This window comes from Oryza glaberrima, chromosome 7 (genome assembly GCF_000147395.1).
Source record: "Oryza glaberrima chromosome 7, OglaRS2, whole genome shotgun sequence".
NCBI classification, from domain to species: domain Eukaryota; kingdom Viridiplantae; phylum Streptophyta; class Magnoliopsida; order Poales; family Poaceae; genus Oryza; species Oryza glaberrima.
This window is the reverse complement of record NC_068332.1, coordinates 16,122,259-16,176,855: the sequence shown is the minus strand read 5'-3', so window position 1 is coordinate 16,176,855 and position 54,597 is coordinate 16,122,259. Positions and strand designations below refer to the sequence as shown.

General features: G+C 40.3%; 5 protein-coding genes across 5 annotated transcripts; 4 read left to right on the top strand and 1 right to left on the bottom strand.

Annotated features, from left to right (window-relative positions):
* The first annotated feature begins 4,943 nt into the window (after nucleotides 1-4,943).
* Nucleotides 4,944-7,045, top strand: LOC127779789 (ubiquitin-like). Its single transcript, XM_052306690.1, has 4 exons — nucleotides 4,944-5,172; nucleotides 5,370-5,577; nucleotides 5,701-5,767; nucleotides 6,744-7,045. The coding sequence occupies exons 1-4, from the start codon at nucleotides 5,070-5,072 to the stop codon at nucleotides 6,783-6,785; spliced, it is 420 nt and encodes a 139-aa protein (XP_052162650.1). The 5' UTR covers nucleotides 4,944-5,069; the 3' UTR covers nucleotides 6,786-7,045.
* A 6,680-nt stretch (nucleotides 7,046-13,725) lies between these two features.
* On the top strand, nucleotides 13,726-15,496 carry LOC127779995 (myricetin 3-O-rhamnoside 1,2-glucosyltransferase UGT709G2-like). The gene has a single exon (XM_052306937.1). It carries the CDS (start codon nucleotides 13,897-13,899, stop codon nucleotides 15,388-15,390), a length of 1,494 nt encoding a protein of 497 aa, XP_052162897.1. The 5' UTR covers nucleotides 13,726-13,896; the 3' UTR covers nucleotides 15,391-15,496.
* Nucleotides 15,497-26,721: 11,225 nt separating this feature from the next.
* Nucleotides 26,722-28,468, top strand: LOC127780454 (myricetin 3-O-rhamnoside 1,2-glucosyltransferase UGT709G2-like). The gene has a single exon (XM_052307360.1). The coding sequence runs from the start codon at nucleotides 26,804-26,806 to the stop codon at nucleotides 28,250-28,252; it is 1,449 nt and encodes a 482-aa protein (XP_052163320.1). The 5' UTR covers nucleotides 26,722-26,803; the 3' UTR covers nucleotides 28,253-28,468.
* Nucleotides 28,469-30,708: 2,240 nt separating this feature from the next.
* Nucleotides 30,709-35,732, bottom strand: LOC127780238 (alcohol-forming fatty acyl-CoA reductase-like). The gene is made up of 10 exons (XM_052307166.1): nucleotides 35,654-35,732; nucleotides 35,274-35,377; nucleotides 34,049-34,248; nucleotides 33,855-33,955; nucleotides 33,484-33,682; nucleotides 33,215-33,376; nucleotides 33,013-33,094; nucleotides 32,048-32,314; nucleotides 31,411-31,538; nucleotides 30,709-30,871 (listed from the first exon to the last, which is right to left on the bottom strand). The coding sequence occupies exons 1-10, from the start codon at nucleotides 35,730-35,732 to the stop codon at nucleotides 30,709-30,711; spliced, it is 1,485 nt and encodes a 494-aa protein (XP_052163126.1).
* A 2,622-nt stretch (nucleotides 35,733-38,354) lies between these two features.
* On the top strand, nucleotides 38,355-39,220 carry LOC127778428 (non-specific lipid transfer protein-like 1). Its single transcript, XM_052305029.1, has 2 exons — nucleotides 38,355-38,748; nucleotides 39,102-39,220. The coding sequence occupies exons 1-2, from the start codon at nucleotides 38,355-38,357 to the stop codon at nucleotides 39,218-39,220; spliced, it is 513 nt and encodes a 170-aa protein (XP_052160989.1).
* Nucleotides 39,221-54,597: the final 15,377 nt, after the last annotated feature.

The window sequence follows — 54,597 nt, the reverse complement described above, 5'->3', positions numbered from 1 at the left end:
GCTTTGCTCAAAAAATTACTTGGAATTTTAATTTATATATATATATGCTCCCCTAGTTTTACAATGTCAAGAGCATTGATAAAAATATAAAACCACTAAGGGCGATATAACAATATCGGCCATTGTACATCGGCAAACTGCAACCGATTACATTAAAACAACTAAGGGCGATATATACAATATCGGCCACCTCAAGGCGATGCAAACGCACCGGCTATCATGTATCAACAACACTAGTCGATTATGCGTTAACCCAAACACTTGGATAATATTTCTTCAAATACTTGCCATTAAGCGCTCGCCCAAAAACTTCTCCATCGAGACCTTGCAACATGTATGCTCCTTTAGACACAACCTTGTGGACTTGAAACGGCCCTTCCCAATTTGGTGACCACTTGCCGAATTTGCTATCTCGGGTTCCAACCTGCAAAATCAATTTCCACACAAGCTTACCTTCCGAAAAGGTCTTAGGCACCACTTTTTTATTATAATGCTGAGCAACACGTTCCTTATCCCTAGTAACTTTTGCTAGTGCTCATAATCGCGACTGAACCAAGTCCTCCCGTTCATCGGCCATAAGATTATAGTACTCTTCGGCCGTCAAATCATTTTGCAATTCTGTTCTTCTGGAGCGATTCGAACTTCCCATGATAAAACAGCTTCATGTCCATAAACAAGCTTATAAGGAGGAACTTGGATTGATCCATGACAAGCCATCCGACAACGCTTCGGCTAAACGAGTATGCCACTGCCGAGGATAATCAAAAATTTTCCTTTTAATCAACTTGATCAAACTTTTGTTAGATGCCTCGGCTTGCCCATTAGCTTGTGCATAATACGGTGAAGAATTCAAAAACTTTATACCCATACTATCGGCAAACTGAACAAACTCATCAGACACAAAGATGTTGCCTTGATCAGTCGTAATAGTTTGAGGAATACCAAATCGGTAGATTATATGTTCTTGGACAAACTGTATTGCATCCCCGGAATCAGCCTTCTTCTAAGGGATCGCCTCTACCCATTTGGTGAAATAATCGGTTGCCACTAATATAAACTTATGTCCTTTACTCGATGGTGGATTAATCATGCCGATCATATCAATTCCCCATCCTCTAAACGGCCATGGTTTAATGATAGGATGCATAGCCGACGCTGGCGCTCTCTGAATTGCACCAAATTTCTGACAATCTTGACAACCTTTGTAATATCTGAAACAATCTTCTAACATCGTCGGCCAAAAATACCCCGCACGCCGAAGTAACCACTTCATCTTATGAGCCGATTGATGAGTACCACATATTCCTTCATGAACTTCGCCGATTGCAACTTTAGCCTGATCAGCACTCAAACACTTAAGCAATACTCCATCAATCGTTTGATAATAAAGCTCATCATCCAATAAAGCATATTTCAACGCCTTATATCTTAACTTCCTAGAAGCCGATTGAGATGGATTTTGTAAATAGTGATGCACATCATATCTCCAATCATCGACCGTCATGGCAGCAACTTCAATCTGAACATCCTTGATCATCGGCTTATATCCCGATGCCCCTTGAGCTAAATCATTGGCCTCAATATTCTGCTCTCGAGATACATGCTTCAAAGTCACTAGCCGAAACTTCTTCATCAGTTCTTGGCACTTCTCATTATAAACCATCAACGTATCATTCTTGCACTCATATTCTCCTGCCAACTGACTGATCACCAACAAAGAATCTCCCATGATTTCAATAGCATCGGCTTCAACCTCCTTGAGCAATTGCAACCCTTTAAGAACTGCCTCATACTCAGCTTGATTATTCGTCGCATAAGGTTTAATAGTATAAGCAAACTCAAAGCATGCCCCCCGAGGCGAAATTATAACTAAGCCGATACCACAACCATGAGCACAAACCGATCCATCAAAAAACAAAGTCCAGGACACAATCTCAACCGAGCCGATTGAATCATCACGATAATCAACTATGAAATCGGCTATAGCTTGCCCTTTGATTGCCTTCAGCGATTCATACCGAAGATCAAATTCAGTTAAGGAAAATATCCATTTTCCAACCCTTCCTTTCAAAATTGGAGCCGACAACATGTATTTAACAACATCGGCCTTACATATGACAGTGCATTCATTGGACAACAAATAATGCCTTAACCCTGTGCATGAAAAATATAGGCACAAACATAACTTTTCCACAGAAGAATATCTAGTCTCTGCATCCAAGAGCCTACGACTTAAATAAAACACAACTCTTTCTTTTCCTTCAAGCTCTTGAATCAAAACCGAGCCAATTGACTTCTCACCGACCGACAAATATAACCGAAAAGGTACCCCTTTCTGTGGAGAAATTAAAACTGGATGAGAACTCAAATATTCTTTAATATTATCCAAAGCTTTTTGCTGCTCTGCCCCCCAAGTAAACTGTTGATCGGCCTTTAATCGCAATAATGGTGTAAAAGGCTCTAACCATCCAGACAAATTAGAAATAAACCTTCTAACGAAATTAATCTTGCCGATCATCTCTTGCAATTCTGTTTTATCCTCCGGAGGCTTAATCTTCTTGATCGCACTGATACTTCTTTGGGTAATCTCAATCCCTCTCTCATGAACAAGAAATCCCAAGAACTGACCAGCCGACACACCAAAAGCACATTTTGTCGGATTCATCTTCAAGCCATATTTCCTGGTTCTCTCAAAAACCTTCCTCAAATCGGCTATGTGGTCCTCTATCTCTTTAGACTTAACAACCACATCATCAATGTAGACTTCAACCAACCAGCCGATTAAATCATGGTATATATAATTCATAGCTCTTTGATATGTTGCCCCAGCACTTTTCAAGCCGAAAGTCATTACAACCCACTCAAACAATCCGATTGCACCGGGACACCTAAAAGCTGTCTTATGAATGTCTTCTTCAGCCATAAAAATTTGATTGTATCCAGCATTTCCATCCATAAAACTCAAAATCTTATGCCCTGACGCAGCATCAACCAGTTGATCGGCCACTGGCATTGGATATTTGTCCTTTGGGGTAGCTTTATTCAAATCTCTAAAATCAATGCATACCCTAACCTTGCCGTTTTTCTTGATAACAGGAACTATACTAGAAATCCACTCAGCATACCGGCAAGGACGAATAAAACCGGCATCATATAAGCGTTGAATCTCAGCCTTAACAGGTTCAAGCATATCGGCTTTGCATCTTCTCGGCGGTTGCTGATGTGGTCTAACCCCGGGTTTGATAGGTAGCCGATGCTCAACGATCGATCGGCTGAGTCCTGGCATTTCATAATATTCCCAAGCAAAGCAATCTCTAAATTCTTTTAAGAGCTCTATCAACTTGGTTCTCCTCGCCTCAGCCTCCTCCCCGCCCTCCTCCTCGGTGCCGAACGGCGCGAGTGGACGGAACGTCAGCCGGAAGTGGCCCCGACCCCGGCGAGCCGTCGAAGACCACGTCGGTAACCGCGAGGACGAGGACGACGAGCGGCAACGCGGGCCGCCGCCGCCATTTCCTTCGCCCTCCCACTGCCGTGAGCCGCTGCCGTCGTTCCCCTCGTCCTCCCACTACCGCGAGCCACCGCGGCCGAGCCGTCGCCATCCTAGCCGCCGACCGCCGCCCCCTGTCCGGTTCCGCTGCGTCCCGATGGCCGCCGCCGCTACCATCGAGAAGGAGAGAAAAGAGAAAATATAGGGGTGGAGTCACTGATAGGTGGGCCCCACTTATTTTTTTTTAATTTATTTGATGACTGGGATGCCATGTAGGCCCATGTCAGCGAAACCGCCCTCCAAAACCGCCGAGGGATTCAAATTATACTGGTTTTAAGAGTTGGGGGTCGAGATATCCGGGGCTGCCTACGGCTCGGGCGCCCGACGATTTGGATAAAAATCGGGCGCTGACATCAGCACCCGATTTACGTGCAAAACAACTTTAAACTGATTTTTCTCTTAAATTACTTATCCAAATCATGGTCCGATTTCACCATTAAATTCGTTGCAATTAAATCTTTAAAACAAGACTACTCATGGATATATTCAAAACGAAAAAAAATTTAGCTTATTATTGAATTTTTTAAAAATGTTGCACGATATTCTACCAGGTATATAGGAATTGTCTCACTAAGTAGATCGAAAATGTTTCACTCGTTTAAATTGGGTGTTGTTTCACCTTATATAAAAACAATGTTTCAGCAAATAGCGAAAAAAATGTTTCAGTTCACTGCAACATTAGATCTATACATAGTGAAACATTGTGAGTACACTAGGTGAAATATTTTTCGGTGGAACAAAAGATAAACCAAATTCCCTTAATAGGGGGTTTCCAAAATATGTGGGTTTTTTGTTGCAATGGAATGTTTCGTTAACTGCAACATTAGATCTATACATAGTGAAACATTATGAGTACACTAGATGAAACATTTTTTGTGGATAAAAAAATAAACCAAATTCCCTTAGTAGAGAGTTTCCAAAATATATGGGTAATTTGTTGCAATAGAGTTGTGTGTATGGACACGTGGTGGGCCAGGGGAGGGGAGCGCGTGCATGGGGCGGGGGAGCGCCCGATTTCTCCTCCCCCGCCCGATCGCCCGACGGGCATCATTATCGCGAGATATCCGGTTTCGTGGTTTAGGGCCACGGATTAGATTCCGGTCAGTTTTGAGGGTCACAAAGTGAACTTATTCCGCAGCTGCATGGAGGTTCCTGGGATTAAATAACAAACGGGCCGCGTCACATATGCATGCAACATGCGGCCATGCAAGAATTGCAGTTGCAGGGGGATCCGATCCGATCCGATCCAACGCGCGCGGGGTACGTGTGGCCGCTGATCTCGCCGATGATGCCATGCATGCACTCGATTAATCCGGCAACCGTTCCGCCGCCGCCCGCCTCTTCCTCCTCCTGCGCCTGCGCAGCTAGGGGTTTGCTTGTCTCTCGTAACCCTATAAAAACTCTCGATCATCAGCTCATCTCATCCACAGGCCGCGCCACACACTTGTTGCCACACCACCGATATCGAATTAGCCAAAAGTTTGTTAGTACCACTGCCTTGCGAGATCCACGTCTCTGCAAGATGCAGATCTTCGTGAAGACCCTGACGGGGAAGACCATCACCCTCGAGGTCGAGAGCAGCGACACCATCGACAATGTCAAGGCCAAGATCCAGGACAAGGAAGGTATATATATATATACCCACAACAATTAACATCTACCCATCCATTTTAATTTCATCATATATTCCATGCATGTTCGATCCCTCGCCTGTTTCTTAATTTCTTTTCTCTCTTTTTTTTTTCAATTCACTAGCTTTCTGCTGGATCGAAGGATATCTGATTAAACGATGTTATTCATGTGTTATATTATTAATTTGCAGGGATCCCGCCGGACCAGCAGCGGCTGATCTTCGCCGGGAAGCAGCTGGAGGACGGCCGGACGCTGGCCGACTACAACATCCAGAAGGAGTCGACGCTGCACCTCGTGCTTCGCCTCCGCGGCGGCGGCCGCCCGGGCTACCCGATGATCGAGCCCAACCTCCTCGCCCTCGCCCGCAGCAAGATGGAGAAGAAGATGATCTGCCGCAAGTACGTCCTCGATTGATCAATTGATGGATTATATATATATTCACAAATATTGTTAACTGAAATCGATCGCCCATTCAATCTCCATGTTTAATTTTCATTTTGATCTTGCGTCTATATATGCAGGTGCTACGCGCGCCTTCCCTACAAGGCTACCAACTGTCGCAAGAAGAAATGCGGCCACACCAACGAGGTCATCATCTCTATCCTTGTGTTTTTTATGGTGCATTTTGATTCCAGAAAGTAACTTTCGTATTGATCAACGCGCACTTGAATTATATTCATGTTCTTAGATTAGTTAGTTAGTGTAGTAGTACACTTAGTAGTGATATCTAAGATCCATGTTCTATTTTATTTTGGCCGTTTGATATATATAGATAATTAGATATCACCCGTAATGTTTGTCTTTTTTGGTCATGACCCAAATTATAGAAATGTACTCCCTCCGTTTCACAATGTAAGTCATTCTAGCATTTCCTGCATTCATTCATATAAATGCGGAAAATGCTAGAATGACTTACATTGTGAAACGGAGGAAGTATTAAAGAGATGTAGTCGAACCTTTTCATCAGATGTATATAACTTTATGCATGTTGCACTTTTGAATACTCCCGGCCTCTAGGTTGAAAATAATTATTGCTAATTGTTTGGATAAAACTGATGTCAATCTTTGTAAAGTTTTAAAATATTACCTTAGTAACATGAAGACAATAAGATTAATCTCAAAAGATACTTAAATTACTTTTATAAGTAATTAGGTTCAAAAGTTTCCCACTAGCACGTCCCCATCTAGCTCCATCCGTCCCTGAAAATTCCCTATACGATTTTGCATAGAGTACAATCGTTTAATTTACATGTAACTACCGTTTAATTTGCTTTAGAATTCATGCAAGGGAGATAGGTAAAAATCATAATCCACGCACATGTGAGTGGATTCGGTACAATTATCTTTGTTTTTACGGAATTAGCATGTCACTTAAGGATTTTTGAAAGTTACATAGATGTTACACTATAATTACATGTAAATTACAATATAATTATATCATGATTGTACTATATTTACATTTGTCAATTTTTTAGTTAAAATTTAACGATAAATATATAGCTAATCCCGTTGAATATTTGTTAACTATTTTGACGCGTATTTTTCCAACATTATTGCTTTTCAGCTGAGGCCAAAGAAGAAGCTGGTATCCAAGCTTTCTGTTTGAGACCACAATTTGCCATTGCTAAGCTTGCATGCAGACTCATTGTTCTATATATGGGGACGTATCGCGTATCGTCATGCATAGCCGAATAACTAAATTATTTATTATCTAGTAATTTAGTACCGTATCTGTGTTATTTGAGGTTTTTGTTAAGTCTGAAGCCCCTGCTGAATGCTGAACTATTATTATTATTATTATTATTATTATTATTATTATTATTATTATTATTGCTACTGCTGCTGCTGCTATTACTATTACTATTACATCAACTGAATAATTAATTAGTTCGTTGTGTTGATGCTCGATCGGCCGTACGTGGCATATGTGCTCATGTTATTAATATTGCTGGCCGGTTTATTGAAATCAAGCCAGAACTTTCATTAATGCCCACTAGCTTTATGTAACTTTCATCTTTTGGTTGCAATTAACGACGACGTCGATTATAATATCGGGTCTTCGGTGGAATGGGCCTATACGTGCGTGAATCAGTCACTCTTTGCTCTAACAATCTCTTAATTGCGCAAGATGCAACACTCTACGTTCAACTATATATATTTTTTATCATTATTTTTTCATAATAACTATTATGCTGCATTAGTAATTTTATAAAATTCCAGAAGTTTGAGACTGAAATTACTTTATACGAACAATCTATTGCATGACACACTCTAATATCTTCAGACATTGTACTTAAGAAAATGTCAATAGTATAATTTTTCAATTAATTATATAGAAGACTTGCACACTACTTAAAAAATCATTTTTAACACCACCCTTTTATTTTTATTGGCAAAATTAAAAAATACAGGCTTGTAAAAATATATTAGAGATTCTGATCAAGTGCTGTTACTTAGAACACCGTAAAAAAATTTCGCCATATTAAAAAAAAAGCCACAAACGACTCCCACCTCACCAATTTTCTCCGCCCTTCCGTGAGCCCTCCCTTGTCCCTTCTCCATAACCGGCAAAGCCATCCTGTGGCCCTCCCTCCGGCCCTCTGTCCAACCTCTCTTGTGTTCTCGATGTTTGCTGTTGGCTATCTTGAAATACTGATGTTGTTGTTTGCTGTTGTTGCGGTGATGTTGTTGTTGCGTTGATGTTGTTTGCTGTTGGAAGTCTAGATCCAAATCATTATTGTATTTTCTATTTTTATTTTTTTTGTCGAAAATACAACTTCATTGGCAGGTGTCGTAGGGGGCTGCCAGCAATTTTCACAAGCGGGTCTCTTAGACACCCACCTATGAAATTTGATCTTTATAAGGCATTTAGTTGCAGGCTGTTAGCCTGGCCGCTCTAGTAAAAAAACATTTTTTTTAAGTAGTGGCATGTATATATTTTTTGGGTATTAGTATTTGAATCATGGTGATTGGACCCACTATTCCATCAACGTACTATACCACTGGTGTTTCCTCATAGAAGGTGATCTAGCTAAATCGCTAGACACCAGACAAGCAAATGATTATTAGGCTCCACGGAAGCTCCAAAATTAGCTAAAACATGGGCAATCCATTACAATTTCATGAAACAAGAGGAAATTATCATTAGTCTTCAGGAAAGCTCCAAAATTAGCTAAAACATGGGCAATACACTATCACAATTTCTAGGATAGAACCGGACACTAACATCATTATAACTAGATATATAGCAACAAAAGTTTGACAGCTCTAAAAATTACAGCATTAATACCATTATTTTCGTCAAGATCATTTATACCAAATACTAGATTGAGAGCATTAGATTCAGTAGTTAGCATTTCAATACCCAATTCCACTAGCAATATTATTGTTCTCTCTCCACACATGCCTTGGAATGTAAAGTATCTTGTAAATTTTCCAAATTTCCAGTTGCAGCCATCAACAAGTTCCCTAGTTCATCACATAGTAGACACACCCATCCTCCATTTCTTATATTTGGATCAAAAGCACCATCAATATTTGTTTTCAGGAAACCAGTCTCGGTTTTCTTCAAGACAAACATTTCAGTCTTATGCATTAGATCATGGCTTTGATCTAGACAATTAAAATCCTCTAGGGTAAAACAAATTGTATTCATGATGGCTTGTGGTTGTACTCCCTCCGGGTTGACAATACTTGTCGTTTTGGACAAGAGTACAGTCTTCAAAAAACAACTTTGAGCATTATTTTCTATTATAATATGTAAAAAAGGTTAACAAATATATGATCTTATTAAAGTACTTTTTAAGACCAATCTATACATGTAGTCACCATATTTGAAAAACAAATATTTTAAAAATGATTCATAATCAAAGATTGTAAAGTTTGACCCCACTCTTGTCCAAAACGACAAGTATTATCAGCTCGGAGGGAGTACTTAGACTTGTCGTGAATTTACTCTATTTCTTTCATCCCACCATTTCCAAAGGAAAGTAATTATCTTCAATTGTTTGTGATGAGAAAACTTCCAAATCTCCTCCATCACCTCTTTGGGTGAATTGCACAACATTAGTTTTGATCTTTCCTGCTCAAGATCTAGTTGACACCATCATTTTCGAACAATCTTACATTTGAAAAAAGAGTAACCGCCATCTTCGCCATACCTCCTACAAGATTGGCATATTTATATATCTTATATAGTTGGAAAAAACTAGGCATGCATTGAGCCACCTCATCTACATAATAGTAGTCTTTGGTCCCTCCCATGCTTTGATACCAACCATCCATTTCTCATATGCATTTACAACCCACTAAGTGCAGTTATTGCTATAAAGCTTAATGTGCATTGAACCATGACACCTAGAAAACTAATAGCCATTGGATCTCTCTCATGCTTGACACATAATTAAACATCTAAGTGTCATGTTGTATTGTTATTTCATATCAACTACTATAGAACTAATAATAACCATTTAGATATCTATATCAATATATCCTATATAGTTGGAAATAATCATTGGATTCCTCTCATGATTTGATACATAACCATCCATGTGCCATATACAATTGCAATTTTATATCAATTACTATAGAGCTCAAAATATTTTACATCTAGACAATACAAGCCTGCGATTTACACATTTTTCTTCGAGCAAACTTTGAAATATTTCTAAATTCCTTGCTGCAACGCGCGGGGTATCCACTAATAGTATCTATTTGTACACCACGTCTCCTAATGTTAACTTTTAGAGGAAGGCTATTATGCGTAAACTTCCATAGGAAGTGCTTTGTCTTATTTGCTATATTATTATCCTAAATTTTCCTTTAGTTGAATCCAGGACCAATTGTTGAACAACCTGGTTGTCCTTCCTTGTGAGCTTGTTCCTGCAAATAATGTAAGCCGATCTAACAAAAAAGCAAAACTTGGGTCATAATGCCAAGAAATGATGTGTTCCATATAATCATGAAGCCAAATACGGTGTACCATACTACCATTTCAGCCCATGTAAATCCCAATTGTATGTTACCGAGTCAATTAATTCATTAACAATACCAAATCAATTTTCTCTACTAGCAAATAGTACTTTTCTTGAGCTGTCTATGTGTATGATGAGGAGAAATAGGTACAACGCACTGTTTGCAAAAAAAGCTGCCTCTATTTTTACCACTGCATATTGCCTGTCTGGTTATTTCTTACATCATCATATGTTTAACTTGCCTTCTCTACAAGTAATGATGCCCAACCCAGCCACACACAGTCATCACCCTCACTTGAAATAAGTCCACTTTGACTCCCTAAATTATAGGTTTAATCTAATTCGTATCACTCAAACAGAATACAATTTGACTCGCTCGATTATTTTGTAGACGATTTTCGCTAACGTGGCTCGTTGATATGGTGATTCGAACACACTCGCGAGGGGTGGCCCAATCTTCACGGCAGTAGGTTCAAGACAGAGAGTGCCGGTGTAAACCGAAACACAAGAGGGTAACTAGCTGCGAGCAGCAAGAGGATAACTAGCTTTATACTTGCCAAGGTCGGATGCGACCAAGTGGTAAGGGTGAGAACGATCCGAAGCCTCCTGGACTCTGACCCGTCACACTGAGAAATCGCAGAACCACGATCCGGAATAACTAGCTTTATACCTACCAAGGTTGGTTGCGACCAAGTTGTGAGGGTGAGAACGATCCGAAGCTTCCTGGACTCCGACCCGTCAAACTAAGCAATCACAGAACCACAATCCGGGACTAATCCACACAATACAGTGCAGCCGAACTGAAAGCCGTAGAGCATGAACTAGGGGGCACCAGAGGAGCCTTCTCACAAGTACAAAAGAACTCACAAGAACAAAGGGGTAAGACACTTATGCAGTCTTCAGCAATCTCTCATACATTAGGTTTTCGGTTGAACAAAAGTTATCTAATGGATGGAGTAGAGAGGTATTTATACTAGGAACATCCCTCCTAGCTGAGGTGTGAACATAAAAGCCACGTTCTGGTGGTCAAGGCTTCAGTAAAAATGCCATCACTTCTTCTTGGAAAATGATATTGAGGTGGGGTTTGATACATTGGAAACTAGACGTGTCCCTCTTTCCAACCATGTATGCCATGCAACCCGTCTCTTGACTGGCTGGGTCGCACAAGCCTTGTAAATTGAGCCTTTGCAGCGTAAACCATCTTCTTGTTGGCGTAGACAGCTGCTGGTTGGGCATGGGCTGATTCCTCCTCGACGTAACCCTTGTCGTCCTCAATGTAACCCTTGTCGTCCTCAACGTAACCCATCCTTCTTGGCATAGTGATGATGTCCTCGGGCGTAAACCTTAGCAATAAAAAGGTAGAGCATTTAGGTAGTATAAAATTCTCACTAAATTTTGGGTTAAGTTGAGCAAAGAGAGAGTTCACCTCTTGTTGTATTTTCCTAGAACGGTTGCGCGTAATTAGACCAATATGCTTGATCGTTCTTGCTGAGATGTAATCTATCAACTTGGTTTACATCATCTTCATTTTCTTCATGTGATGTATGACGTAAACCATTGCCCTTGTTTACGTCAAGTGTAATTGGGATGTGCTCATCATATGGTCCAACCAACTAAGTCAGCTTGTAGTCTGTAGAGCCCACATGTCAGTGACCCCTCTCCTTCTCCACCCCTAGCTCCCCTTTCCCCCCATCATCACATGAGCGAGGACGGCAGGCGGCGACAACATGGTGATCAGTGTCCTTCCCCCACACCGCTACACGAGCTCTTGAAGTTCTTAGTATTACATAACATCTAAATCTAAATGGATATCCACATGTAAATTAAATTAATGTGAGTATTCTCTATAAAAAATGAGTAGCATGTTTCGTGAAAAATATGCTTTTATATTATTACAGTCAATATTATGATATTTTTTTCCGTAGCAGAGCAATAGACATTTAGCTAGTATGACCCAAATGTGGTACAATCCAACATGGGGAAGATTGGTGTGACACTACTACAGAGAAGAGATTTAGTGCCGGTTGGAAAACCCCCTTCGGTGCCAGTTTTCCCAATCGGCACAAGGGAGGCGGCACTGATTTGCAAATCAAAAGGGTACGACACAAAATACAATAGGGGTCGGTTTTATTTAGAACCGACACCTATAATTACTTAAAGGTGCCGGTTTTTTACGATTTCAACCCGCGAAGGTGGGAAAAGGCCTATATGTGCCGGTTTTAGCACTATCGGCACCTATAGTGGCGACACCTATTTGATATTTTGTAGTAGTGTGAGCATCGTGAATTCTTGACACTACAACAAATTTGTCCTTCCGTGATGAATTTCCTAAGAGAATAGAAATCCGTATCTATGATTGATTCTTAATAAATCATCACAAAGTTCTCTGATGACTTGAGTTTGAGGTAATAAATAATGGCGAAAAGTAGTCTCTAAATATGTGATGATGAAGGAGTAGGAGCCGTATGATAACAACTCGATGGAGAAGGGCGGGAAAAGGTCTATAATATTGGTTTAATAATACATGTTAACTCTAATATAAGTTATAAGCTTATAGTTGGCTCTATTATTAAATTTGTTTTAAGCTTAGAGCTAGCCATAAGGAATATAAAATTATTTTATGTCTTCACAATGTGTATGTTAGCTTTGAATCTTAATGCTAAAGTGGATGAATAGAATTTGTTTTTCTTGTGGGCCCCACCTTAAGGTAAAAAAAAAGATGTTATACATTATAGCATTTGCTAGTTGCTGCAAGTAAAAGGACATATGGTTTTAGGTCTTACCTTATATTTGTGGTGCATCTCAACACTGGTTAGAGCAACGAGGAGCAATTGGTGGCCGGAAAATAAGGAGTGATGGGTGATGGGTGAAGCGGGAAAAGGGTGGTGATGGGTTGAGCGTGGAAGCATCACCGTCAACATTGTTGATTTCCTCGATATGGACCCGGAATAGACATCGAAGAAGAAAGATTATAAATATAAGTGGTTAAGTGGGCCAAATGCTATTAATGCAATTTTCTTGGTGGTTCTAGAGGTTGTTTTGCATATGTAATATAAAAACATGTGTATAAAGACATCAGTGGTTCTAAGGCAGTAGCTAAGTTTGTGGACTTAATTAAAAATAATTAAAAGGCTGAAATACAAATTATTTTGGTCCCCAATCAAAGGCTCAAAGCCACTGTGCATTGTCAGAAGGGTACATCCTAGTTTAAGATGGGACTACTTATACATGTATTGATAAATTTTCTTTCACAAATTTGACAAAAGTAATTATAGTACAATCATGATGTAATTACATTGTAACTACAACTTTCAAAAATTCCTCCGTAACATTCTATTTCCGTGAAACAAAGGTCATGAGACCAAATCCTCTCACACATGCATATACTGTGATTTATTTTTCTTCCTCACTGAAATATTGAAACAAATCTAACGGTTTAAAATTATATATGAAAGTTATATACATGTTATATTATAGTTACATACAACTATGTTTGTGTTATAATCATATTCGTCAAGTTTTTATGAGAAGATTTGTCCATAAATAGCAAAATTGGGTTTGGATGCATGGAGGTACACGAATTAATTATCTTCCTCCGACAGGGCGACACACTCCTAAATTGAGTGTTAATGCCCTAATAAACTGAGTGAGAGCGCCTACCAACTACAGAGAGAGGGTTAATGTTGTCGAGGGCAGCGCGCTGCAGGCCGCGAGCTTAGCAACCCGGCTTGCGAGAGAACGAACATGGCGGCGGCGGCGGCGGCGCACGTGCTCGTCTTCCCGTTCCCAGCGCAGGGGCACATCAACTGCATGATGCACTTCGCCACCGGCCTCCTCGGCGCCGGCCTGCACGTCACCTTCCTTCACTCCGACCGCAGCCTCCGCCGCCTCGGTGGCGCCGCGGCCGCGCTGGCCGCCGGCTCGCCGCGCCTCCGCTTCCTGTCCATCCCCGACGGCCTCCCCGACGACCACGCGCGCGCCGCCGGCGACCTCCTGGAGCACATGGAGTCGATCCGGACCAAGGGCAGCGTCGCGTACCGCCGCGTCTTGCTCGCCTCGCTTGTGCGTGCAGGTGACGATGGCAGCACCGGCGTCCAGTTCCCTCCGGTGACCTGCGTCGTCGCCGACGGCATCATGCCGCTCGCCATCGACATCGCTGAGGAGATCGGCGTCCCGGCGCTAGGCTTCCGCACGGTCAGCGCGTGCAGCTTCTTGGCCTACCTGTCGATTCCAAGGCTGTTCGAGCTCGGCGAGCTGCCGTTCCCGGCCGGCGGCGACCTCGACGAGCCGGTACGCGGCGTCCCGGGCATGGAGACCTTCCTTCGCCGACGGGATCTTCCGAGCTTCTGCCGAGGCGGTGGCGGCGGCGACAGCCAGAACGATCCCATGCTGCAAACGGTGAACGAGGTCACCGCGCACAGCCGCAAGGCGCGGGCGCTCGTGCTCAACACGTCCGCGTCCATGGAGGGGCCAGCGCTCGCGCACATCGCGCCGCACATGCGCGACGTCTTCGCCATCGGCCCCCTCCACACCATGTTCCCGGCGCCGGCGGCCGCGGGCAGCCTGTGGCGCGCGGACGACGGCTGCATGGCGTGGCTCGACGGGCAGCCGGACCGGTCGGTCGTCTACGTGAGCCTAGGCAGCTTCACCGTCATCTCGCTGGAGCAGTTCACGGAGTTCCTCCACGGGCTCGTCGCCGCCGGGCACGCCTTCCTGTGGGTGCTCCGGCCGGACATGGTCGGGGCGAGCCAGAGCGCCGCCCTCCGCGAGGCCGTCGCGGCGGCGGGGGACAGCAGGGCGCGCGTCGTGGAGTGGGCGCCGCAGCTGGACGTGCTGCGCCACCGCGCCGTGGGGTGCTTCCTGACGCACGCCGGCTGGAACTCGACGCTGGAGGCCGCCGGCGAGGGCGTGCCGACGGTGTGCTGGCCGTTCTTCGCCGACCAGCAGATCAACAGCAGGTTCGTGGGCGGCGTGTGGAGGACGGGGCTGGACATGAAGGACGTGTGCGACGCCGCCGTCGTGGAGAGGATGGTGAGGGAGGCGATGGAGTCCGCGGAGATCAGGGCGTCGGCTCAGGCGCTGGCGCGGCAGCTGAGGCGGGACATCGCCGATGACGGTGGGTCATCGGCGGCAGAGTTCCAGCGGCTCGTCGGTTTCATCAAGGAGCTAAGCCAGAGCATGGCGGACAGTAAGCCTGACGACCTCTTAACGGCGGGTATCAGGAATGCACTTAATTAACATTGTGTTAAGATGTACTTAATAATACTTGTGGTTACATACAAGTACACGGTCTCAAAAAAACAATCTTGATTATTATTTTCTATATATATGCACGTGTGTATGACTGTATGTACATATATATCAACAAATATATAATTTTATATTGAAGTACTTTTTAAGACTAATTTATACCTATGGTCTCCATATCTATAAGATAAATATTTTAAAAGTAATTAATGGTTAAAGATGTTAAAGTTTAACCTTAAATTTGTTCAAAATGACACAGTCTTATAAGCCCGGTTGGAGTAAACATGCTGTTTAGGTTGTTTTGATTTGATTTACTGTGTTCGTAGGAAGGGGAGGCCAGAGGCCGCGTCTTTCGGTTTTTCTCTTGTCGGACGTGCTATCCGTGGGATGGCACGACACGACGAAAACTACGGCGCAGGAGTCGGGCAAAGCTGTCACACCCTAAAAATCCCAAATATATAAATTGTTGTCTAAATTAGAATTATTAGAATTTATTTTAAAAGCCTAGAAGAGAAGATCTAGTTTTAATTAATAAATTCCATTATAAAATGGGGCCAGATAAATTTCATTAAATACTTTGCTTAATTCTATAATTCCTAGATTTTTCTGGGATTTATTTGAGCTAAGGAAGTATTTTTAATAAATGGAATTGCATTTAATGAATAATTTAAATTGAAAAAGGTTTTTAAAATCGTCTTTTGGCTTTGGGCCGAAAGTCGGCCCAAAACCTTCTCTCTCTCTCCCCGGCCCAAGCCGGCCCAGTCCGCCCGCAGCAGCCGCGTGCGCGTGCCCTCGGACGCTGACAGGTGGGGCCCGCCTGTCAGGTCGTCGTCTACCTCCGGCCGCCCGCCGCCCGAGCCCTAGCGCCGCGCCGCCGCCATCTCCTTCCAAATCCGGCCGCCCCTTTCCGTTTCCGATGAAATTAATAGAGGGGAAATGATCCCCGGGATCCCCTCTATCTTATCTCTTATGGAATCGTCGGCTAATTTCGTTTGGAAATCCGTGGATTCGATCTCGAATTGGATTCGTCTCTCTCCCCGAACCCTAGACCTTCCTTCACCGTCGCCGGTCGCCGTGGGCCTCCGACGCCGCCTCCTAGCCCCTATAAAAGGACCCCCGGTGTCTCCACTACCCGCCGCCACCCTCGCCTTCGCCTCTCGTCGCCCGTAGAGCCCTAGCCCCGTGCAGCCTAGCGTCGCCGTCGCCGCCGTGGCTCCAGCCATGCGCCGCCGTCGCTTCGGTCGTCGCCGTCGCTCGGGGAGGTCACCATCGTGGTCGCCAAGTCGTCGCAGTCCTCGTCCGCCCCTCCGCCGTCGCTGTCGACCGCCGGAACACCGTCGCCGTCGTCAAGCCGAAGAGCGCCGCCGCTTCTTCCTCGTCGCCGACGTCGTCCGGTCACCGTCCGTCGCCGTTTAGGTCATTGGTGAGTTCGCCGCGTCGCCCGCATCGTTTTGGTGCTCTCCGTTCGCGCCGCCGCGCCGTCGTTCGCCGGCGGGCATGCGTGCCCAAGTCGTCGCCGATGATGACGTCACCGCTGACGTCATCGTCGTCGTTCCCCGTGGCCCGGTCATGGACCGATGGATCTTGGCCGTCCGTTTTGGATGGATCAATCTCGGCCGTTCGTTTCCGTGAGCCGCCGCCGTGCACCCGATTCACCGCGAACCCTAGCCGCTGACGCAATAAACCCCTTTTTCCTTTTCAAAAATAATTCATTATTGCGTCATAATTCAATTAAAATCTAAATAAATGATTTAATCCGATTTAATCTTTGAAAATTCATAACTAATTCATCTTAGCTCGGATTTAGTTGGTTCAAGTCTCTAAATTTTTCTAAAATTGAGATCTACATGTTAAAAATATCCACATATACTGTTCATGCTTGTTTATATACTGTTCATGCTTGTTTATGTGCTGTTTTGGTGTTTTTGCTCCTTTCTGTTTAGATTCCAACGTTTCCGGAGAGTCCGTTTTCGCAGGAGAAGAATTTGAAGAGTTCCAAGGCCAGCAAGGCAAGTCACACAGATCCCAAACAACCCTTTGAGCATGTTGATCCCGTTTAAAGCTATTGTTTCTATTCAACTATTGCATTTATTTTCGAATGTCATTGGGTGGAATTAACCTATTGTTTGTTATAGCCCTTTTGTTCTTGATTACTTTATTCCTTGATATCTTGGGTTATTATAAATTGACTAGTTGAGCTTTATATATTGGTTCAGCTAGATATTAGATATGATTGCTTAGCCATACTTAGAAACATTAGCACACTATTGGGATAACTTATGATTCACTATTATTTAATGATGGCTTAATGATAGTTCACGATGGTCAATCGTGATTGGTTAATTAATTAAATTGCCAACTAAAACTTGATAATGGTGGGTTGTGAGCACATGGTTTTGATAGTCGTGCTCATGACAATTAAGGACCGGTTCACGAGTTTCGGTTGTGAAACATTAACCGTGCCAACCACAAGCCAGCATGGGCAACGGCTTTACCTTTTGTATAACATGGTTCATTGCAGAGCACCAGACTGAGAAGTGGCGGAGATAAGCCCACGGGGGTCGCTTGGGAGTCCATGCCTTGTTTATAAGGGGGTGATTATGATCTAGGAACGGTGCACTGTGGTGGATTGTGTTGTGCGAGGGGTACTATCACAGCTCCTTTCCGAGGTACCGTGGTGGTATTGAGGCACATGGTCACATGTTGTGGGGCTGTGTCTTGTGGGTACAGTGGTACACCTCTGGCCAGAGTAAAACTATTCGAATAGCCGTGCCCGCGGTTAAGGGCGGGTCTAACAATGTCTTTCGTGATTAGTCTCACACTTCTCATCATAATAAAAGATGCTATAACTGGTAATAATTTGATTAGCTCCTGGTTTGGAATGGTTAATTCCTGGTTTGGAGATAGAACTGTGCAGCCGGGATGGTTGTTCAGAATGGTTGGGCCTATGCAACAGGGTATGTTGTATAGCGTTGGGTTAATATTGTTTAATTATTACTTAACTGTTTTATTAAATTCTGAAATGTTTATTAAATGTTGTTTATGCAAATGAAACCCTACTATGCCATCCTTTGTTATCCTGTGCACTTGCATATTTGCTGCGTGGCTTGCTGAGTATGTCATATACTCACCTTGCAATCATTCATCAGAGAAGGAGTTCTACAGTGATGCTGATGGTGTGGAGGATTAGGTGTAGCCCTGGTCAAGCTGCCTGTGGAGTGGAGTTGTCTGCGCCGTTTATCTTATTTTTCCGCTGCTTAGATCTTTATTGATTGAGAGGAACTATCTACCTCTGTAATGACATTTTATTCGCTTATTAATTAGAGTAATAATTGTACTCTATTATCAATTTGTTATTGTGTGCCTCGGCTGATTCCTGGACGAGGGTTCACACACATGTAAGCGTTTGGAATTTTGGATAGAAATTCCGGGCGTGACAAAAGCTGTATGCCCAGGCCCAGCGTAAAAAGAAGCTGTTTGCCAACGTTTACGTGTTGGGGACGGAGGTAGAGTATCCTAGAGGGTGTGCAGAAACCGGTTAAGAAATTTTTTTAGCTATACCTTATCTATTTTTATCATGTGTGATTAGTGGTGGAGCCAGGGCCTAGTGACCCTGGGCAGCTGCTCGGGCTCCGCCGGCTGCAAACCATGTCCCATTATATTAATACTAATTACCTTGCTAATCATCTTTCTTAATCACCGTATGAATTGAAGCAGCAGCAGTATATACACAGTACTACATACTTATAACGGTTTCGTGTAAAATAGCAAAGCATATGCTCACTCCAAAATGATCTACAGATCTATATAGTCTTATGTATACTATATTTGTTTGTAAACTTGCCCAGGCTCACGAAAGTTCCTGGATCCGCCATTGTGTGTGTATCCTCTTCAATACAAACTTAGGTATCCATGTGAGTTTAAACTCGATGTAAAGTAGAGTAAATTAAGTAAGTGGCACCCTTTTACATTTCGTTCTAGCTCCATCCCTTTTGGTCGACTATAATAAGGCTGCGTTCGGGAGGAGGAGGGGTTGCCCTCCTCCCCGACACGCAAAACGGAGCATGCATTATTGCATAATTAATTCAGTATTAACTTTTTTTAAAAAAATGGATTAATATGATTTTTTAAAACAACTTTTGTATAGAATTTTTTTTGCAAAAAAATATACTGTTTAGCAGTTTGAAAAGTGTGCTCGTGAAAAATGAGAGATATGAGTTGGGAAAAGGGAGAGGGGGGAGGACACAGCCTAAGAGAATAAAACATAGGGAAGCTGTCGCATGTCATTACGCGGGGCCAAAAAGGCTATTTCTCGGCTCGCACTCTGTTTTGTGTTCACAATGTTCGAGTTACCACTGAAAACAATCGGAAATGGTACTATTTTCTTACTACTCTTATGAAAACCGTTCGGAATTGTTTATATTTATATTAATTATACGTAATGTTTTCTGAATTAAATTTTAAAAATGATACTCCCTCTGTCCTAAAATAAATGTAGTTTTACACTATTCACGTTCAATGTTTGACCGTTCGTTTTATTTAAAAAATTTTTATGATTAGTATTTTTATTGCTATTAGATGATAAAACATGAATAGTATTTTATGTGTGACTAAATATTTTCAAATTTTTCAAATAAGACGGACGGTCAAACGTTGGGCACGGATATTCACGACTGCACTTATTTTGGGACGGTGGTAGTAATAATATATTATTATTTTTTAGATAATGGAATAGAATCCTAGCCTTTGCTCAATGAGCTACAGTCAATTATTATACCGATTCATGCAAATAAAAATGTATGACAAAAAAAAATCATAAAAACACATGTCTAAAAGGACATGAAAGTAGTAGTTGTGTGGAAACGGTATTGGTATAGCCGGGTAATTCGAGTGTCTTCGCTCATTTATTCAGCAATGTAGACATGTAATTATAATGGCAGCCACCTGCAGAGCAACCTCTTCTTAATTGGAACCTGTGAGCCTGAGACATGTCATCTTGCGCGGTAGCGCCGCGGAACCTGGTGTAAAGCATGTCCGTGAGATCACACAAGAATCTTGGCCAAAAATTTTAAAACATGTTATAAATTATAAATGCAGGTATACTCATCCGCCCTCACTAAATTTTATGAATCATATATGCACACAATATTCCTATAAACACTTTCAAGAGACTAGGAACTATGAACATATATATCTTGTCACTATGAACTTCTCAAAATTAACGGATATGTTTTGTATACCACCGAAATAATATTATCCATGTTAAGTCTAGAAATTAAACCCAATAAGTAGGATCAACCAAAAGGAACCTAACTACACTTTCTGCAGGCCCCTTTGAAACAAAGCAAAAACATAAGAATTCCAAAGGATTTATACCTCATGGTAAAAAAAAAAAATTCCTACGAGACCCCCTGAAACAAAGAATTGATTCCTATCCATTCCTTTTAAATTCCTATAAAATGAGCTATTGTACATGAATTTTCGAGAAAAAAAATTAGCATAAGATCTTACCTCATGTTTTTTCTTCCCGTGTCTTGAATTTCTACGTTTTTGCTATGTGACTATCAAACGGTAGTTTTGAAACTTTCCGGTGCTTTCAAATACCATAGTAATCCAATAAAGATTCTTTTAGAGAAGGGTATTTTTTTACCCGGCCTCTATATCCAACCGGATATATGCAGCCTTTTAAATTAAGAACTTAGCCCCTCAAACATGATATTCTATTCATGCGTTTTTCCTATTTTTGTTTTTTAACAATCATGCGTTTCAAAGGGGCACTCAGTATCTATTGTAATGAGGGCAGAAAAGATAAAGGCAGGGAGGAACCTGGAGACTCAAACAACAAAAGGTACTTTTCAGGGCAACGTATTGGCTCCGGTGTTGGGCTCAATTACAAAGGTGTAAAGAAGATATCAGCCTAATTAATGATGCATGTCGTAAACTTGAGTCAACGATTATGCAACTCTTCGCCAACTTCGAATGGAGGTTCTTAAATAGAATTCAATAGTTATGGGATCTTTATCTTGTGTTGGTGTTTATTAGTTTGGGGTTGTTTAAAATTTTCATTCTGTGGTTCTGGACTCACTGTGAGTTTGCTATTGTGTGAACTATGTAATAATTGGCTGTAACTCGTTTGAGCAAAGGCCGGGATATTTTATTCCATTATCTAAAAAAACTCAGTATCTATTGTAATGGACCGAACCTGTAACACTTCTCATTTCGGCCCTGTTCTTTCCTGTTTTTCCTTCAGATCTTTATCACGGATTATTTGTTACAAGTATAATCAAACAACAAGAACTAAGTATATCAAAGGGGTGAATGGTAGGAACACCAAGAACTAAAAACTTTAAGCGGAATTAAAAGTTACCCTCGAAAACGATGGAGATTAGTCTGACCGGTCTGACTGCCCGCTCTTACCTCTGATTTGACTGGTGTAGATCGGCCAGTCCGACTGCCCTTCGCGTCATCGTCGCTTGTCGCTTTTGCCGGCCCAACCGCCTAGAAATCGCTAGTCTGACCGCTTTATTGCTGCCGGTCAAACTGTCATTATCTCGCCGGTGTGACCGCGTAAGAAAAAATAAATCGAAGAACTCTTAAAAGTAAATTCAATTTTATTAATTCTATTCGTGTTTACAAAGTGCAACAATAGCACTCATCTCTCAAAATTCAATTAAACTCGAAACCCTAACTTCTTCTCTCAACTCACTCTAAAAAAAATCGATACCGGGAGGTTTCAACCCTCTCTTCTATTTATACCCGAGGTAGGCAGCCTAAAAGTCACGAATCTAACTTGTACAAGTAGTCCTAATCCACTGAAAAATCTTCCTATGTAGGAAACAAACTTAACAAACTCCAATCTTCTCAAATTTGGACTCTTTCCAAATTCGACTCTGCTTTCCATATGCACACAATCTTCCATCTTATGCCGCATGGAATTTCCATTAACCATGTGCATTGTTCTTTAGTTTAAGCATCCCACATGATATCCCTATTATCCGGACGTCATTTTCTCCCATGTTGACTCCCAATTCATCACCGACAATACTCTTCTGATGCATCAAGATACATATACGCATGAATCAAACAATAAACCATATCCGAGCAAAAATTTCTACCCAACTTGACTCTACATTAGCACACAACAGTATTACACGTGTATAGAAATCATCTAAAAGTCATAATCATGAGTATCCAAATTAACAACCCAAAACCGATACCAACATACGGTCGACTGGTCAGACTGTCGAGCTAGCATACTGACCGCACACACCATGCCAATATGAGGGCCTATCTTGTTCGGTCTTACCAGCTCCATACAGAGAGGACAACCATTTCACCAAATATCAAAACCAATTGTCTATCATACCAATTGTTCATCATAAATTAATAATCGAACACAATTTGATTTCACATTGCACTATTCTAAAAATACAATTTCTCAAAAAAAGAAAAACTTTTATCTTCTACTACATTGATTAAACCACTTATTATAAAAGTTATTTGCAAAGTTTGTTTTGTGAAATATTAATTTATCACCTTAATCAAACATCAATCATCGAGGAAACAAATTGTCTCAAATGGGGATAATACTATGGATTAATTGTAGAAGAGGAATGGATATTAAACCCTAATATATAACGCAACTTTACATTTCCAACTCTTATGAAAGTTTACAATTCATCCCTAAAGTTTGGAACAAAAAATTATTTAACCCTAAACTTTGTATATACCATTTTCAGTTCATCATTTGACCAACTTGAAAGTTGCAGCCACTTTTTGCTGCTCCTGTTTTTAGGAGCATGCGATTTATCCAAATAATAAATACATGTTCAAAAGTTAATATCATCGTATATTTCAAAACAAGGGAGTATCTTATAAGAGCAAGTACAATAACAGGCTATAAGCCAGCTATAAACACATTTCAATGAGATAAAAGAGAAGAGAGAGAAGAAGCGGACTACATATTTGTAGCCAGCTGCAGCACGGACTCTAAAATACGTGTGTATGACAGGTGAGATAAGATATTAATTATGTAATATATATTTATAGATAACTATTGTATGAATTAGTTATTAAGTTGGTTATAGATGATTTAGAGACGACAGTTGGCTATACTATTAAACTTGCTGTAAGGGCTGATATATTATATTGCAACCATTTGTTTACATCCATGCTTGAGATTTGTGCAAGATAATGCTTGTTTTTTTTACAGTTCTAGCTACATTATAGAGCGGCGGAGCACTGGTTGCGTTTAGAACAGTAAATTAATAAGCAAGATAAATATATGTATATAGTCAGTGTACAGATCCAGCTTGAATTTCTAAGGCAAATTTCACAGCATCATTTGTACCGTGTGGCAGTAAATTTAAGCCATTCATCGTAAATCCAACCGGTTTATGTACAAATCCAGTAAATTTAATTCCGTACTCTCTGTAGCTCTCTGCAGAAGATCCAAATCTGCACGTACTCCCTCCCTCCCAAATATACTTAATTTTTGGGTTCCATGTCCAACGTTTGACCGTCCGTCTTATATAAAATTTTTTATAATTAGTATTTTATTATTGTTAGATGATAAAACATGAATAATACTTTATGCATGACTTATCTTTTTAATTTTTTTTAAATTTTTTTAAATAAAACGAACGGTCAAATGTTAAACACGTAAACTCAGAAATTGAGTTTTTTTTTGGACGGAGAGAGTAGTTGGTGGGCACGTAGTACGGAGTACTAGATTAATTACTGTAGTAGATTATTTTGGAAATGGCCCACTTTCCGTTTGATAAGCAAAGGTAACTCAGCGGGTTCAGCCCTGCCACTTCCTTGGAACGTTGAAACCGAGTCAAAAAAGTATAAATTCTGCCGCCGACAATTAAATACTCCCATAAAATTTGGACGATACTATCGAGCAAGAATATATAGGTCTACTTCTGCGACGAGCAAGATCTACCAATAACGTTATTATTGTCCTTTCTCCGTCCCCAAATATAAAGTTTTACAGTCAGATACGGTTATTAAAAAAATTGGTAGAAATGAATGGTGAAAGGTTTTGATTGGATGAATAGTGGAATTAGGTGGTAAAAAGTGAATGGTGGAGGGTTATAATTGGTTGGAAAGAGAATATTGGTGGAGAAGTTATTGTATTTTGGAACAAATCCTAAGGGCTAAAAGTTGTTATATTTTGGGACGGAGTGAGTACATGTTAGTTAAAGGTACAACTTCGGATCCTGTTTAGCATAGCTCCAGCTCCACCAAATAGTTTCAGCTCCACCTAAAAGGAGCGGAGTTAGGTGGAGCGCTCTCACAAAATAAACTAGAAATATAGAGCTAGGTTTTGGCTGCTTCACAACTCCACTCCAAACCTAACTCCTGAAGCTAAATTTAGGAGTTGGAGCTCTACCAAATATGAAATTCCTAATGAGCGATCAATCGCTGCCAGCAATCGTTTTTTTTCCTTTTTATTTTTATACACCTAAAATTTACACATCTAAAAATTTATCCACCTAAAGTTTGTAAAGCGAATGTTTATAAATCAAAAGTTTATATACCCGATTCAAATTCAAATTCGAATTCAAATATTTTATATTTTTCCTCTTTTAGTAAGTTTATACACCTAAAGTTTACACATCTAAAGTTTATCCACCTAAAGTTTGTAGAGCGAATGTTTATAAGTCAAAAGTTTATATACCCGATTCAAATTCAAATTTGGATTTAAATATTTTATATATAAAATATTTCTGTACATAAAATTTATGCGTGCAAAGCTTACGGTATAAAGTCTATGCACATGAATGAGAGTATTAGATTTTTTTCTAAATTTTTTGAGTGACATGTAACCAACGAGAGAGTATCCCCTTGAGAGTTTAGAATATTTTACCATACATGTAATGACTTTTAATTATGAACCGTTACATATGATTCTCGCCACATCTGTAGAATAGACGTTACAGATACTCTCCATCCCAAAATATAAGAATTAATTTAGTATTCGATGAAACATATTATATTACTGTAAATCTGGACAGACTTTTATCTAGATTTATGACAGAAGAATAAATCACATCCAATATTATATTCTTATATTTTATGACGGATCCAGTAGTTATTACTTTCATTTGTTAGCCTCTACTAATATTTAGCTGTGATATATATACACAGCCATTACTGATATTGTTATCTGGAGTACTACAACGGATCTCTTTGAGCGGTTACAAATGACCCGTCAGAGAGACGTGATGTTTGCTTCGCGCGCGCACCACTGATTTCTTCTTCAGTCGAGTAAGAGCAAAGAGCGCGACCGATAGGCATAATTGTAAGCTCCAATAATTGCCACAAAGAGCGAGGATTTCAAAGTTAGGTATTCAATTCCCGTCTAACGAAAAAAAGTTCATAGTAAAAAAATCAATGGTTCACAATATGTCAATACCGATAATCGAAAAAATAAAACTATAAATTATTACATGGTATCTCTAATTTTTTATTTCGGTTTTTCATAGCTTGTAAGAGTAGTTTTAATTATGCGTTCCTTCATGACTTGAAAAGTGGTTTATAATATCATGGTACTTGACTTTCAAAACATCTCACGCTCAATAAATGTGACCAAGCAATCATTCAAATATTGATCCCCCAGCCTGTTTCTTAATTTATTTTTTACATAATTCATGGCAGAAAGGATTATTTCAACACTAACTGTTGCTACTGGAACTACTAGAACCAATTTGAGAAGCTTGCAAACAATCTCATGTCTATTGTGCAACTTTGTTTCAACAATCATAACGGAAAGATCAGCAAGATTTTTCACCTTTCTAAACCTTTCATCTATACGCATCTCAGTGAGGAAGAGTACTTGGCTAACTAATATGTGTACATTTGTATATATTGAAGTATATTTGTTTCTTGATTAAAAAAGTTGGGTACTTCTAGGAATACATAGGAATCATTGTAGCTCCGCCCCTGCCTCTGTCCCAAAATAAAACTCAATCTAGAAGAAGATGTGAGGGAATATGACCCCCCACATTCCTTTCAAAAACAACGAATCTGAACTATCCTTAGGCTGTGTTTAGTTCCACGTCAAAATTGGAAGTTTGACTAAAACTGAAAGTTTAAAGAAAAAAGTTAGAAGTTTATGTGTATATGAAAGTTTTGATGTGATGGAAAAGTTGGAAGTTTTAAGAAAAAGTTAAGAACTAAACTAGGCTTTAGTCCAAATTTTTATCTAGATTCGTTGTCTCATGAGATATCATTATCTTTTTCTAAATTGAATTTTTTCTGGACGAAGGGAGAGCTAGAAGAGAAGCAGAGAACGGTATGACGCACGCCTATTACGCTGTATTGATCTGCAGGTTAATTATATCGATTCGTATATATTAGAGCTAGCTAGCTGCTGCCGCTCGTAGGGACGACGGACATGGCGGCCGCGCACGTGCTCGTCTTCCCGTGGCCGGTGCAGGGCCACATCAACTGCATGCTCCACTTCGCCACCGGCCTCCTCCGAGCAGGCCTCCACGTCACCTTCCTCCACAGCGACCACACCCTCCCCGCCGCCGGCGACGACGACGACGACGCGCTGGCCGCCGCCTCGCCGCGGCTCCGTTACGCGTCCATCCCCGACGGCCTCCCCGACGGCCACCCACGCCACGCGGGCGCAGCCGTGCGGCTCATGGAGTCCGTGCAGACACAGTCCAGCGCGTACCGCTCCCTGCTCGCGGAGCTGGCTCGTGGTGATGGCGATGGCGGCGGCTTCCCTCCGGTGACCTGCGTCGTCGCCGATGGCCTCTTGCCGTTCGCGGTTGATGTCGCCGAGGAGCTCGGCGTCCCGGCGCTCAGCTTCCGCACGGCGAGCGCGTGCAGCTTCCTCGCCTACCTGTCCGTGCCCAGGCTGTTCGAGCTCGGCGAGCTCCCCTTCCCGGCCGGTGGCGACCTCGACGAGCCGGTGCGCGGCGTCCCGGGCATGGAGAGCTTCCTGCGCCGGCGGGATCTTCCAGGCCAGTGCCGCAACTGCACCGAGCTTCAGAACGACCCGCTGCTGGAGATGGTGATCGATTTCACGGCGCGCAGCCGGAACGCGCGGGCGCTCGTGCTGAACACGGCGGCGTCCATTGAGCGCGCCGCGCTCGACCACATCGCGCGCAACATGCGCGACGTCTTCGCCGTCGGACCGCTCCACGTCATGTCCCCGGCGCCGGCCGCCGCCTTGGCCAGCCAGTGGAGGGAGGACGACGGCTGCATGGCGTGGCTGGACGGCCAGGCGGACCGGTCCGTCGTGTACGTCAGCCTGGGGAGCCTCACCGTCATCTCGCCGGAGCAGTTCACGGAGTTCCTGTCCGGGCTCGTCGCCGCCGACCACCCGTTCCTCTGGGTGCTCCGGCCGGACATGGTCACGGCGAGGCTGCAGCACGCCGACCTCCAAGAAGCCGTCGCGGCGGCGGCGGCGGGAGACAGCAAGGCGCGCGTCGTGCGGTGGGCGCCGCAGCGGGACGTGCTGCGGCACCGCGCCGTGGGGTGCTTCCTGACGCACGCCGGCTGGAACTCGACGCTGGAGGCTGCCGTCGAGGGCGTCCCGACGGTGTGCTGGCCGTTCTTCGTCGACCAGCAGATCAACAGCAGGCTCGTCGGCGCCGTGTGGAGGACGGGGCTGGACATGAAGGACGTGTGCGACGCCGCCGTCTTGGCGAGGATGGTGAGGGAGGCGATGGAGTCCGGCGAGATCAGGGCGTCGGCACAAGCTCTTTCGCAGCAGTTGGGACGGGACGTCGCCGACGGCGGCTCGTCGGCGACGGAGTTCAAGAGGCTCGTCGCGTTCATCGAGCAGCTGAGCACGACGGCCCAGAACGGCGGCTGCAGCGATGGAGGATGAAGGTACAAAAAAAAGAAATGCTATAGCTAGTAGCTCACCCTTATGTTGAACTCATGAATTCTGATTTCACACAATGTAATACGAACATCTTTTTTTTTCCAGTTTGTGTTAGTATCCTTTTGGTTTTGATTTGGTCTGAGTCTGATGATGTAATCTTTCAAACATGTAATGCTTCATAGCAGCCATCACATCATCAGTTGCGAGAATTTTGCTGGTTACCGGATTTGCTAAGCAAACAAATGTTAGTAATGATGTGATATTGTGATTTCCTTTTTCTTTTTCTTTCTCCTGATTGGACTAGTTGCGCGATCTTGAGCTAGCCACCGAATGAGGCGGTCACCCTAACAGAACGGCTGTGTTTAGTAAGACAAACTATGGAGTAGGTTTGGTGCGATTCATGTCGATTCATGCAGATGATACAATTCTGATTTAGTGTCAGTTGATAGTAATTTAAATATTCAAATCACATGAGACAGATGTTTGCGTCCTCCACTATCCACCCCTATAGATGGGCATATGGCCCGAAGCTCGACGGCCTGCCCAAGGCACGGCAATTTGGCCCTGCCCAAACACAACATGGCCCGACTGGGGTCGTGCCTATGTTGGCCTGGCCCGATAGCCGGGCCATGCCTAGGCTACTCCCTCGGCACAGTGGGCCGGCACGGCCCAGCACGTCCAAAGAAAAATAGTTGGGGGATCTATTATAGACTTAATTCAGCCATTTGAGATACAACCCAAAGACATGAGGTATACCAAATAGACTTATTTCAGCCATATAATACACAAACCAAAGAGACGAGGGAGAAAAAATAGACTTATTCTAGCCATAGAAGACATAGCCAAGATAGATGAGGGAGTAAAAATAGACTTATTTAATAGAGAAGCACAACGGGCTATCGTGCCTTTGGGCCAGCACGGCACGACCCGAGTGCTAGTGGGCCATGCCTGAGCCTGACGTGTAGCCCGTGGGTTGGCACGGCACGGCACGAAGTGCCAATCGTGCTGTGCTGGCCCGACTGCCCTCAGCACAGGCCCAACTGTGCTTGGGCCCTGTTGTGCCGAGCGGCCTATTTGGCCTTCTATGTCCACCCCTTACCGAGACATTATTGAAAATAGACTGCTAACCATATACTACTCGCTCTGTCTAATACTATATATATAGTAGTAAAGTCTATTTCTCGCCTCACAAAACTTACTCCAAAACAGTCAGATTTATACTATAGTTTCATTATACTTTAATTACACTCTAATTATATTATACTTATACATTCTAGTTACATTTGTAGAATTGTAGTTAAAGTATAACTTGCGTGTAACTAGGGTGTAATCATCTGTCAGATTGTTGACAGTCAGACTGTTGACAGATGCAGGCATCCAACGGGTAAACAGCAAGGAGCACCTTCCTGCCACCGCTAACCTCCCTACCATCAGATCTGCCGTCGCGAGCCCCCCACCTCCAGATCCGCCGCCACCGAATTCTCTACCTCTGGATCTGCTACTGCTGCCGTTGCCCGAGTTGCCTACCATCGCTCGAGCCCGTTGTTGTTGCCCATCGCAGGCATTCTGAGGGCGGTGGATCCGGCAACGCCGCCATCGGGAGAGCTGGATCTGCCGCCCGCCGCAGCTGCTCCCGAGGACGGGGGCGCTAGATCCGCCGCCCTCACTGCCTGTCGTCGCTGTTGGCTCTCGTCGTGCAAGCGCCACCGCGCACCGCTTAGGAGGGGGAGGTGAGGGAGAGACAAAGGAAGAGAGGAAATGAGAGGGGGAGGTAACTTAGAAATTTTTTAAGATGGTGAGGGGTAAGGGGAGGACGGTTAGACATGTATGCGGGCTTTTAAGAGGCCTGCCTGAAAAATCAATTTTCACATGCTGCCGCTTAATAGGTCCGTCTGTGAAAATAGATTTATTTTAGCATGCGGGCTTGTTAAGAGGCCCATTTACAAAAATTGATTTTTGAATGGGGTTTATAAGGGGCCGTATGCGAAAATAGAGTCCGTATACAGAAATTTATGTAGTAGTTTATTTTTTTCAGATCTTTTTGCGCCTACACAAATAAAATACTATAAATTCAGTTTCATGGTCCTTAAATTCTCGACTTTTACAAGCCCTTACAAGCGGTTCGAAAAAGGGCCATATAAAAGGTCGCCCAAAAAATGTTTTCAGTATCGGTGTTGGTATCGTTATAAAATATTCCCATCTAGAAATTAACACATACAGCATGTGTCATGTTTCGTAACACACCAACCCACGAGTTACAAAGAAATGGATGGCATTTTTAATCATGTGATGTTTAATTGTTCCTTCTACACTGCTGGGCAGCTTATTATATATAATCTCTGCTTCTCAAAAGCGACAACATAATGATCTTATTCACACACAGACATATCTCGATTGGTGATATTTTCTGCGTCTGGTAGATCAGCTTGATCGACCGATTTTGTTTTGTTGGGCTTGCACTACATCTTTTTGTGGGCATACTTCATAACGCCAGGTATGTGGCTGTTGTACAGATAGTACTCCCAGTCAATGGACTTGGGATCAAAATTAAGCACACAGGCTTCTTTGCTCTGGTCTTGAGTTGTCGCCGTCTGCAGTCTTGCCAAGTTTGTGCCATTGAAGCTACGCGTGCGCATGAAAAACAAAAGAATGATAAGAAGATTGACAATGAAAATCAGAGCTATTTCTAATTTACTGTAGAATGATTTGCTTTCAAATTTCACACCTAAACTTTCACTTGTAAATTGACATTTTTTTCTCTACGAACATGTGATTCTTTGGGTACTGATCGACATGGCACCAAAAAGTACTGATCAACTTGGCACTAAAAAGACAAATTAAACCAGTAATTTCTATACTACTATATCTGCAAAAACCATATAATTAATTAAGTTACTTTTAGAGAATATATATCTATTGATCATCTTATTTGTCTGTCAAACATGTTGATATCTGAAAATTATAAAAGCCTGCATTATAAGTATGCCTGTAACTTTTTTATTCAAATGGGTTAATCAATTAATAACTGGGTAGCATAAGGAAGCAATATGTAAAACATATTTATAATTTGCTCACATAATAACTTTTTTATGTCATGATTTATCTTCTAGCTATCTACCTAGCACTAGCAGCAGAAAAGAAAAGGTTGTAAAATAATATACCAGGCGTTGAAGAAAGCATATGGCATGTATAACTTGGCCAGAAGAACGAAATATCTGTAGCTTCTTATGGATTTATTGTAATACTGAGAAAAATATCCACCCAACAGTGTATTCACCAAATGCAGAACCTGGGTAACAAAGGATCGATATAGTCAAGTCATGCACCGGCCGGATTCATGTGTTAGCCATATATTGAGATTAAAACTGCTATAAATTATATTTTACACCGGGTAAAATGTATCTTGTTTCACTTTAAACTGGGTTTACTGCATACTTTCACTTTTACAACAGAGATATCAAAATAATTTTCACTTAATTTGCACTAGATTGCATCATATAAGTGAATGAAAATCTTATAAACCATGACCGAAACTTATGAAACTATTTAAATTTAAACCACATTTCACAAAGTTTCATCAACAATTTATAAAATTTGATGAAATTTCGATAGGTTAATTAATTTGATAATGCAGCCTGGTCATGGTTTAAATTTAAATAGTCTAACTGGAAATATGTGTTAAATCTGATGCAAAGTGAAACTAGTTATGCTTTACCCGGTGCAAAGTGTAATTTACTCGTTATATTTGTTAGAAAAAAAAAGAGCCTGGTGTGATCTAAAAGACAAAAAGAGTCTGACCTCTAAAGGTAGTTTGTATTTAAGAAACATGTATGCTCGGAAACCTGTTTTATTGGTAATGTTGAGCCTTTTGGTTTTGACGACTTTTCCGTTCTTTCCCATTGTCTGTGGATTAGCAGTAAAATAGCGATACATCAAGTCCAGCATGGTAGAGGTTGACAACGGGTTCTGCTGGGATGATGTCACATGGATGATAACTTGGCCTCTCTCACTCCAGTGAACGGCCATGGCTACCAACATCGCATTCACCACCATATCACCGGGAATCTATATATTTAAATAGAACACGACGTTGTTTATAAGCTTATTGAATTCGGTCTAGAAGAGAGGGAATTAATTAAAATGAGTAAATTTCAGAAAAAAAACAAAGGTATTATGATTTGTTGCATATACCTTATGTATTATAGTTCAAACGTTTTACAAAACCCCATCATTGTGCATGTTGAGCGTGAATTTACTTATAATTCTAAAATATATATGGAAATTTTAATTATTAAGTTTTTGACTAAGGATGATAAGGTTCATAGTTTAACTCTTTGCTACTTTGAAACAATATTTCAAATATGTCAAAATTAATCAATATTTTAATAAAGGTGGGGTTTTACGAAACATATAGACAAAAAAAACATATGGTTACATGCCATAATACCTGTGGTTTTATGCACTTTTATCATAAAACACGGGTTTTCTTCAAATTTACTCAATTAAAATTAATAGCACATCTGTTTTTATATATGATACCATTACTTTTCACATTATGTTTAAGCATTCTTCTTATTTAAAAATTTAATGTAAATATCTAAAAATATAAGTTAATGTCAGAGTTTCTTCGATGATAACACAAGTCACTAAAATGCAATATTTATATAATTGTTTAATAAAACAAATGGTTGAAAATCAATAAAAAATAATGTCGTTGTATATTAAAAAAAGGAGTATTTGTTGGGCATTACTGTAGTTCTTACCACATCAAGGATGACATGATCAGCACCGATGAAATGTGGAATAGTTTGTTTGGCGTAAGCAGAAATTATACTGTCAATTGTCCTACAAAAGACACGCATAACATATTTTTGGTCATGTAGAGTTACTAATTATGTAAACATAATTTGCGGTTTGGTGAACCAGTTATTAGAGTATATTTCTATTAATAAATATGAGGTATACCTAGTTCCTTCTATCCACCCAGGGAGCGGATCATGGTAAATGCTGGATACAATACTTGGGCGAATAATCACAACCGGAAGTTCACGCCCAAAGTGTCCAACTAGCATCTCACCCATTGCCTTTGTGAACACATACGTGTTGGGCCACCCAAATTGTCTAGCTCTTAACAAAAAGAACAAGTTTCACATGTCAGTATTAAATGCCAAAGAAAAAAATTAATATCCTTGCTTACATATATAAAACTTCAACTGTTATATATATTTTTAGACCTCTTCAATCCAAGTTTCTTCATGGTTATCTTTTCTGTTTGCTCCGATTTACCATTGGTGGAGTGCGTAAGTTCTGCCTTGACAGACTCAACCAATTGTAATTCAGCTGCAATGTCTAAATGGCATCCTTCCTTCAGTGTTTCCCCAATCTGAAATACCTTCTCCAATAAAAGTCCTTCTTGCTCGCCAGATACAAATGCTGTTCAGTCAAAAACATTCAATAGATCATAACTTTTATTCACACAAAAATTTTGCTTATATATATGTCACAGTGATTCTTGCAAGTAGTACATGCATGGTACGTTATGTATGCATGCATATTGAGGGACAAACTGATTTATACTATATTTAGTTATTTACATTGTACATACCAGTGGAAATATGGAGGAACATTTTCAGATTTGCACACTTCTTTGCAAATTTGCAAACATATTTTGCTCCTAAGACATTGGATGCCAAGGAAACATCATATCTGCATGCATTTTAATAAATATAAGTTGAATTACCAAAATTTATTGGCTTTTCCTCTTTTGTGGATAATATTCACTGTTGATGAAATGTTTACCTTTCATAAAAATTTGTTGTTGCAGCTCCATTAACAATGATATCAATCTCCTTTGACAATTTTAATATTTCCAAGCTCTCAAGGCCTAAATTCTCATTAATGATATCTCCGGCTAAAGGTGATATCTTTTCCTTCATGAAGCTATAGAAATTAGATCCATAGTTTTCTCGCAAGGGCCCAAAGAGTTCGTTCCCTATAACCTACAGGAAAAACATTACAATCTTAGTACTTGATGACTACTTAAATAATTTTTTACAGGGTCAGATAAAAGGGTCCAAAGAAAGGGAATTGGATTTTAAGTAGTCCTCGATGGTATAGGTTCTTGTTAGTTCCATCTAGTCAAAATAGTCATGACAAATGAGGGGCAAAATTAGATATATATTTGTTCATAATTAATAATTCATTAGTTTATATATGTTCATAATTAAGATATATATAAGTAATTAGCTAGGCTACCATAAGGGGTTCTTTATCAAGATGCCCCTTTTTTTTCGGGGAAAGATGCCCTTTTTTGAGAGGCTAAATCCCAAGTCAGAAGTTAGAATACGCTATAAAAGGAGACAAACCCTGTGCTCCAAAGTACTTTCATAGAGACGTGCGACCGCGCGTTGTACGTGTCATGCAAACGGTTGGACCTCACATAGATCCCATATGCGCTAGATTTTTAGACGTATGTATCTCTATTCACAAACTTTATTTAAAAAAAATTCTCTAATTGGAAACTAATTTTTTTAAAAAAATTCTCTAACGAGAGCACATGACAGGTTTCATGGTCATAACTAATTTGAGCCGATTCAGGATGTCCTTGGAACAATCCGCAACCTCCAGAACCAATCCGTACTATATCAACAATTGGAGGATCTCGTCTTCCAACTTCAGTTCACTCTCAATGCAGGCATCGCATCCATGCATCAAGTTGGTCCCAGTTTAATTCATGTAAATCACGATTTCTAATTCCGCTTTATTGACACCTATTCTTGATTAATCAGAGATTAATTTGAATAAGATCCTATAATAATTTTCGTTCTTAGCACTAACAAACTAAGACTAATTAAACGGCCACAGTACAAGTGTCCTAGGAAGAACCAAAACGATCACACTACGCCAGATCAGCCCTGACTGGTTAAACTGGAGGCTGTTAATTCTATCAATCAAAGAAAAAAAAAATAGGACCAGTAATTCTCTACAGGAAACCATCAGCTTGGAGTAGTAATTAATTAAGCACCTCATTCAGCACACGCTGCTCCGCGGATGATGTATCGGCGGCCCTCACCAGGAGAAAAATCTTCTTCACATCAGGCTGAATTCTCAGTATCTTCTCCACGAATACTGCAGCGTATGTCCAAGAAAATCAGACAGAACATGGCGGATTAATTAACCAACAAATGAAATTAAAACAATTAATCATCGTGATGACATAGATATGAATGAACAAAAAATAACATATAAATATAACATGTAAATGAACTTGTTTATGCCAAAGAAGTTGATGTATAAGTTAGACTTGATTTGAGTGTGTGTAGAAGTTCTTTCTATATGAAATGTGTGGTTTTAAGTTGTACTGCAAGTTTAAAATGCTTTATGGGTTGTTGGGTGTAGGAGTACTTTTTCCAAGAAATCCAGTTGAGCCAGTGATCAAAATGCTCTTGTCCTTGAAATATCCTGCAACTGTAGCCGCGTCCATATTGCTCTCGTTACTCTTCTCACTGTTGCTATATACGCAAGAGAGATCGATCTAGCAGCTAGTAGCTACAATGTTAATAAAGTGAAGTAACCCAGCTGGCTATAGCTTGTGTTGCGCACCTCGAAAGACAGTGGATGGCTGTATTTATAGGCTCGTATGCCCTTTCATGAAACAAATGATACAGCATATTTTTCTTTTATTCCGAATATTGATACAAATTTTTTACCATTTGACTATTCAGAGTCAGGACAGACAGTTAGTTTGATTGGGACTACGTAGCAAAAACCTTGGAACCTAGCTTACTAGTAAAATTGCAGTCTACATACGTAAGCAAATGGGTCTCGTACGTTGCAATTAGTATGACTGTTTCTTTTCCATCGGTATCACTTCGCTAATTAATCGCTATCAGATACGCAGGGTTAATTTAATTAGTTGTGTTTTTATGGATTAGGTTATATAGTATAAGATAGTTGTTGTTTTTTTTCCTTGATGCATCCATATAATATGATGATTAATTGGTAAAGGAGTGAGTATTAGATACTAAGGGGTACATGCGTGATGCCCTTAGAATTTTTTTTCTCCGTCGGCCGGAATCCCACTCCAATAAGACAATCACTAAGTCAGATCGGCCCACTTGTGACAGCCCGAAGTGCTTGTTATGGATGACTTCACCAGTGGTAGGTCCAACAGAATGTCGTAATAACAGGTGAGGTCATCGTCCGAGACCCGACCTCTGTCGGGGTGCAAATGGTGGCCCGTCATATATAGGTGGCCACCTACCTGCGATGGGTGGAATTATAGCAACCATTAGACATATCCGAGACCCAATAAATACCCTCAACAACCAACTGTTTTCCATCCCAACCCTGTACACTGTTCACATTTCGGTTGGAAGGGTAGGGGCATTTTTTTTTTTGAAATTGGAGTTAAAGAAAAACTTTGATAATTGTGTGATGAAGTTTTGTGTATTTGTGTATCTTCTATCACAGATGGAACGAAATTGGATGTACGGTAATTCTTGTAGGAACCAAGGGTATAGGGATGGGGTTGTTGAATTCATAAATATAGCGGACAGTGATAAAAGAACTAGGATGAGCGAATATATGCTATGTCCATATGCAAACTGCAAAAACGAGAAGATGTTCTCTCATAGTTCAGGGGTGCAATCTCACCTGATCCATAGAGGATTTGTGGAGCATTATAGTTGTTGGACCAGGCATGGAGAGCAAGAGACACCGGATGTTGCGATTGATGAAGTACCAGATATAAGCAACGAGCCAAATTGAGATGGTATGTTTGTCCCTTCTCCATTAGGTGCTGATACCATAGATTTCGACCCTATCACAAATGTTACATGATGTTGAAGAGCCAACCATAATGAGAGGGATTTTAAGAAGTTTAGCAAGTTGTGGTAGATTTTGAGATGCCTTTGTATCTCGAGTGCAAGCCGAAGCACACCAAGTTATCATCTATCTTAGAACTCATGAAACTTAGGGTAGGTAATAGTCGGTCAGACAAGAGTCGCAAAACTTTTCGAGTTTCTGAATGACTTGTTGCCAGAGAGGAACGAAATAAAAGACAACATATGAAACAAATCAAGTATTATGCCCATTGGATCTGGAAGTCGGAAGAATTCATGCTTATCAAAACAACTACATATTATGTTACAAAAAGTACACCAACTTGGATGCTTTCCCTGTTTGTGGAGCTTCTAGATACATGCGAGATATTAGTGAAGATGAAGGTCGTAAGTCCAAGAGGGGTGGCCTCACAAATGTGATGTGGTATGTTCCTATTGCTAAGCGCATGAAGAGAATGTTTATGAATCCTAAGCAAGCTTAGTACATTGGGATGTTGAAGAATTTAAGGTCGACGGTAAGGTAAGGCACCCAACAGATTTAGTGTAGTGGTAAGGTAAGACACAATAAATAGAGAATTTACAAAGGACCCGAGAAACATACTGTTTGCTATGTGTATGGATGTCATTAATCCATTTGATGATTTGAGCGGTTGTCATAGCACATGGCAAATGCTTCTTGGGAACTACAAGCTTCCTCCCTGGTAGTGCTTCAAGAGGAAGTATATTATGCTTGTCATGCTCGTTCAAGGATCGAGGTAGCCTGATAACAATATCGATATATTCATTGAACTGATAATCAATGAGAAAGGACTATATTTATACGATATCTATAAGAAGAGGTTCAGCATGCACGCGTAGACCATGAGGAAGGACTGTATTTGTAACTTTGGTCCAGAATGATTATATGTGTAATTTTACCGCAAACCTGTTTTTGTCTAATATATATATGTGTTATATTTCAATTAAAATGAAATTGCAGTGTGCGGGTAAACCTGCCAGATATTTTGAAAGGAAAGAGTATTGCCGGGGTTGCAGCGACAGCGATGGTTGCTTGGCGAGTTGCCATGCTGCTGCTACTTGTGTACTTCTACCTTACAGAAGACCTTCATTAATTCTATAAAGCAGACGCTATAAATAGACAAAATACTTGGCTATACCTCTACCTCTCCCACGAGCTAGTATTGGCAAGAAACCTAGCTCATCAGTCATCACGTAAATAAATTAAAACCAACAAGTCATACGATCTCCATCCATCTCACACGATGCAGCGCGGCGGCGCCACTGCCATGCCCACGCTCTTGATGACCATCTTCCTCGTGGCTCTCGTATCCGGTGGCCGGGTAGCGTCGCAGCCGCAGCCGCAGGAGGCGCCAGCGCCGGCGCCGGAGGGCACCGGGAGCAGTAGCGGCGCCTGCACCGCCGTGCTAGCCAAGCTGGCGGACTGCGTGCAGTACGCCACCGCGGGCAGCCCGCTGAGGCAGCCGCCGGGGAGCTGCTGCACCGAGGTGGAGCGCGGCGTGAAGGACCCCGCCGCCGTCGGCTGCGTCTGCACCCTCCTCGCCGGCAACACCTACGGCCTCCCTCTCAACCTCACGCGCGCCGCTGGCCTCCCCGCCGCCTGCGGCGCCCCGCCCACCGCCCTCAGCAACTGCAATGGTACACACGTCTTGAATGCATGTTACGTTTTCCCTTTAATTTCTTCCTGTTTTAAATATATAATCCATTCTTTTCATAATATAAGTTGTTTTGACTTTCTTTTTATCAATCTTTGTTAAATTTAATTAAGTTTATAGAAAAAAATAGTAATATTTAGGCCGGTTTGTTTGGCAGAGCTCTAAATCTGATACAAAATCAGAATTAATTATATTCTTTAGTCCCAGTTCCTATTCAAACGGGGACAAATATGATTTTTGGCATCGGGGTAAAGATCAATTCTATAGTAGTGTATAAAGATGGAAATGCATGCTTTAAATTTAAATCTCTAATTTGGTCCTCGTCATTTTATGCAGTGCCTTCACCAAAAGGTGGAGACAGATCTGGTTCATCACCCAAGTCCGCGGCCACTCTAGCCCCGATCACAATAGTCGTCTTCATCACCACAGTAGCAGCTGTCTTCTGCTACCTCTAAGAATTTATTGAACTTCATGATGCCATGCCAAATTATGTACCGACAACCATTTTGTACTTATAGGAGATCAACTTTTCGTCGAATTTGTGTAATTTAATTTTTTTTTTTGCAAAATTCATGTCTTACAGCTGTAATGTGTACTCTATTGTAATCTTGTTGTGGAATAAACTACATGATGTTCAGCAGTTGGAATAGTATTTATTGAATTGGTCGAAATGACGATATTCGATCGGTACAATTTCTGTTGAGTCAACTAGCTAGCATGGTGTTACCATGTGTGTTGCGATAGAATTTATATCTAAATAACTACAAGAATAAATTAAGAACAGTTATGCTCAAATCTAAAATATTTCTAAATTTAAATGAGAACAATTTAATCAACCATTATATATCCACAACAAATTTTTAAACAAACACGGAAAAATTTGTGAGCACAAACCAAGGGTATATAAAAATCAAGGATTTGTGCGGACGAATTCCATGACCGTCCGAGAAAATTGATTTTGATCACTGGAGGCTCTATTAAGGAACCGCTCATGAAAATGAATTTCATGATTTTGATTTTTGTATGCGCAAAAAAATCCTAAACATATACTCCCTCTATCTACTTTTGATAGTAATATTTCATCTTGGCACATAGACCAAGGATAATTAATTCTATCCATTTAAATATGCTACTAGTTATTCCTCGTAAACAAGCGATTCATTAATATTTATATTTCTCGATGCCCATGTAGCCAATCTTGTGTGGAAGAATGGAGAGTAACGCATTAAATACGAGAAAGTTACTAAAAGGATATGTTGTTGGATTGAAATATACTTATCAAAAATAATTTTTTCAGATTTGGAAATATGTCTATCAAAAGTAGATGGAGGGAGTATTTTGTATCTTAGTAGATATATAAACACAAATCACATGATTCATACTAAGTATGAGTGTGCGCGGTATATAGTTTGTGACTGTGAAATGGAGGCTATTTTTTTAACTTCACCTCTCTCAAAACTTGTGACATATTTTTGCACATTAAATGACATCAAACAAAGAAATGATCAATCAACTACAATTCTACAAACATGTAGATCACGTTGAGAACAACAACTTTGATATAGGGCAAGATATAGGGCAAATTATTGTCCATCCGAGCTCATTTTAAAAAACTAAAAAAAATCCTTTTTTTTGTAAAAATAGATGTGAGAGTTAGTAACGCATATTTGGGCATGTAAATGATTTCAAATAAATAAATAATCAACTATAGAGTTGTAGGTCTCATTGGGTGCAACAATTTTTATATAAAGTTTATCATCATCCGACTTCATATGAAAGAATTATAATTTTTATTTTCATATTTTAAAGGTGCAAAACTCGATTTTTACAGGCCTTCTGTATGAGAACCACTCGTAAAAAGAATATTTTAAGAGTTGCTCTTTAAGAAGTCCATCAATAAAAATCATTTCAAAGTGTGGTTATTTAATAGTCCGCTTAGAAAAACCTTTTTCCTTGATCTTAGCTAACTACTATTTTAAGTCCAATTGAGGTTAACCATAATTCTCTATGATCTTCACATTCTTTAATATTGCTAGGTCCATATTTCCTTAAATTAGTATTTTTTTTAATACAATTGTTCACTTATGTCATATAGTCTCTATATGAGTATATGTTATGTAACCAATAGTGAATGTCCATACTAAAGAAAATATTAATTGGGTCATATTAAAAGAAATATTGTAAGGATTTCATATAACTTAGGTGTATCTCAATCATACTTAATATGAACTTTCTATTCTTTTTGAAAGTATGGACTTCCGAATGCAGGCATGCCCCTAATGAACCGCTTGTGAAAAAAATAGATACTAGAACTTGTAACAAATATTTATGCACCTATTTTTAAGAGCAGCTTGTTAAGAAAATCGCTCATGAATATAGATTTTTATAATTAGAAGAACTCTCCACAAAATTATCCCATTTTTTCATGCATTTTTCTTAACAAACCACCCCCCCCCCCCAAAAAAAAATCATGATTTTCACATGTGGTTCCTTAAAAACCGCCTGCGATAATAGATTTGTTTTTGCATGCGTTTTTCTTAATGACCTAGCCATAAAAATAGGTTTTCATTGACGGTTTTGTGAACCTGAGGAAGCATCGGCCATTTTAATAGGTGTTGTTCTTTTATGTCTGCTTGTGAAAAAAAATTCAAGGGAGAACTGAAAGATTATTGATGAGCTTGGAGAGGACGCGTGGGGGGTGGGGGAGGGGGTGGAGGGGATGGTTAATAGGAAGTTTAATAGGAAATATGGAAGCTAGAGCGAGATAAGGTTGGATTGTCTGATAACGGGTTAAACAGTCCGATGTAAATAGGATTTGTTCCAATTAAGATCGGAATATCTAACCAATGTACCAGAAACACTAGCAAGCCAACACCTAAAGATCTAGATGCAACGCACAAGAAAGTAGATAACCCCAAACAACAACTAGTTTAGAGCGGCACAAAAGCAAAGCAACAAGGAGGTCAAGAGAAAGTATATCACAGAGGTTTGTGTGATAATATATTTCTCGGAGCTCAAAACTTTGAGGCAGTGGCGGAGGCAGCGTGGGGGCTGGGGGGGTCTTTAGACCCCCCCCACCCAACCCCCTAATGAATCATTATAAGACTCCCCCCTAAAGTTTAAATCCATATATCTATTGCAAGAGGGCTAAAATAGACTTTGACCGAGATTGTTAGAAGGCCCAAAAGGCTAAGGAGCCCCCACTATAATTTTATCCTAGCTCCGCCACTGCTTTGAGGGGATTCTAGTCTCTCTTGAGGAGCGGACAAAGAGCTGGATCTTTTTCAACCGGTCCTCATGAGGTTGCATAAATGCACTCCTCCACTAAAGGTATCTCTTTCCTTTTAGGGACGAGATCCGGCCTTCACAAGCTTTCCTTAGCTAATCACAAGTAGATTCGTGGTTAAAGAGCGATGCCTAGCCATCTTGTAAGCCTTAACCTCCAAGAGTAATAAATACCACACAACTCTTAAACGAACCCTAGTGCTTAAAATCGACAGCAACGCACACTAGGCTCGCAAACTCCAAATCCTTAACCACACAGATCCAGGTCATAAAGAGCAGGAGACATTTGAGAGAGAGAGAAGGCACAAAAATCCAAAGCAACATAGCACAAACCTCAATCCTAAGAAAGATGTGAGTAAATGAATTGGGTAATCTTAGAAGACACATTTTTACTATTATAAGTCTTCTTCGGCCTAGATGTTTCAAACCAAAGGCCAAAATATTAGCTTAAAATTTGAAATAGCCAAAATATATGAACATTTGATACCATGTTTAAATTTCAAGACAAATTTCAAATTAAAATAATTAAATCACTCTAATTTATTCGGTTTGTCCATAGCTGATAACATTAATTCACGCAAAAATAATTAAGTAAAACAATGGATGTTTAGGAAATATATCTTCCCTTGCAACGCACAGACATAATTGGCTAATTGCTAGTAATAAATAAATTAAAATAAATCAATTCTAAACAATTCTCGGTACAAATCAACATATATACACCCCTAGAACGACACATTGCTGCCACACATTCGCAGCGCCACCTTGCATGAAACATTCCAGAGGGATTATATGCAGGTCGAGATACGTCGGTCCGTCAAAGCGAGCGACGGACAAGTCAGTACTCCCTCCGTCAAGTTTACTTTTCATGCACTAATCTCGTACGTAACAATACGAAACCAATAAAAGACTGGAATACTACTATTAATTTTATCAAACCGTAATACAACTGTCTACTTGTAATACAATTATTCTTTATATTTACTTTCACAAACTACAATACAATAATTATGTAAAAATAGATTTATTTTAGGATAAATGAGAGGAGCCTAAAAAAATGGCCCCCTTAATTTGAAAAAAAAACATATGAATTTCAAAGGATTTATATCCTATGGGAAATAATATCCTATGAGACCCTTTTGAAACAAAGGATTGATTCATACCAATTCTTTTAAAATTCTTATGGAATGGACTATTGTAAAGAAATTTTGGAGGAAAATTAACATGTGGTCTTACTCATATTTTTTTCTTCCTGTGTCTTGAATTCCTACATTTGTTCTGTATAACTATCAAACGGTAGTTTGAAACTTTCCTGTGTTTTCATATCCCATAGAAATACAATGAACATGATTTTCTATTCTTATATTTTTTTCTATTCCTGTGTCTTGACCATCATATGTTTCAAAGGGACGACCAAGGAAGTACGTAGCTAGGTAGCTTAATTTGGTCACGTGCAGGGTAAGGATTATATCGGATATACACTCCCAAGAGACCATCCACTTCACAAGATCTACTTTCCTTGGCCCTAGCTTGTTTAGGTGGAAACGACTAAGACCATCGTATATATTGCGGAGGTTAGGCCAGCATAAGATGTTGATGTATGAGTACAACGAACTTCTCGATGCACATAAATTCTAGGCGTGGGCGGACCGCATGCAGCAGAGCTAGCTCGATCGATCGGCAACAGCTGCACCCCATCCAAGCCGTCGATCTGTATGACGACAAAAATATACAAATTAATCGATCAGATATAACAGCTGAGGGCGTTGATTAAACAGCTGATGATCGATCTGTTAGGATGAAAAGTTAATTTTCCATGACCGGCAAAGGGCTAATCACAATCGCTACGTGGTTGGGCGAGACCTGTTCAAATTAACACCGGTTAATTGGATCTACTTGGCTGAACCCTGCAAATCGACCAAACAAAAAGGTAGGAGTCAAATTTGTGATATGTATGACTGTTCTATATATAGTGTGGACTGGGGAGGACGTACGACGATGGTTTCCACTAGAATTTTATTATGAATACTGTTTTCCGTTAGATATTTTGCAGGAGATATTTTGCCCTAGACCCATACTATGTTTTTTTAAAGAGCAAATTTCAGAAAACTATAACTTTAGTGACAAAATTATCAGTTTGCTGTAATACTAGGGGCATATGTTTCAGTTTGCTGTAATAATAGTGCAGAAAATTATCATAAAACTGCAACTTTTACGTTATATGCTATTACAGCTGTCACTTATATATATTATAGCAGCATATAACATAAAAGTTATAGTTTTGTAATAATTTCGCACACTATTGTTGCAGCAAACTGAAACATGTCGCTAATGTTGCAGCAAACTGATAGTTTTGTCACTAAAATTGTAGTTTTCTAAAATTTACTCTGGTTCAAATGATATACTAGAAACAGAATGCATTGTTTGCTCACCTTTTACTACAGTACATTAATTTACTTAGCACTAGCTTATTAGTCGTAAAACAAGGGTGTAGTATGACTTCTATAATCTGAACTTAATAAGAAGTAATTCAGATGTCCTCGCCAAAAAGAAAAAAAAAAGCAGAGAGAGAAGAAACTATACAGATGTACTGCTGTCGTTCATTTTTGCTGGAGGTTCAGATAGGATTCAATAAGTTTGTGCTTATTTATTTTTTTTTCTACTGGTGTTAATGCCGGTGTACACCTCTGTCGGTTTGGATGTGTCCTTTATGTCTTTATGTCTTCGTTTGAGGTGTGTTTGTGTTTCGAACCTTTTTTAATAATTGGCTATAGCTCTAAGAGTAAAGATCGGGATTTTATTTCATTATCAAAAATAAAACTACTATCGTTCACTCGTTCTCACATTTTGGGCTGTTGAACACTACATTTTGGAGTTTGGACTGACGACACTCGATGACGACTCTCATGCTTGTTGATACTAGTATCTATCTATTATGTTATTCAGACAATTTTAAAAGTAGGTACCACGTTCGTTGTAGGAGCTTTAAATTCTCACATTAATTAAAAAATTAAGTTGGAATACAAATTAATAATAACTGAAATTCTGAATTAAAAATAAGCAATACTGAGAGAAAGAGTCTATATAAGAACCCAATACGATATTAATTAAATTTGAAATAAAAAATAAAATAAATTCCAAAATTAAAAAAGAAGAGTTTAAGTATGAATACAATTGAAAGATAAATGAAATTTAGAATTAAAAGTAAGCAATATTGAAATAAGAGTACATATAAGAACCCGCTACGAGCTTAATTAAAACTCGAAAATAAAAAATAAAATAAAATATGAAATTAGAAAAATAATTGGTAGGAATACAATTTATAAATAACTATAATTCGTAATAAAAATAAATATTATTCAAAGAAGAGACCATCTAGAACACATGACGAGATTAATTAAAATTCGGAATAACAAATAAAATAAATTCTAAAAATAGAAAAATAGTTATAAGAGTTCAAGTAGGAATAATTTATAAATAAAAAATATTGGAACGAATAGTATGGAACTTACAAAAAAAATCATCTATATCACAAGATGACAAATGACACAAGAAGGGAAGAAGCAACATGCCTGTCAAGAAACACAGTGGTGGCGGTGACGAGACATAAAAAACTATTAATTAACAACACCTAAAATGGAATCCCAATAACGATTAAAAGGAGGATGACAGACATGCCGCTAAGCAACATGGTGATGGTGATTGCGGGACTTTTGAAATGTAAAAATAAACCCCAATGATAATCATATTCGATTTTGAATATCTCAATGATAAAAAGAGAGTAGGTAGTAGTAGATCGAGCAAGGTTTTAAGAAAAATGAATGGAAGCAATGATAGATCGAACAGGCAAATAAAGAAGGGGTCATAAGGAAGTAAGGGATAGCAACTGTCATGACTTTCAAAAACTACAAAATTAGAAGCGCGAGGATGATAAGATTTGGCTATTTAACAAATTTTAAGTAAAAACATATAGAAAATAGATAATTTTATATAGATGCTAGCCGAGCAATCACGCGGGTCACCTAGTTGTATTAAAGCGCTCCCAAGATGGAACGTACTCCTTCCTATAAGACAAATCAAGTCAAAGTCAGTTAGTGGCACGACAACAGATCTATTCCTACTACATAGTACTCCCGTTGTCCCAAATTAAGCGCAGTTATGTGTTTCAGTGCCCAACTTTGACGGTCCATCTTATTTAAAATTTTTTTATGATTAGTATTTTTATTGTTATTAGATGATAAAACATGAATATACTTTATGCGTGATGATAAAACATGAATAATACTTTATTTATGCGTGACTTAATTTTTTTTATAAATTTTTTAAAATAAGATGAATAGTTAAACGTTGGACACGGAAATTGATGGCTACACTTGAAATGTAACGGAGGGAGCAGTACTATACTAAGAGTCAAAGTCAATTTTTGATCGACTCGTCGTGAGCTTTACGTACAGTAACACTAACTATTTCACATGTGCGCCATGCTAGCTTCGTTTTCCAGTCATGTTACATTTTACAACTCCACAGGGTTAGGAAACAATTTCTCAATACAAATTTGTGACAATTCCAAATAGAAAATTTTGATGACTGTCAATATAAATATGTGATGAATTGGGATGAATATCTAGTGAAACAGTACGGAAATTTCAATTAGAAACAGTACGCTATAGAAATTGAAACTCCAGATTGAAAATCGGAAATCGCGCGCTACGATCAGGAATTTCCGTACTGTTTTTCACGTTATAGCATCACGTTCGCAATAGCCTATAGGACCCATTTTTTCGCACATGCAACGCTAAGATTTCAAATGTGAGCAACCCAAATCCAGATTTTAGTATATTGGCAGGATTCTGATGTGCAGTATAGTTCCATTGAACCGGATGTCCAACAATATGATGGGCAATTGAATTGCAAATTGAATTGACTTTTCCCGGCGAAAAATTGAATGGAGTTTTGTTTTTTTAATAATGTTTTGACATACTTAACTGAGCAAATTTTACAGTACTTGAGGAGGTACCACTTTTTCTAGGTATCAAGAGGTACCAAATTTTACACTAAAATTTTCGTACTTCATACTACCTCCTCAAGGATTGTACAATTGCTCTACTTAATTAGGCGAATTGTTCACAGCTTATGTGTCTAAATAGGTTTAAGGCCCTGTTTGTTTCAACTTATGATTATTATAATCTAGATTATTAAGCCAGATTATAATAAGCTGGATTATAATAAGTTGACATATAATAAGCTATGAGTTGTTTGTTTGTCTGGATTATTGGAGGTATGGATTATTGGGTTTGAAAGGCTAAAGTCTATAATGCCCTCAGCTATCTGTTTGGTTGATGGTATAGGTGGGTAATTTTTCTCAAGTATGTAGGGGTAGTAGGTCTTTAGCTACTCAATAATCTGAAAAAAGCTCTTCTAGAGCAGCTTATTAGATTATAATAATTTGGCTTATAGATTATAATAATCTTCTATAATAATCTAATTGTTTGTTTCAACTTGCTACTAATAAGCTAGATTATAATAATCCTAAGCTGAATCAAACAGGGCCTAAATTGTGTTGATTTGATTACAAATCAGCTTCCATATGTATTTCTTTCTGTAATCTGAATAGCAAGCTAAGAGACTGGCCTAAACAATTGTTATTGGCTGATAAATAAGAGAGTATACTCTATTGTACTGGTAGGTTTTGCATGTTATTGCTAGAAACTAGGGAGGAAGAAAGCCCAATATTTTGTTAGGCATCAGGTTGAAGGATCGATTGACGTGGTCACGTGAACATTTAGTCTAGAAATAGAATTCCATACATAGCTTGCTCATATTAAAAAATAAGCAAATAGTCCATATAGAACACAATATGAAATTAACTAAAATTCGAAATAAAAAATAAAAAAAATTATGAAATTAAAAAAGAATAACAAGAGTTTAAAAGAAGAGACTATCTAGAACGCATGATGATATTAATTAAAATTCTGAATAAAAAAATAAACGAAATTCCGAAAATATAAAAATAATTATAAGAGTTCAAGTAGGCATAATTTATAAAAAAATATTGGAATGAAAAATATGAAATTTTCAAACAAAAAATTTCTTCTAGAACACATATGACAAATGATAATTAATAAGGTTGAGAAAAAACAACATGCCTGTAAAGGAATAAAGTGGTGATGGTTGATGGGACATCCAAAAACTATTAGCAAAACCTCAAATAGAATCCCAATAACGATTAAAAGAAGGGATGGCGGACATGTTGTTAAGCAATACGGTCACAGCGGTTGGCAGGACTTCTCAAAAGTAAAAAATAAACCATAAATGATAATTATGTTTGATTTTAAAATCTCAATGACAGTAGAGAGAAGAGGCAGTGGGCGAGCCATAGAGGAGTATAATGGCAAAACCGCTAATGGTTTGGTGGGACTTCTAGAAAGTAAAAAATAAACCCAAACGCTAATTATGTTTGATTTTTAAAATCCTAGGGCAGCGGCCGAACCGTACAGGAGTATAGTGGCAGCCTTTGACAAGGCTTCTAAAAATTATAAAAATGAAACCCAACGAGACAATAAACTCTAAAAACACATGGTCTAATTTTTAAAGTTCGGGACTTCTAAAAAATAAAAAAATAAACAATGATAATCATGTTTGATTTTGAAATCTCAATGACAATAAACTAAAAAGGGTAGGCAGCAGGCTAGCCGTAGAAGAGTACAGCAGCAAAGCCGCTAACGGTTTGGCGGGACTTCTAGAAAGTAAAAATGAACCTAAACAATAATTATTTTTGATTTTTGAAATTCCAATGACAATAAAGAGAGGAGGCACCAGACGAGCCATCCCAATGACAATAAAGAGAGGAGGCGGCAGACGGAGGCAGCAGACGGGCCGTAGAGTATAGTGGTAGCGCTTGACGAGACTTCTAAAAATATTATAAAAATAAATCACAACGAGATAATAAACTCTAAACACTACAAAGGTCTAATTTTTAAAGGTTCGGGAATTAAAATAATATAAAAAATAAACCCAATGATAATAATGTTCGATTTTAAAATCACAATGACAATAAAGAGGGGAGACAGTGGCGAGCTGTAGAAGAGTATTGTGGAAAAGCCGCTAACTGTTTGGCAGGACTAATAGAAAGTAAAAAAAATGAACCACAACAACAATTATGTTCGATTTTTCAAATCCCAACGACAATAAAGAGATAAGGCAGCGATCGATTCGTAGAGGAGTACAGTGGCAGCGTTTGATGGGACTTCTAAAAACTATAAAAACGAAACCCAATGAGACAATAAACTCTAAAAGCTATAAGATCTAATTTTTAAAGGTTCCATGGAGAATGAATATAAATAGTGGTAGATCGAGCAAGCAAATAAATAAGGGGTAACTTTTGAAAACAATAAAGTTAAACACAGGGATGATAATATTTGATCTTTCAAAGTCTTAAGATATCGAGATAACTATTTAATAAATTTAAGTAAAATCATATGAAAAATAGATAATTTTATATGGATGATAGCTGCGAAATTGTGCGGGCCACCCAAGTAGTTCATAAATAAAGAAGGGAGCAAAATCGCGTCCACGTTGCTCTCCCCGGGGTGACACATACGGCACTTAGCACCAGCTGCTGCCACCTTCCTCCCTCCTCTTCCCGCGCCTATCGTTGCCTGAGTGGCCGTCGGCAAAGCCGGCTGCCTGCTAGGATGGCAGCGGCGGGGTTTCTTCCCCCCTCGGTGCCGCTGCACGGCTAGGGATCAAGACACGCTTTGGAGGTGGAGAGTCGCCACGCCGTATTGATCCGAGCCTGCATGGCTGGATCCGGACAGGGAGAGACTGGCAAGCGTCCGTGGAGGTGCTAGCAGGGTGGCTAGCGGCGGTGGAGGTGTGGACAGATGATGGCGGTGACAGAAGTAGAGGAAAGGCGGTGGCAAGAGAGGACGATGGTATGTGGGACAGCAAGCGGTGGCCCTCGGCAGATCTAGCGCTCCGGCGCTCCACTGGCCTGATCCGGTGCCCTCTTCCATCTCCGGCAAGGGATGTCGGATCCCCTCGGTGGTGACGTCAAAGGAAGCTTTGGCAGCGGGGAAGAGTGCGAGGAGGCGCGCGATGGGCAAGACCAGCGGGCGGAGGTGCCAACGCTGCGGAGGACAGCGGCAAGCCCGTGGCGATGGCGGCCCAATGAAGGCACGATAGCTGTGGCCGGTAGCGGAGATGGCCGCCGTCGAGCCGGACAGCGGCAGAGCTCATGGCTACGACAATGGCAGCGTCGAGGTCAGCGGCGGCACTGCTGAGGCGGAGAACGGCACGCGAGGAAGTGCGGGGCGGCGGCGGAGGCCGGTGTGGTGTGTGCGAGGAGGCGCGGGTGCCCATGCGCCGGCGGAGGTTAAACGGCGGTTGGAGCATTGGTGCGTTAGCGATGGATAAGCAGGCAGCGAACGGCAGGTAAAAACCTAGCCCGGCCTTAGCCAGGCCGGCAACGATGGCGTTCAGAGCATCACTCCTTCTTTTGGGCATTTTCGTGCCATCCCATGCCCTTTAGTAAGGCTGCCGGGTGAAAAACCAGTCTCGGTTCTCTTTGAGACCTTGACAGACAGCGGCGGCGGTGCTTTCATCATTTATCTCCTTGGAGGCGTTGTCTAGGCAGCCCCCTTGCCGAAACCTCTGAAACAACCGGTGCAAGCTTACTCTAGATTCTTGTCTCCTTGTGTCGGTGCCTAGCTTACGCTACTAGGCCACGTTGCATGACCTAGGGGGAAAGCGGTTCCATTCTTCTTTGTCACCTTCTCTCCCTCAATCCCAAAGACATAGATAGAGTAGGGTTTTGTGTCGGTTGTAAGGGTTGGGTTTTGGGAGATCCCGGCTATACGTCCTTTGTTGGCCTAGCGCTGGCCGGTCTGGTGCTAGCCTTCTCCGGGGTCTGTGTTGGTGTTGTCGGTGTGTGGGTTGTGGTAATGTTTTATTTGTTCTCCTGATTACGACATTCCACACTTGTAATCATGTATTTTTTTTCCTGATTTATCAATGTGAACTTTGCATTGTCTGGTGCGAGTTGTTAAAAAAATATTCATAATTAAAAGCTTGCATGTGCTTAGATTTTTAAAAATGGGCCTATAGAATGATCCAATGAGAATTGGAAACCGTGTAGCTCGTATGCTCCACGTCCGAAGTATTCGTCCGAGAAGCACGCTTATTAGCTTTTTTTATTACACATGTGCCCTTTCCTAGTTCATATTGCTACCAATTGTTATAAAAATAGAAGATGTTTCCGTTATAATTTTGGTACGTTATCCGTGTTTGGATCGGTTTTAATTTTATGTTTCTGTCAAATCCTTTCCTTTTTTTTCTTACACCAGAGTGTCCCTCTTATCCGAGACGCGTGCAAATTAATTGGGCCCGCACCTTTTCACACACCTCTTGTTGCATGCAGCAATCGGGCCCGCCCCTGAGTCTGTTTTCCACACATGCCTTTGTGCACCGCTGCGATTGGGCCCGCAACGCCCTCGTGAATGTAATTTTTCACATGCCCGATTGGGTCACGACACCCTTGCGCATGTGATTTCCCCTTGCCACATGCCTGATTGGGACTGCGTCGCCCTCGCCTGCGATTTAAAAATTAAAGATGGTTTTGTCAATACTATGGTATACTGTCTGTATCCAATTCTCATCACGCATAACATTCATTGCGAAGTTACGACTCACGAGTGAACTATGATAGAGAGTCTGTGTGATGTGGATACCAAGCGAATGAAACTCGCAGAGTCCATGTGGATATGACGTACATTGTTGCCCAGATCATCTGATTCTATTTGTATTACACGACACAATTCCTGGGACATGTTAGCGTGATTTCAAGTTAGTCTTCACACATGCTCGTACGTACTACCAGTGATACCGCTACAATAATCCATAAGAATCAGTTTTACTTTCGAAAAGAACATACAACCGAAATAAAGGATGCTCAAAATCGTTGATTCCATCCGTCATCAATTTTTATCTAACTTGAGATAAAGCTGGAGGACAAATCGAGCTCATGTTTGAAGGCCTCATTTTTTTGGCTTATGTTATTCCTATAAGCCAAAATTTAAATTTTAGAACTTAATTTTGAATTCGATTTTTTGATTTTTTTATCATACTTTATTTTACAACATTTGCTTTTAGGTCGCTAAGAACATGTATATAAAATATTTGCACAAAAATAGTCTTTTATTCAGAAATAAGTAATTCGGATAAGCATATGAATAAATGAAACAATGGGCTATGATTATTTATCCACCGATACATATGTACAAATTAAATTGGCTCTATCCATTGCAACCTACGGGCATCTTTTCTAGTAAATAATAAATTAAAGATGTCTCTGAATTGTGACGAAGAAAATATTGATCAATGTTTCATTCATATTTCCAATCAGTGCCTATGAATAATTTTGCATTCAGTGGGAAGGCATCATATAGATAAAAATATTTGGTTTTTGATTGATGATTACATGCTGGTAAATTTTAACTTAATTTTATAGTTATTCTGAACCATGCAATTAAATAAATTCAACTTATCAACTGCTCTAATTATATTATCTTAAATAAAAGGGAATATGGCACCCTTGATTATCAATATGTATGAAGGGTGAAGACTAAAGCATATCGGGACAAAAATTCCATATTTGTTAGTTAAGAATACTACATATTCAGTAATGCACAGCAGGTCATTTTGTGATGGATCAACATTACTGTCGATGCTAGGAATCCGCAATATGAAAAGGGTGTAGCGCATGAGAACTAAAGTACGTGAGTTGGATGACAAAAGATTTATACAAGTTTACGACCTTATCGAGAGGTAATATCATACTCATGATGTTAAGGGATTTGTATATATGAGGTGCTGTATCTCTTCTTACTATATAGTTGGTACCCACTAGAAAAGTTATTACTATATAAAGCTTGCACCATGTTTTGCCACATCATCGTTTATTTTCAGCCGTTGGATTGGTCTGCATGTTTCCAGATGAACGATGTTGATATCTTGGGCCAACTTCCCATCATTTTTTTTCCGTTGGCCAGCCCACCCTGCACACGCTCCTTAAATTCTTGGAAAAAAGTTAATCATATTGCCAAGAGGCTAATATGACAAACGATGTTTTTATAAAGTTTTGAACTTACTCAATTAATCATAGGCTAATCCTGTTTTTTACACCTAACATATCTTCACAGCAATCAAGCAAATCGACCAGCTCGGTACGCTAGAATACCATGTACCTTGAATTGGGTTTCCTGATTGAATTGTACTTGTTCAAACGAACATTTAGGCGCATCTCTATCTCAACATTGTAAATCTCCTTTTCTTCGTATGCTGATTCAGTGACCAATTTATATCAATTTTATGCACTTGGAAAATTTTATAGTGTGCCCGCTGCAACGCGCGGGGTATGAACTGGTTGATATAATGATCTTAGGTGTGATTATGCCCTTGAGGGGCCTCCTACCTGCCTTATGTAGGTCGGGGGCAAGATTATAGATAAAACCTAACTAAACCTGGTATCTATTTGACAATATTCCGGAGTCAGAGCTATAGGCCGTATCCCTTAATACTCAGGAAAACGTAATACTCAAGGCTTAATCCTTTACATATTCTAGAGATATAAACTATCTCATATAATCAGTCGATAAACTAACCGTATGGGTATATGATACCGGTAATCTCCACAGTAGCCCATGAGCCCTTCACACTCGAAAATACGGTCGCATCGGCTACTTTGATAATACTGTCTTAAATCAATTTGTTAAATTCTATAGACAGTCGATTGGTCATGTTTAGGGTTTATTATTCTTTGATATATCCAGTCCATACCGATTTGGTCTAACTCCATCGACTGAGACCATCAACGATATGCTATCGGCCTATCGATCGATCGGCTATCGATCGACTGACTCTGCTTTTATCCTTTCTTGCTGATTGCAGGATCAAATCAGCTGGTACGCCCTAGACACACTCGAGGCTGACCTTGGACCTGCACTGGAGTTAAGCAGATCTCCTAGGCTGCCGTGTTTTCACATCAACAAGCTTTTGGCACATCTAGTGGGACAAAGTTTCGTTATTCAACTATGTCGTCACTGTCTGACATTGGTAAAGAAAATGTTATAACTGCCAAGGTTGAAGATCTGTCTGAAGAGCAAAAGGCAGAGATGGAGCAGAAGATACAAGAACTGAAGAAGGCATATATTAATTCTTTTTCTATGACTCGGCAAGGGAAAGTTATTCAAAAGTACAAGTGCCAAATGCCGAAGTTAGAAGGAGAAGGATCATCTGGTGCCAAAGGAGAGCAGAAAGAAGATGATAATAATAAAAATCAATTGATGACTTTATAGGATCGTCTTGATTTAGCTGTGCACCATGCGCTCATCAACCAATCTGGAATCTTGGTCACCACATTGTCAAATTTGATCAACTCAGTGGTTGATGGGTCGATTGCTGAGTAGAAGACAAGAGGACCAGTATATTTACCAAGTGGTGTTTTTTTTCCAAATATAGAGAAATCAAGACTAGTCTTGGGAAAGCCGAG

Excerpts from the sequence above, each read along its gene's own strand:
- LOC127779789 (XM_052306690.1), top strand. The coding sequence starts at position 5,070 with ATGCAGATCTTCGTGAAGACCCTGACGGGGAAGACCATCACCCTCGAG. Across the intron at positions 5,578-5,700 it reads AAGAAGATGATCTGCCGCAA|GTGCTACGCGCGCCTTCCCT; the intron begins GTACGTCCTCGA and ends CTATATATGCAG. Across the intron at positions 5,768-6,743 it reads AATGCGGCCACACCAACGAG|CTGAGGCCAAAGAAGAAGCT; the intron begins GTCATCATCTCT and ends ATTGCTTTTCAG.
- LOC127779995 (XM_052306937.1), top strand. The coding sequence starts at position 13,897 with ATGGCGGCGGCGGCGGCGGCGCACGTGCTCGTCTTCCCGTTCCCAGCG.
- LOC127780454 (XM_052307360.1), top strand. The coding sequence starts at position 26,804 with ATGGCGGCCGCGCACGTGCTCGTCTTCCCGTGGCCGGTGCAGGGCCAC.
- LOC127780238 (XM_052307166.1), bottom strand. The coding sequence starts at position 35,732 with ATGGACGCGGCTACAGTTGCAGGATATTTCAAGGACAAGAGCATTTTG. Across the intron at positions 35,378-35,653 it reads AACTGGATTTCTTGGAAAAA|TATTCGTGGAGAAGATACTG; the intron begins GTACTCCTACAC and ends CATACGCTGCAG. Across the intron at positions 32,315-33,012 it reads ATCATGTCATCCTTGATGTG|ATTCCCGGTGATATGGTGGT; the intron begins GTAAGAACTACA and ends TTAAATATATAG.
- LOC127778428 (XM_052305029.1), top strand. The coding sequence starts at position 38,355 with ATGCAGCGCGGCGGCGCCACTGCCATGCCCACGCTCTTGATGACCATC. Across the intron at positions 38,749-39,101 it reads CGCCCTCAGCAACTGCAATG|TGCCTTCACCAAAAGGTGGA; the intron begins GTACACACGTCT and ends CATTTTATGCAG.